The 60,772-nt window shown below is 42.2% G+C and overlaps 2 protein-coding genes and 1 pseudogene across 2 annotated transcripts; 1 reads left to right on the forward strand and 2 right to left on the reverse strand.

The window, feature by feature from the left end:
• Nucleotides 1-6,286: 6,286 nt before the first annotated feature.
• LOC139214913 (U2 spliceosomal RNA) lies at nt 6,287-6,459 on the reverse strand (annotated as a pseudogene).
• A 4,626-nt stretch (nt 6,460-11,085) lies between these two features.
• On the forward strand, nt 11,086-57,009 carry LOC139214508 (SPRY domain-containing SOCS box protein 4-like). Its single transcript, XM_070845379.1, has 3 exons — nt 11,086-11,175; nt 24,381-25,351; nt 55,946-57,009. Exons 2-3 carry the CDS (start codon nt 24,619-24,621, stop codon nt 56,071-56,073), a joined length of 861 nt encoding a protein of 286 aa, XP_070701480.1. The 5' UTR covers nt 11,086-11,175; nt 24,381-24,618; the 3' UTR covers nt 56,074-57,009.
• LOC139214727 (GTPase IMAP family member 7) lies at nt 42,834-44,460 on the reverse strand. Its single transcript, XM_070845643.1, has 2 exons — nt 44,402-44,460; nt 42,834-43,927 (listed from the first exon to the last, which is right to left on the reverse strand). Exons 1-2 carry the CDS (start codon nt 44,430-44,432, stop codon nt 42,861-42,863), a joined length of 1,098 nt encoding a protein of 365 aa, XP_070701744.1. The 5' UTR covers nt 44,433-44,460; the 3' UTR covers nt 42,834-42,860.
• Nucleotides 57,010-60,772: the final 3,763 nt, after the last annotated feature.

Here is a 60,772-nt window from a genome sequence, read left to right on the forward strand (position 1 = left end):
GACATATAAATTCACTAAATTCCCGTTACCATCTTAATATGAGACTGTTTGTTTGGTTTGATTGTAAATATAAAATACATACAAGCAGGACTCTGTGAATGAGTCGTAGAGTGTGGGAGAGTTGGGGACGTCAAGACAGAGCTGGACAGACTGACGGATAGAGAGTGACTCTGAGTGACACCTGCAGAGGGCTGCTAATCCCAAAGTAAAGTAGATTACTGTAGCAGCCTGGTGCTCCCTCCCAGTCTGTCTGGGGGAAATGGAGCTGCCATAAGCTGCTAAGTTGCTGTGGGCTGAGAAACTGCTGGCTGTGTTGCTGTGTTGACCAGAATGCTGCTCGATATCACTCGGCTCCACTCTGAACTCCTCAACTCGTCTTCAACCCATCTGTCATCTCCTACGCGTCTCTTAACCTGCTCTGCTGAGTCCTGCTGTCGCACCAGGTCTGTGTGTGGCGCCTGCCACTCTGATCTGATCTGTGTATACATGCCCTTGAAGTACGACATAGAAACCGATAATGATGGTAATGATAGTATACTAGATCATAATAGTAAATAAATAAAGTTGATAATAGTGAGCACTCTTGTCCTTTTTCAAAAATACATCCAATAAAACTATCAAGTATTCAAAAACTTCCACAAAGGGCAGCTTTTTTTGTCATGCCCACATTGATGAACCTGCTTTAGCATTAATTTTCTTTTTGCTAACATGCTGTGGAATATATAGTATCGTGCTAGCTGATAATCAGCATTTAACATGAAGCGCAACAATACCACTTGTATCTTTTTTGTGTAGTTTCATAACAACAGTACAATGCAACACAATTTTGTTATAAAATGGACAAAATCTGTAAGCTTATATCATTCATATATATATTCATATATATAATTCAGAAAAACTCTTTTTAAGCTGATTTTTCTTGTCTTAAAGGGACATGTTGAGATTTTGACCACAAGTAGCGCTGTGGAGCAGTGTTTTGATGAGTGGGTAGATGTTATGCCTGAGCACATCGACAAACGTGACAGCTTTCAACTTTGCAAATGTTACGCCTACAGGAAACACACAATGCTTTTGTGAGAAACTTTGAAAAAGAAACTCAGCAGGTCATTTTTGAATTTGAAACCTCAGACAGCTTCATTGTCATTTGTTTGGTTTTGATCTTCACTTTGCGACATGTGGCCATATGACCATAAAAGATAGTTGGCCCTGGCAGTCTTCAGCTGTATGAGAGATGCTGCAGGTGTTCCAGCCTTGAATTATGGGTAGAAATCATATTTCATTATGATATGTTTGGCCGAGTAAGACATAATCCCAGAGAAATGTTGACTCTGAGTTAGACAGATGAAAACAACACATACATTGAAAAAATAAGAGCTCTCTGTGGGCGATGGCAGCACTGTCTTGACACAGTATGGCAGAACAACAGAGTGCATGTCATCTCGTGTGACAAGGCTAATGTCACATTTTGTAAATGGGTCTATTTGCACAGCGTGATATACGGTAAATGGAAAATATGGAACCCGGGGTTGATGGGAACTTGAAATGCTGCTTAGCAGACAGATTTTATGATCCACTGTGACACAGCACCGTGAAAAAGATGAAAGGAAAAGCAGTAAGGAAACTAAAAGTGTGTTTTGTAAGAACACATGTGTCTCCATGTGCCTACTTCTATTGTGAATTTGCAGTGCAGTCCTAATGGCTCAGTATCTGTGTATGTCTGTGTGTATCTGGTTTATTGATGACAGACAACCATATAGTCTACGTATCTGACTGACCTTTCACCTTTGGCCCTGGCCTGGACAGACACATCCAGGATGAAGACCTGACCATGTGGAGTGAACTCTGGGTACTTTTCACTGTGAATAGGTCCTAAACATAATTTCCAAAAAGTTCCACGTACAATAGCTGGGCGCTTTTTGAACCCATCAGCAACTGTAACAATAGTACTCAGGTTAGTGGTGATTTACACTCCCATACATTTTGCTGTACAAGAATGATTTTCTATAAGTGTGTGGTCAATTTGTTCATATCTTCTATGACTTTTTATAAACATGTTTCACAGTAGATAAAAGCAAATCTATTTTGCTCCATCAGTGTGATAGTGAACAACATACCCTTAAGCGTGCTTGCTGTTTCCTTTGCTCATATGTTCAGCAGCACGATTCTGTGTGTGTGTGTATGTGTTCATGTGTGCGAGTGTGTGTTTGTGTGGTTAGATATAAGGTATCTGTATCTCCACCGATGCTCTGTCTCCATTTTTCTATCTGATCGTCTGTCTGCCCGACTCTGACCTCATTTCTTGTTTTGAAGTCATGACTCAGATTGCGAAACAGTGGTTTATTCAGTAGAAAAACGTCTATTGCAAATCTTCTGCACAGATTTCATAATAGTAAAATAAAATGTGCTTGCGATGTGGTCTGCTTAAAACACACACCTAATGTATCAGGTGCAGACAAGAAGACTAGCAGATCTGCCTGCACTCCAATGGGATGATTAAGCGATGCTCAACATGTGTCAGTGGTTTGTAAGCTCCCACTTCCTCCTCAGAGTTCTCGGACTTTGATGTGAATGAATTTCACACAGTATGACACATGTATGTCATGTTGACAATAAAAAGTAGTCTAGACTGCGATAGAAAAACAAGTAAAAAATCTGTAAAACAGCATATCAGGGAGAGACTGCACTGTGGTAGAATCAGTTTTATGCTGTGGACACGTTTCTGTCCCTGTAGTAAGCTCAGTGTGTTGTGATATGGCAGGAATTTTATTGTTGCAGCACAAGCTAAATCTACAATGCAGCTTTTAGGTGACACTTCAGCCAGTAAAAGATTTACCAATTCTAGTTTAATACTACTGAGTCCTTAACTTGTCAACTGGTAGTGACTCACAGTATGTTTTGCGACACAGTTTTTCTGAACAGCACAAACTTTCTCATTAGCTTGGTCTCATTGAGCTTTTAAGCTAGTTTGTTTTAACGTTAACCCCAAAACCAAATGCGACTGTCAGAGCTGTTCTGTCTGTAGCTGTAATGAAATCAGCACTTTAAAGTAACAATCTTAAATCTGTTAAGATTCTCTGCACATGTTGTCCAGGTCCCTTTTAATTGAAGTATTTGGCCTTTTAAGACATTTAATTGACAAATGATACCGCAATGTAATAAAGGTCTGCAATCAGAGCTTCAATGTGTGTGCTTTTCTCGCTCTCTATAGGTGGGAGACGGCCATCTATCACACAGCGATCTGTGTGAGTGTGTGTGTTAATGATTTAGGGTCTCTGTGGGACACTGAGAGGAGGACTTGGCACGTGGCAACGAGAGGTCATCAGTGACAGACGCAGACCAGCAGATGTTGGGGAAAAGGGAGGAGGAGGGAAGGAGAAGGGAGGGCACAGAGAGGGGAGACACGAGCAGGAGGATTGGCAGTGGGAAAAATTGTAGGAGGGGAGGGGTGGCGAGGGAGGCGCTGGATTGATGGATGGATGAGCAGAGATAGAGGAGATGTAGAACACATAGAGAGGCAGGAAGAGGGTAGAGATGAAGGGCTGGAGGGAGTGGGAGGCAGAGAAGAGGAAGAGGGGAGGAAGGTGAGAAAGAGGCCATCGGGCAGCTATAAAAGAGCGCAGGAGAGGCATAAATTCAACTGAAATACATTTGAAACATCAGTTTTACACAAACTAAGACAGTGGTGAAAAGAAATATTTTTGAAAAAACAGGAAACAGTGGCCTATGACTGTCATGTGATCTCATGCTTCTTATTGTCATGTGAAGTATTCTTGAGAACTTTGACTTGCTGACACGCTCCATTTGTCAGACTTTGAAATAACAAACAACCCTTGAGAGACCCAACGATTCAGGAATTCAAAATTAAGGATTCAAGAGTCCCCACATGAGCAAGCATCAGATATTGTATTACGCAACAGTGGTAGGAAAAACCCCCCTTTAACGGGAAGAAACCTCGAACAGAACCAGGCTCAGAGGTGGGAGGCTTTCTGTCAGGGTCCGTGTTGGGTGGAGGTTGAACAGAGAGAGAGACAAAACAAACAGCAACCAATATACTAACAGCAATTATAGTACTGACAGTAGGAATATGACTAATAATTAGCAATATGGTAACATTGAAAAACATGACAGTAGTTAATATATGAATAATGATAGCATGACTAATATTGGTAAAAAGTGGCGGTGGCCGACGATCCGCAGCAGTGATACATGAAGCCAGAGAACCACATCAGGAGAACCAGGACCAGGATCCACAGGAACCTGAGAGATGAGAAGAGCACAGAAAGGCTCCAGGGAAGAAATCAAGTTAGTAACAGTCATTAAAGAGACATGAGGCGTAAGGATGGAGAGGAAGAGGAGGAGAGAGGGGCCCAGTGCATCATGGGGAGTCCCCCGGCTGTATCGGCCTGATAGTTGAAAGCTCTGCCTCCTGCACTACTTTTGAGGACTTTGGGAACCACCAGTAGGCCTGTATTCTGGGAGTACAGTGCTCTAGTGGGGTAGTATGGTACTATGAGTTCTTTAAGATATGATGGAGCCTGACCATTAAGAGCCTTGTAGGTAAGGAGAAGAGAAGCCTGTATGGGAGAAATATGATCTCTTCTCTTAGTTCTCCTCAGTACACGAGCAGCAGCGTTCTGGACCAGCCTGATAATAAGGAGCTGTAATAGTCCAACTTAGAAGTGACAAATGCGTGGACTCATTTTTCTGCATCATTCATAGACAAGATGGGCCTGATTTTAGCAATGTTGAGTAGATGGAAAAAGGCAGTCGTGGAAATATGTTTTATGTGGGAGTTAAAGGACAAATCCTGATCAAAGATAACTCCCAGATTCCTCACAGTGGAGCTGGAGGCCAGAGTAATGCCATCCAGAGAAGCTGTATTGTTAGAAAATGTGCCTCTAAGGTGTTTAGGGCCGAGCAGAATAACTTCATTTTTGTCTGAGTTTAACAGCAGAAAATTGCTGGTCATCCAGGACTTTATGTCCTTAAGGCAGATTTGGAGTTTAGTCAACTGATTGGATTCATCTGGCTTTATTGATAAGTATAATTGGGTATCATCTGCATAACATTGGAAATGCATAACAAAAGCTGAATATGAGTGTGAAATGCAATGCCGGCGCAGATGGAAAATGTTGCACATGTAAACATGGTCTGCATTAGTGAAGACATGGCCTTTTTATAATGAGAGAGTTATACGTTGTACAGAGAGTGGACATGATACCCAGTGACTGTGTAATTGAAGAGCCTGAAAGAGAGAGAAAACTGCATGTGTGCTGTACAAAGTGAGACTGTGACTCACTTACAGAGCTTTCCCATAATGAAACAAGACATGGAAAGGTTGTGTTTTAATGGAGAGAGAGGGAGAGAGAGAGAGAGAGAGACGGAAATGAAAGCAGCAGATCGCTGTCTGTCCCTCCTGCTGCCTCCATTTACCGTCATTGATTGTGCAGCAAGGCTGAATTAATGCCTACCTGCTGTACTCAGATGGCCAGCAGCTGTATCGATGTGTGTGTAAGAGGCAAAGGAGTGTAGTGTCTGTGTGTTTCAGTGAGCCTTTCCTTTGTGCTCACACAGTATGGCAGCTGAATGTCCTTACAGGCAGAGAAAAAGAAGGACAACCCTCTGATATGAGGACATTTTTACCAGGCGTTGCTCCTTTATGGGGCTCTTAGAGGGTGAGGACTGGGGTTTATTGTAAGAGGTAGAATTAAGAGTAGGGTTTTGGCTCTGATAGAACTTAAAGTATTAGATATTATTATGCTATCATATATTTTATGAAAATAACAAAATGTCTTCAATGCTACAGAGAGTTGTTTTTTTTAAACACACACATTTGATGAAAGCTCAAAAAATGTCGTAATACATCAACAGCAGATTCCAAAAAGGAGGCACAGGTCAATCATTCAGGAGTGGGAAAGCCATATCTGTATGCTAAATTTGAAGCTACAGCCAGCAGCCTGTTTACTTAGCTTAGCATAAAGACTGAAAACAGGGGGAAACCAGCATGGCCCAGTCCAAAGGTAACAAATCCTGCCTACCAGCACATGTAAAGCTCGCTACTTTTTGGGTGCATTGGCTTCCAGGAGTCTCTGATATGCCTGGAAAGCTCAAAGTAACATTGAGACACTAAGAAGTTACTGTGGCTGCCAAGAAATAGTCCCACAAATACAAATGGCGTCAATCTTCAGAAATTAATTTTTTTTCACTCCATTGTACAGTTTTACACACTAAAATGGGTGAGTGGTGGGATGGGGCTGCCACTTTGGAGCCCTTGGAGCAATTAGAGGTTCAGTGCACCGTTCCTGGAGGTGCTAAAATACTTGGTCGATGATACACACACAGGACACAACAAGATTGATTATCTGACTATTAAATCAATTTTGGGGGCAGGGAGATCAAATATTAAACTGATAAAAACAGATACTTCACTTGATCTTAACCAAACAACAGAGAAGTGATTGAGCAATTGAGCATATTTACCAAAATAATGAAGTCTTCCTTTTAAATTTTAAATGAAAGCTGTTTTAGTTAAGTATAATTGGGGTCCTCACAAGTACTAGAAAATGAATGTTAGAGTGTATTTGGGTCCTCTTATGAAAACAACAGCTGATCATTTGAGCCAATGTGTCCTTCATCAAGCCTCTTTCACTGTTACCTCGTCCAAACGGCCTGCACTCCTGTCGCTCTTTCTCTCAGCCATCTGTACTCAGTAATACACCATCTACTGTTTCTTTTTTTTTTTTTATTCTCCCTCCAACTGTCCTCACCCTTCACCCAGAGGCTGCACGTTTCTGACCCCTGTTCCTCCCACTTCCTTTCTTCTGTGCTCCTGTTATCTCCTTTCATCCATCCATACATCCATCCATCCATCCACTCGTCCGTCTGCCTGTCTAACCCTCCCTCTCTGTCGATCTTTCTCCCCTGGGCCGTGTGGACAGTTGGATGGCTTTGTGTTTGACACGTGTGTTGGCAGGAGGCAGCGCACGCATACACACGCACACATACACACCCTCAAATGCACGTGCACACACACTTCCAGTTTCTATTGTCAGTAAGCTGCTCAGCTGTGAGGCCCCCAGCCCTAATTCTCTGTGTGTGTGGTGAGGACAGGGCCCCCATTGTCCTGCAGATTAACTCTCTCTCTCTCACACACACACACACACACATACAATCTCTCTAGACCCCATGGGGTCCCTTAAGTGTGAATGTGCCTTGAGGCAGAAAATCAGGGGGCAATTTACAGCAGGGTCCATCAGAGAAGATGGGGGATGTACCTTTGGCTCAATCCTCCATTTGAAGCTTTAATGTGAAACTGTATCTTTGGTTTGATGGTGAATCTGAATCTGCTTACAAGTACAATAACTTAAGAATCTATAGAAATGTAGGCAACAATGTGCAGTTCACATATTGATATACATGAACACTGACTCATGGACACGGACTGAAACAGAAAATGGTGCAGAATGCATAAAAACAGTAAAATAGAGAGATTCTCTGCATATGTACTTTAACAGGGAATGTGTGTCCCCAGATGAATTTTAAATACAGTATGTTATTGATGTGATGCTGGACAACACCATCAATTCTGGTGATCACTGGTTTGAAGCAAAGCCTCCCAAATTAAAACCCAGAAAAGCCTCTAATCCAGCAGAACTAGGGGGATGAATTTATGGGTTTGTTTTACATACAAATTAAACTGCAAATTAGCAGCAGTATATGAGCTGAGCCCTCATATACTTAGAAATTCAACCTGTCTACAGCCACACTGTCTTTTAGGCTGATCAGTGCAGCATCGCCAGGTTGTGTCTCTTCACGATCTTACAGATTCAGACTTCCATGTTCCTTTCCTGACACTGGGAAGGAGCAACACTTAATTGGCCATTGTGATGAATTTCTGCAGCAAACAGGGTGACACAATAGAAGTGATAGGATTATAGCAATTAAAAAAGTGTATAAACAGCCAAGAATTGTAACTTATTGCCCATGCATACAACTGACTAAAAATACAAATAAAGCATCACTTTTTAGGTAAATCCTTATTTTACAGCAAATTCCTCAAACCACCGAACCTGGACTTGGCCTCACGGCAGCTTGGCTTTCATGGAAACATGGACGCAGATTCTTTGCCAGATTTCTAACCTCTCTTCAAAGCCCCCTCCACCCTACCTGTGTGTATTATGTTAAGTCTACAGTGACTGCTTACATTCAAAACCATTGACCTACATCGACTGCTGTCTAGAATAACAGCGAGTCAGTTAAGAGGTTGAGGTTAGTGTGTGTGCACATGTACGAGTGTGTGGGGCAAAGGTAACGCGTCTAACCCATAAGTCTGCTTCAGGTGTGTGTTTGTACAGATCTGCACATTTCCTCTTTTCCAACTCTCAGTCTGAATGAGGCCAATTGACTGGCTTTGACGTGTACACTCTGCGTGTGTGTGTTCTTGTGTTGGTGAACATTAGTGTTGAGTAGTTTTCAGCTTTGTAAATCAAAAATATATATTTATGTTTATCAGACGTACATGCCTATTTTACTTTTTCTAATATCTTAAAGAGTTCCTAAGTGTAGGTGAGTCCTACAGATGGTACAAATGAATTTAATTTAAAGCAAAAGTTCAACAGATTGTGAAATATGCTTATTTAACTTCTGGCAGTGAGTTAGACGAGAAGATCTAAAGCACGCATTGTCTGTTAAATATAAGGTCGTGACCGCCTTTTGCCTGGCGAGAAATAACACAGCGCCCTCATTCATTTAAATGAGGCCAGTACGGCGGTGGAGCAGAGGGGTCAGGCAAAACAAGGCAGGGTCGTCCATCCAGGACTTCCTGGATTGTATTTCATGTCTCACCAGTACCTGAAGCTACACACCCCCGCCGACCCCCACTAACCCCCACCAACGCAGCCCCTTCTGTTGTTTTATCTCAGGGCTGATTTTGGTCTGAATGCACGCTAAGGTTATTGCCAGCAGCTGGTTAGCTTTGCTTAGCACAAAGAGCGAAACATCAGAGCCTGACTCAAAATGACAAAATCCACCTCCCAGCTCCTCTAAAGCCCATTAATTAACACAATATGTCTTGTTTCTTTAATCTGTACAAAAACTGAGGTGTAGAAAACGACAACTCGCTGTTTTATTGAGGGTTATGTGCTGCAGTGTGTCTTCGCTCTCCTGGTGAAGAAATAGTTCAGCACATAATGTCTCTGTAAAACGACAAATTGTTGTTTTTCAGCTTGGTTTTGTAAAATTTAATCCAGCAGCTAGTTAGCTAAACAAAGCTCACCTGACTGTAGCTTCACATTTTAAAAACAGATGTGTGGTTTCACATCTTGTGCAACTCTTCACCAGAAAGTGAATAAGCGTATTTCCCATAATGTCAAAATATTCCTCAAAGTTAGAGATGTGCATTTGTGTTTGCGCGTGTGTTTATTGCTGCAGCTCCAAATTAAATGCATCCTCTTTGTTAATTGTAGGATCCTGAGAACAAAAACCAAGACAAAACTGTGATTCACCATCCCACAACTCTTTCTCACTGCATGTTACATTTGAATGCCTCCGCAGACGTGATGTAATGACATGGTAATGATATAGTGGGAACAGTGATGTTGTGGGGAGCTTGGTTCCCCGGTGGTCGCTGCAGCCCTGAGAAAAGGAAGTCCATACAGGAAGTGAGCTGGCTGGGCCTCAGTGCTGCATGACTGCAAACACTAGTCTGCCTCACCACTGCACATGGATGTGTATGTCAAAGTAAATGTGCACATGCTTGTACACACATACAGCTGCATGGGCATGTTGGTATGACTTGTTTTTAAATGCCACATGGAGGTGAAAAGTTCTAGGGGTGAAAAAAGAGAAAAGATGACCACATGTAAGAACAGTGTGTGAGCAGCGTACATGAGTACATTTTTTTTTTTTTTTTTTGAGCGTGCACGTGCTGCTCCGAACTCTTTTTCACCTCCCGGTTCTCTTTGTGAATAACTGATGTAGCTGTGGGAAAAAGGCTTCACAGCTAAAGGCAGATAAATGGACTTTGTCATCACATCACCTCAGAGCCAAGTTATGCAGTAATGTGCAGATGAGGGAAGATATAGAACGTGACGACAGGAAAGGACAGAGAGTAACAGAGCAGAACACTGCAGAATAGGTCATCACACAGACAGCGCTGAATGTAACGTGTCAACTACAGACATGTTAAGTCGGAATACATTGCACATTAATCTAACATTCCTCGTAATGACGACTTAGTTAGTTTCAGGATTTTATTACGAGTTTCATTCTTCTGTGATATTTGTGTTTTTGCTTCTCAGCTTTCCTCTACCTCACATATAGTTGTGGTAAACATGACGTGACATTTTTCACCTTGATGCCTAAAATGTGCACATGTGCCACTCATGGCATGTAGCCTGTGTGGCACGTGTAGGTGTGTGTGTGTGCGTGAGAACGTGTGTTAGTGTGTGCCTCGAACAGAAGGGTAGGCGGGGGTTGGTTTGGTTGGTTGGCTCGCTGTGAGCTCTTTGTAAGAAGGGGAGAGTCAGTCAGGGAGGGGGAGGGAGGGAGGTGAACCGGGTGTTTCTCTCAGCTGCCTGCCGGTCTGGTTGCTGTTGGTAACTTTGCTTGATGAGATCAGAGGGGATCGGCTTTCAGCCCTTCATCTCTCTCTCTCTCTCCATCTCTCCCTCTCTCCCTCTCTTTCTCTCTCTCTCTCTCCCTCCCTCTCCCTTTCGGAAAGACTGAAGTGGAACTGAAACTGGAGTGAGGCTCAAAGTCTGCTCGGAGCTGTAGTTGTCAGCCGAGAACATCGTAACGGGGCTACCGTGTAAACCTTCTTTGGAGTTGGAGCGCAAGTGTGTTGCGGGAAGGTGGGGAGGGGGGTGAGGAAGAAGTGATAGCCTCGGGACACATAAGCTCCAGGGAAGGAAAAGAGGGAGGGAACAAGGGAGGAGGAGGAGGGATAGGTGGGCAGCTCTCTGAGGAAAGAGGGAGTCTCTCTGTTTCTCCCTCAGTCAGACTTGCCGGCTGCTGGTCTCTTCTTCCTCCTGTCTGCTCGGGGTCTCTCTCTCTCTCTCTCTCTCTCTCTGGCTGGAGGAGTTTAGCTGTGTTTTGGCTGCCGTCTGGATCTGAACATGGACTCTGGCTGAACAGCTACACGCAGCGAGACATGACAAGAGCCACTGGAGATTCACTGTAAGCGGCTTGATCTGTTTTGCTGTCTACAAGGTGTAGTGTGGTGTGTCATCGCTGAGATATATGACTGGGATATTGTTGCTATTTCAGGACTGTGTGTGTGTGTTTATGGAAGAAATAGCGTTGCTGGTACGGCTGTATGCGATGTGGTGTGATAGTTTATATAGGGTTAAAAGTAGCTGTAAGTATGATCAGGTTTTTCATTGTGCTTCCATTGAACAAGATGAGCCCACACACTGCTGCTGCTGTTAACCTTCTGATGATATACTCAACATTTTGTTCTCCCGTGGATGCTACCATGCGCTCAGCCTCTCCTCCTCCCTCCCCCTCCTCCCCTTCTTGCTTATCTTCTGTTGCCTTTAATTCTCTTAATGGTCTCGAGGCCCCAGCTGGCTGGCTGGGATACCCCTGTGTGAGTGTGTGAGTGTGTGAGTGTGTGAGTGTGTGAGTGTGTGTGTGTGTGTGTGTGTGTGTGTGTCTGCTTTTGTTTTTTGTTGGGGAGAGATAGAGTTGAGAGTTCTGGGATAAGCTACTCTAGGATTTCCCCCGCTCACATACAATAATAGGATAGATCCTGCTTTCTATTTTTAAACACACTGTTTGTCTATATGTTACAAACACCCCTAATCTGACGCCTTGCTCCACGCTGCCTGCAGTAGCTTTTCTCACAGTATTGTGTTTAGTCTATGGATCAGGGTGGGAGGGTGTATTTGTGTGGTCCATCCTGGGATAGAGAGATAGCAGCTCTCCTTTCTGACTTTATCCCTTTGTTTTGTCAGCTGGTGACCTCTCTCTCTCTCTGTCTTTCTCTCCCTCTCTCTCTCTCCTCCATCTCTTCCATTGTTTGTGTTCTCTTTATTTCTGTAAAATCTATACAAGCCTTCCTCCACTGCAGCCTCTGCCTGCTTTTTATAGTTATTCCTTCGATTTAAATAATTGCTCTTTTTCGGCACTGTTTTTAACGCCCTTCCTTTCTTTCTGTCTTTCTCCTTTCTTTCTCTTCATTTTCTCTCTTTCTCTGGTGGCAATTTGAGAACAGTAGTGAGATGAGGTGTGTGTGTTTTTGTGCGGATGTACTTTTCCCTGTCAAATGTCCTGGCACAGCACCCTGTGTTCCACTTTGCACAAAGCAATTTTGGATAACACTGTGGTGAGGGAGACAAGTGCCCCAATCATTAAAGATGTGCACCTGTGTGTGTGTGTGTGTGTGTGTGTGTGTGTGTGTGTGTGTGTGTGTGTGTGTGTGTGTGTGTGTGTGTGTGTGTGTGTGTGTGTGTGTGTGTGTGTGTGTGTGTGTGTGTGTGTGTGTATGTGTGTGTGTCACAGCTAAGGCTGCAGGACCATTATCTGGTGATTTACCGTTGACTAGATGATTTTTTACTGTTTTCTAACTAAGCTACTCATCGCTTAAAGTAAAGAGCTCAACGTGACATCTTCATATTGCTTATTTTGTTCAAAACTCAAATATGTTTTTTTTTAAAATGATATAAAACAGGGAAAAGCAGCAAATCCTCACATAAGAAAGCTGGAAACAGCAGATATTTTTAGCCATGCACTGTGGCCCTGGAGATGACTGTGTCTGCCGGTCCACCACTTAGGTTCAGACTGAAATATCTCAACAACTGAAAGCTGGAGAGACATTCAGGGTGCTGATCGATCATTAGAATGATTGTTGATGTATTTTTTGCCGACCAATTGATAAACTTGTTAGATTCTCCCGGTTCTTTTATTGACAGTCCGAGGATTTCAGCCCGAGAGTTCTGCAGTTCCCAATAGCAGTTTTATTCCAGTCACAGAAGTCACAGGTAAAGTACATACAGCGCTGGGCTCGGAGTGACAGAGGCCTCATGGACCTCTGGCAGTGAGCCCCGACTCTTTCATGCATATGCTTTTTAAAGGGTTGGCTGGACCTAGTACTATCCGTGACTGTCTCTAACTGGCCATTTCAGTGTGTGCGTCACAGATAGTGCATCCCTGGTGTGGTCATATAATATTCAAACACTTGTGGATGTTGTTTGCGTAGGCGTGTATCTCTAATCATAACTTTAGAATATGATTAGCACAACAAAATTATTACAATCAAGGTCCGTCTGGTACATTCTGTCTATCTTCTTAACAAAACGATACAGGAGAAGCCACGTCTGTGGAGGTCAGATTGACATATTCTGTTCACTCTCATGAGGAGAGAGTAACTTTATTTGAGAAGGCCTGAAACATTCTATGGTCATATTAAATTCTAATTCAACAATTCCCCTTTTGACATGATTTTATCATGTCAATCCAATAAGAAGTAGGAATGTTGTGTGTATTGTACTGTATTCTTCAGCAGCGAGTTGTCTAGCAGGGCCCCAATCTGCAAACAACCAACCACATCAGAAAGCAGCACAATTACATGGGAGACTTGTCGGCGTCCCTTTTTGGTATACCTTTACTACAACAATATACAATATGTAGGAAAGGCAGTGCAGATTAATGTGACCTATATGTGGGCAAATATGTGTAAGCTGGTCTTCAATTGCAGTTAATAGCAGCAAGCAGTCTTCCTTGCACAATGCATGTGGAAATTTCTAAACAAAGTGATTAAACCATATGATTAAAAGCACAATAAGCAACAACATCTATAAGTATCACGCCTCTAAGTGTGTGGATAGCTATATATGGGTATGTATTAAACATTAGAAGTTTATGGTGTGTGCAGCCAAGGGCGGGATCCTCTTCATCCTGAGAGAGAAATCTGTGGAAGAGCTTCATTAGAATAGTGGAGTAATTAATAAAGAGGTGGTGGAAAGCTGTAATACATGTTAGACAGCGGTGCCTGATGCAAGGAGTACAGCAGCAATCACAGAGTTACTGAAAGAGTTACTGCAACCACAGACTAGATAAAGATAGAGCTAATCAGTGTTTTTCATGTGCCAGATGTTTTATCAAAATAAAGTACAAACACCACCTCTTTCTGCTAAAAGAAAATCCAGGGTCATTTTTGTAGTATATCAGAGTGGACTTAGTTAATCATGTCCACATTTTTGTTTATAGTGACCCATCAGTAGAGAAATTATTCAAAACCAGTGGCTAACATGTCGGCTAATTTATATTCATCAGGCACACCTCTGAGAATGTCAATTGCATCTATGTGGGTGTGTGAGTTCTAGTAAAGGTTAAATGTACTTCTCTGGGTGTGATAGTGGTGGTGGGAAGTCGTCCCCAGGATCAGGGTCAGTAGTAGAGTCTTAGGTCAGGTGTAGAGGTTCTTAAGTCAGTCTGAACCTCAGTCAACGTCCTGTCTTTTTAGGCCTTGTGTCAGGGAACAGTGAGTCTCATGGATCCAGTCATTCAGTTTGTCTGTCAGTCCTCTCTTTAGTGTGAGGCAGCCTTTGCTACCATGTGGGGTCCCTCCCAAAGGGGTGGGAACCAATTGAGCTTGTTGACCTCTCTTAAGGTCCAGTCTCCCGTTTCTACAGGAGAGTTGTCGTGGCTTTGTTCCTTTGTGAGTATTTCCGTTACCTGTTGGGAAATACTCATCACAGTGTTTTTCAACTTTGACATATTCATGTGTACTTTCATACTGTAAGAGTAATGGTGGCATATCAGTGGTAAATGGACAGGGCATTTTTCTTCCTGTCAGTATCTCATGTGGACTAACATTCATGGTGGAAGTTTGTGTCTGCACAGACTTTCGCTAGTCCTTTTTGATAGTTCTGTTTGCTCCTTCAACCAGTCCTTGTGAGGCTGGGTGGTATGCTGCCCTTAGATGAGTGCTGTAACCTTAGAGCTAGCACAGTGGCCTCCACTGTGAGCTTCTTGGCACAACATGTTTAGTAGTCCAGTCCTTTATCTCTCCATACTTGTTTTTATCCTTTATTCATTTGTTTTAACATAGTGAAATATTGTATGCGTATCTGTACAGAATCAGTGAATGGCACAGTGCCCCGTGCCCAAGTGTGGACCTAATCAAGAAGCTTCCACACAGACTCTTACCAGTCTTAGTGCTTGATCGGTAGGGTTTCCCCCAGTCTCACCACTCGTTTTAATTCACAGTGATTCTGAAACGCCCAAGCCGAATTGTCCCCTTAGTAATCCATTGCCCCGACAGAGCTGCTTGTTGACCTGGATCAGGTGTTGGGATCCCCAATCAGTAGTGACTGATCAATGCCAAACACCTCATTCAGTTAAAACATCATCCAAGCAGGGAGTACAGCAACAGAGGAGAGAGTTACTCTGTAGTTCTTTAATGTTCTGCACACACAATTCCCTCTGTGGTTTGTCCGCAGGGGTTATGTGGATCATTTTTTTGTAGGGGTTGTACCCTGCTGTTGTCCTTGCTGCCATATCTGACAGCTTTGTGTGACATGGTGAAAAAGTTGTATACGTGCTTTCACAGAGTCTGTGATTGCCCGAGTGAGGACCCAAACAAGAAGCTTCTACACAGATTCTATTAATCTGTGCGCTTGTTTGCTGGGGGTTCTCCCAGTCTTATCACTCGTTTTAATTCACAGTGACTCCAAAACACCTTAGTTTATGTGTCCCATTATTCAGTTGCAATATCATCCAGGCAGGAAACTGCCCACATTGTCATGGAAAATAACAAACTTGTCCCTGTGTCCTTGTTTGTTTATTATTTTCATTTTATTTACTTATTTGTTTATTTTTATTTTTTATTTATTTTTTTTAATTTTATTTTATTTTTTTAAAAAACCATCACTCTCATCAGTGGCATCACTCTCATCAGTGGCATCACTCTCAACAGTGGCATCACTCTCAACAGTGGCATCACTCTCAACAGTGGCATCACTCTCAACAGTGGCATCACTCTCATCAGTGGCATCACTCTCAACAGTGGCATCACTCTCATCAGTGGCATCACTCTCAACAGTGGCATCGCGGCATCACTCTCATCAGTGGCATCGCTCCTTAGCGGCATCGCCCTTGCGGCATCGGTTAGCTACCCGGAAAATATATACAATAGTGTACAGTATGGAGGAAAGCAAAATGTCCTGCCCTAAAATTTGGGAGACAACTCTCAGTGGTTATTTACCCAGTGAGTTCTGTCCCTTATCAGGCCAAATTAGCTGTCCTTGGACACTTATTTTCTTTTCCCTCAACTGTGACTATGTGGTTCTGTACTTTACATGTGACTACAACATTTCAATGTGGTTTAGTTATACTATACTATTTTGGTTTACGTTTTAGCGAATGTAGGAACAACATTATTCAGACAACTTTGATTTGAGTATGGCCAATGTGCAGAAATTCTATCTCAAAAAGGTTTTCTGCTTACCCTTACTCAGGCGCGCCTTGAAGTTGTCTGAAAAAGTTTTCCTCCACTCACTCCGGGGTTCCTCAACGGGACACGTCTCGGAGTTTGCCAATCCGGGTCACGGCACCAATTGTTAGATTCTCCCGGTTCTTTTATTGACAGTCCGAGGATTTCAGCCCGAGAGTTCTGCAGTTCCCAATAGCAGTTTTATTCCAGTCACAGAAGTCACAGGTAAAGTACATACAGCGCTGGGCTCGGAGTGACAGAGGCCTCATGGACCTCTGGCAGTGAGCCCCGACTCTTTCATGCATATGCTTTTTAAAGGGTTGGCTGGACCTAGTACTATCCGTGACTGTCTCTAACTGGCCATTTCAGTGTGTGCGTCACAGATAGTGCATCCCTGGTGTGGTCATATAATATTCAAACACTTGTGGATGTTGTTTGCGTAGGCGTGTATCTCTAATCATAACTTTAGAATATGATTAGCACAACAAAATTATTACAATCAAGGTCCGTCTGGTACATTCTGTCTATCTTCTTAACAAAACGATACAGGAGAAGCCACGTCTGTGGAGGTCAGATTGACATATTCTGTTCACTCTCATGAGGAGAGAGTAACTTTATTTGAGAAGGCCTGAAACATTCTATGGTCATATTAAATTCTAATTCAACAAACTGATGTATTGTTTTAGCTCCACAAAGAACTCTTTGCTCCTCAATCTCCATCTCTTTAAGTGAAGTTAAAACCATCCAGTGAAATCAACAAAAATTAGCTTTTTCAGACTTAATTCCTTCATGACGGCAGCGAGCGAGATTAATGGGTTGTGTTTGACTCGTGTGGGTGGGACACGTTTCATCACGCTTTTGTGCAAGCGGTTTGGACGTTAAATGAGTGAGGCAGCAGCAGTGCGTCATATTCAGGCAGACTTTGATTCAGTTTCATTACTGCTGGGGTTGTGAATCTGTCACCTGAATCTAGTGCGACCCCAGAGAGCCTTATGGATGGCACCGGCAAGGCCTTCTGTGTCTATGTGTGTGTACCCATGTATCCGTGTGAGAGAGAGAGATAAATAGGTTTTGCGTAGGTGTCCGTAAAGGAGTGCTCAATCACTGTAGCACTAATGGTCTTCCCTTAGGGCACCAAGGATTTTAAGGTGTCATAGCAGGAGTGAGGAAATAGAAGAACTTAGCAGCAGACAGACAGGAAATGTTTGTGTATTCCCACATCTTCTGTGTTTTAATCTGCCTGAATACACTGCATCTTATTTTTAGGTAACTACTAGTTTCAATTCCTAGATCACCAGCGATGCAAGTTCAGCACTGAAGGAAAAGAGTTTTTGGGAGGAATTTTTTCAAGAGAAGAGCAGATTAATGTAAGCAGAGGAGGAAGATGTGGGAGAAGGAGTATGATTCATTAGGGAGATGGTGACTGGGGTTTCTACATGAAGAGTTCAGACTAATATGGCAGAAGAAGAGAGAGACTCTGACTGGAGTGAGAATACAAAAAAGTGATGCATCAGGGGAATTTCTCTAAAGGCAACCATCAACTTGTGTGTAAAGGTCATTCCTTCCACAAAACATATGCATACTCAGTTTCATCTTGTCGGTGAGCATGGCGCTAGTGTGCAGCTGGCTGTGAATCTGCTTGTGTTTGGTGTTTTGCTGAACGTACTTTTCCTGCTTGCTGCGCTTCTATTGATTGCCGCATGGCAGGCGCTGGGGCGTTCGGTATCAGGCCTTGGATAATTTGTACCAATTGAGAGGGTGTCAGCTCTGCTGTGGTCCCCATGGATTTACTGGTACAGTAAGACAGAGTAAGACAGACCGAGAGACAGGGACAGAGACAAATGGTTAGGGGAAGAAAGTAGAGGAAAAATGGACTGGAGGTGGAAAAGGAGAGAAAGCTGGTGAAAATAGAGTAGACAAATTTGAGGAAACGGCAACAATAAGAAGTCAAACCTACAAAGAGACTGTGATAAAAGGGGATAGATATTTCTACATATAACTGCCTAATAAGTCTAAAGATGTCTTTATGAGTGCACCACTTCTTTTCATCAACTGCAAGACAGGTTTTAAGTGCCAGCCTGGAGTCTGTACTTTGACGTCCTGTTAGGAGCCAGACGCTACAGTTTATGTCTAGCTCTGGCATCTTCAGCTACCCAGGGATTCCCTCAGTAGGAATGAATGTCAGCAATGTAGAGAGGATGGTAGTTTGTTTAATCTAGGGGTTGCTAAGAAGAGATGTAATATAAATGTGTGTGTCTGTTTTTCTGCGTGTGTTTGTGTGTGAGCTCTGTTTTTATACGCTGCGGTGCCCAAACGTCCCCCCCCAGGAGTGGAAAGTGGAAGAAGTGACCACTTTGTGATTCATTTTTCAGACACAAGAGGAATGACGGTAACTTGGGCTGTAACTTAGCACGACAGTTAAAGTTCAAATAAGGTTGCAGTGGTTTAAAATCAGTTGTGCGATGGTGGTAAAAAGTGATGTGGTCTAAGTTTAGGATAAGAATAAAAGCTTATCAAAAAAACTATAACACATCTGTTACAATAAGACACATGAAAGTAGTTTAGTCTTTGCCTTTTCTCAAACTTCACTTGTTGTAACAGTTCTGCTGCTCTCCATGATGAATTTCAAGCTTGACCAACATATCAGCGCGTGAGCATTCTTTTAAATTAACACACTACCTAATTCTGCTCTTAAATCAGAATTCACTAGGACTATAATCATTTGAGTTCACCGACCCTTGAAAGGTGACTCAGAAAATTTTGCACACTGCCGATATATTTTAATGCAGTCTCATAGCCGTTTCCTCTGAAAAAGACACCTCAATATTTCAGGAGGCGGCTGCTGAATTTCTCATGTGATAAGAGAAACAGACGTGAAATGCTGTAGTTGCAGTTCATTAAATGTTTCATTGCCTGGACTGTCTCTCCAAATAAATGTCCCTGGTGTTTCAGTGGTCTTGAGGGCAAGTCATGTGTACTAACTTTAGTAGAATTCCACTTCAGTAAAGTTGTTTATTCAAGGAGGATAAAAATGTATTAAAGGAATAGTTTGTCATGTTGGGAATTTCGCTTATTCAGAGTTCTTGCCAAGAGTTAGATGAAAAGCTCGATACCATCAGGCTTGCTGTTCCCCCAGTTTCCAGTCTTTATGCTAAGCTAAGCTAACCTGCCGCTGGCTGGAGCCTGATATTGAACAGACAGATATGAGAGTGATATCGATCTTCTCATCTAACACACAGCAAGAATAAGTGTGTTTCCAAAATGTCAAACTGTTCCTTTAAGATATCCCCTGAAAGTTTGTGAACGTCTGACTGCATGTGATTCAGTAGACGAAGCCACCCACAGTCTTAGTGGTGCAAGACAACAGCTGTTTCTGCTGCTGTCACAGTGTCTGCAGGTGGCTAGGATGATAACTTGTGGATAACCTGCTGATCTAGGATCCAGGACACGCGCACTCTCATGCCAGACACTGACGCATTAATACAGGAAAGCTGAATGAGTGTTCAACTTTTAACTCTGATCCTGTGTGGCCTCATGGGTCTCTGGTTGTCCTTGACTAACCCTCTCTGTATGCATGTATAGTAAATTCTACTGTATTCAAGATTACTTGGAAAAGTTTGGAAGACTTTGTTAGTCATAAGTTCATGATTAAACAGAGTGCTTTGGATGGGAATGTGGAAAAGTCCGCAGACATCACTAGTCTGATCTCCAAGGGTGGTGCAGTAATGAGTGAGAGGGGAGAGGCACCTCAGCAGTTTCCTATCCCTGTGTGTGTGTGTGTGTACGCATGTGTGTGACTCAAATACCTGTCTGCCCATTCACAGCAGACAGGCAGACGCACACATTGTTCTCCTCTCGTACAATGTCACACACTTGCAGACACACACACACACACACACACACACACACACACACACACACACACACACCATCCTTTCATGCTTTTTAGTTACTGGAGCTTGTTAGTGGTGCAGCAGGAGAAGCCAGATGAAGATAGCCTACACTTCAGGTGCACACTGCTGTCTGTCCCTCTGCCTGTCTGTCTGTCTGTCTTTCTGTCTGGCTGTGCTCTCCCTTCTTATTTCATCATTTTTTTTGACAAGGCTTTTAAAATACTATTTTAATGTAACTTGTCGGTTCCTTTTTGTCTCAAATTCACTGACCTTTTTGCTGCACTTCTCTCTGTGCCCCCAAATCCATCCCCTGTGGAGCCCATGTGTGTTATTTGATATTTACAAAGCAACAACCAAGATCAAAATCATAGTGGAGCTGGCACAGTTAGTCGGTGAATTGATAAGTTGACTGATAGAACATTAATTTGTGTTGATAATCAAATAATTGCTTAAGTAATTTTTAATGCAAAAATGATTAACATTGTCTAGTTTCAGCTCAATGTCTCTTAATTTAATACTTTTGTCCAAATTATTAGTTAGTTAAGCAGAATATTATTATCAGATTCATAGATAATGAAAATACCTTTTAGTTTCAACCCTAAATTATAGCATCACCTAAATTTTTTTGGTTTTCATGCGAGTGTATCTTTACACACATGTGGCACTATGAAACCCTCTCTCCCCTTCATACCTGTCTAACTCAGCTGAAAGTAGTTGAAGGGACGGGAGAACGAGTGCAGTCCTAAATGAGTTGGCTGCCGAAGAAGAGAGAGATGGAGGGAGATGGAGGAAAAGTAAACAACAGATGGCTAAAGCATGTTGCTGCCATTCGCAGCAGCAGACGCTCCGCTAGCCCACCACCAGCCTCTTGAGAGGTTACTACGCAACGGCGACCGTGACGACACAGGGTCAGAGATCAAGTGCCTCCTTGATGACAGCCCATAATGCCAGATTGTCATCCACATGCTGTGCTAGACTAGGCCAGCTGACGCACACACACACACACACACACACACACACACACACACACACACACACACACACACACACACACACACCACACACACACACACACACACACCACACACAGACACACCACACACAGACACACACACACACACCACACACACACACACACACACACACACACAGTGAGAGTTTGTACAGTGTTAAATAGTGCTGTCTTTGGCTTAAGTTTGGAAGTGATGACTCTGGAATCTTCCATACAGCGTCCACCCTTAACCCACCTGCCAGCCGTGATGACACACAGTGAGGCAGCTGTGTGTGTGTGTGTGTGTGTGTGTGTGTGTGTGTGTGTGTGTGTGTGTGTGTGTGTGTGTGTGTGTGTGTGTGTGTGTGTGTGTGTGTGTGTGTGTGTGTGTGTGTGTGTGTGTGTGTGTGTGTGTGTGTGTGTGTGTGTGTGTGTTTGTGTGTGTGTCCGAGAACTGAACCCTCTCATGTTGAGGAGTGAACTGAGTGGTGGTACACATTGGCTGCCAGCTGCCATGACCTCATTCACATTGAGAGAGACGGAGAGAGAGAGAGAGACAGAGGATGGGAAAATGCAACTGTCCAAAATGAGATGTGTGTGTGTGTGTGTGTGTGTGTGTTGGGAAGGCATTGAAATTTCACACAGAATTACACCATGACCTCACTCTGTGGTGTAGTGGCTGACTGGTCTGGTGGTTGGTTTGCTTGTGTCATCAGTCTTAAGTTAACACAAAATGAAAACACTGCATGTATTTTTGTATTAACTTTACTGCACTTTACATTTAAGAAAAGTACAGACAGTGGCCTTTTTGACATTGTATGTTTTCAAGGGAATTTTCAGCTCAATATTATTGGCTTTTCCAGTCCATACATAGATTAAGACAATAAACTGAGCAGAGATACACTAACAAACATTTCAGCCAGGACTTCAAATAACAACACTGTATTATGAACAGTAGAACAAGGTTTAAAGGATAACTCTGGTATTTTTAAACCTGGTCCCTATTTTTACATATTTTGCCTTCGAACTGAAACAGAAATGAAATGACTGACTGCGCTAGGGGCTGAGAACGGGTGGCAAATGGGCTGTCATGGCTGAAATGTAATCCATCAGGGCAATTGCACTCGATGACAGTACGTCCGCTACAAATTCTTGTTTTTGCCACAGACAGGCTCAGATTGTTATTTGAAGTGTCTGACAACATTATGGAAAGGATCCCTATAGAGGCTGGCCTGTTAGATCCTTTTGTTGTACTGTGTTGTTCAACCTCACCAGATTCCATTGACAAAAACAGTAATTTTACCTCACAAACCACAAGAGTTACTGGTCTACTGCTGCCTCAATTGGTGAGTTTATTTGTGTCATTGTTATTACAATTACTATACAATTTAAAACACCAAAGTCACACATAATAAAACAGACAAACTAATTGTTTGAGATAAGGGTAGACGTAATTTTACTGTTTTTGTCAGGGATCATCTATGTAATGTTATCAGGCACTTCAGATAACAATCTGAGCCTGTCAGTGGCAAAAATAAGCACTTTTAGTGAACACACTTCGATCAGACACAATTGCCCTGAAGGATTGCATTGCAGCAAAAAGTGCCTGTTTGCTGCCTGTTTTTGGCTGCAGGCAGAGGAGGTCTACTGAACCACTTCCAAAAGTTTTTGTACCTACCAGTCACCTCGAACCCAGCACATGTAAAAATAGGACCCAGTTTTAAAAATACTGGATTTATCCTTTAACCTTCTGTATCTATCTTTTATACTTGCAGCTTAAATGGGCTGTGCATCACCCCGCTCGAGCTGTGAGACATTCTTACCAGAAGAAGCATCAGCTCAGGTTTGCTTTGCTGTTTGTGGTGGGTGAGGTAAAAACAAGTAGCAGATAGATGAGACACATACAGAGTTGTGTCATCCACTTCCCTGTCTGCCAGAGGTGTGACTGAGTCTTTTCCGGTGAACAGGAAGCACCAGCTGTTGTTCCTGGAAGAGAACTACGTCAGATTTACCACACAGAACTGTGTGTGTGTGTGTGTGTGTGTGTGTGTGTGTGTGTGTGTGTGTGTGCGTGTGCGTGTGCAGCTTTATATGCTACAATATGGTGTTAAAACTAATGATTGTCAACTAAACTAACAATAAATATTAGACTATTAAATTAATATATATGAACAAATTAAAGTATATATAGATTTTTGCCAAATTAAGTCTATATTTTTTAAATTAATATCAAAAGAAAGAATTGGTGTCACCTCTACCCCAAATAAACCAAACGTCAAAGTGAATTCAACTGAAACTGAATAAGAACAGAACCGAAACATCCCCACCCACACTGGAAACTAATACATTGTACTGAAAATGACATTGGAATGGAAATTAACATTCTAATAAAAATAAAACCACAATATCAACCATGGTTATTGCTCACTAGGAGTTGAGCTGCCTGCTGCTGTTATGGCACTGTGTGTGTCCCATACTATACTATCTTTCTCACTATCTATATACAGTGAATATGTGTGTGAGGGTAAGTGTAAGTCAAGCTGACTTTTTCAACTTTGTTCACTAAGGAATGGTGATAAATAATTACCTGGTGTTGTTGTTTTCCTCCTGTTGTGTTGATATTTTTGCAGACCCAGGCAACTCTCATTAAAATTACATTACCTAAATGAGAGCGCGTCGGCATCAAATCTGGGCAATGCTGCACAACTGGGGAGTGTTTGGAGGGTTGCATGCATGTGTTGGTGTATGACTTTCTTGGGAGGATGCAGGATGAGTCAGAGGAAATGTGAGTGTATTTGTGCCAGTGTGTGTATATGCTTGTTCATCCTGTTCATTGTTTATTCTCATCCAAACAAAGCCACATGACGAAATCTGTGAAACATTAAGTTTTGCCAACACTTACCACCAGTGTCATTCTCTTTCCGTCCTTACCTCTCTGCATCTTTTGTTCTTGGTTCATTTCTGAGACTATAGTTTGCTGAAAACCCGTAGTAACTAATGATTAGAGGGGTAAATACCTATTTTTTTTTACCATTTCTTTCTCTTGTCCTTCTCTCAACAGGAGTAACAGCATCTCTGTCCTTCTGAAGACTTCTGTGGCATGAAACCAAATCGCATACATCTTTCATTCATCACCTCCTCCTTCATCTCCCTCCACGGCTCTCCAGTTAGGAAGTCTCACCTCAGCTCCACCGCATTGATGAGGTAACGTCAAGCTCTACACAGCGCAGCACCCACCTGCACAAACACCACCCTCCCCCTTTATTCCCCCTTCTTCTGTCAACCCCTCCATCGCAGCCATGGGACAGAAGATCTCTGGTGGCATTAAATCGGTAGATGGCCGCGGGGAAAGCGGTGGCTCCCCATCCTATCGGCCTTCGGCTCACCGCCGGCAGCACCCAGAACTGAGAGATCCAGATTTCTCCAAACCCCCCAGGCTCGATCTCCTACTGGACATGCCGTGTGCTGGACTGGACACCCAGCTCCGTCACGCGTGGAACCCTGATGACCGCTCGCTCAACATATTCATCAAAGAGGAAGATAAACTGACATTTCATCGCCACCCGGTCGCTCAGAGTACGGACTGCATCCGAGGACGGGTTGGATACACACGGGGTCTCCACGTGTGGAAGATCCACTGGCCATCCCGGCAGCGTGGCACCCACGCCGTGGTTGGGGTGGCAACCTCGGAGGCTCCTTTACATTCTGTTGGGTACACAGCATTAGTGGGGTCAGACTGTGAGTCCTGGGGCTGGGATCTGGGACGCAATAGGCTCTACTACGACAGTAAGAACAGGGCCCACAGCTCGCTGCCCTCTTACCCTTGTTTCCTGGAGCCGGAGGAGACTTTCACCCTGCCGGACTCTCTGCTAGTGATTCTGGACATGGACGAAGGGACGCTGAGCTTCATGGTGGATGGACAGTATCTAGGAGTCGCATTTAGAGGACTGAAAGGCAAGAAGCTGTATCCCATCGTCAGCGCCGTCTGGGGACATTGTGAGATTTCCATGAAGTACATCAACGGTTTGGATCGTAAGTACCATACATGACACTAACAACACATAATGAGCATGGTTGAGTGCTGATGAAGAGTACTCATGATATGTTGGTATACAAGAGTAAATTCATGGTGAGGAAAAGCCAGGGTTTTTTTTTCGTTTAACCAAAAAATGTATCTGCTCTGCAGAGTTAAGTGAGAGGCGTAGTAACGCAATCAGTTGCATGTCCAAGGCTTTGGTAAGAATTTAAATCTGTTATGCAACTCTGTAAACTCAGAGATTGTACATTTGACACACTTTTGTTCGAAGCTGGGTGAAAGTTAATTTGGCAACAGTGGCAAGACAGAAAATCCACTTGCTCTGCAACATTCAAAGGCAGCACCAGTTTATGCTTATCGGTAAACTGCTCATGGTGTGTCATCATCTTACAGTCTGTGGTCTCTCTTTTATTTATATTTTATAGAAATCTATATTTATAGAAAGCTAATTTTTTCTTCTCCCTATTGGAGCTTCTCTCAGACTCATTTGTCCAGATATCACTGTGTGGTTTCAGGGCTCAGTACCTGAAGAAGAAGCACAAACACATCCTTTTCTCCTATGTACTGGAGTCCTATAAATGGTACCTTAAGGCATCAAGCCATATTATCGTTTTTTTGTTGTTATTTCTTTTGCTTGAGGGGTTTCTTCTGCATTAAGTAGTTCCTGGTTGTAGCAACACCACATCTTGGTGTGGAAATGTTTCAAGAGGGTGTTGTGTCTGTGCGTGAAACAGCTGCACTTTTAAGGGAGATGAGTTCAGAAAGAGCAGTTTGGACGTTACTCTGCCTGCTTTGGGTTTAGGTATTTGGATGTGGTATGTTTTGTTCTCTGGAGATGTTTGACTCCCACTGTCTGTCTACATGTGTGTGTTATGAGAGAAGAGACATGCTTTCCCTCCCATTACAGTCTAAACAGTGGCTCTTTGAAGAGCTCGTTATAGGAGCTTTTAGACACACATCATGGACACCTACACACACGGACACACACCTTCCAGGAAGGGAAAGTGTGTGTTGTGAAAACATGCTTATGATTTGAATCTGGCTGTCTCCCTCCCTCTGTGTTTGCAGAACCCCATGGGTCTTATTTGATATCAAAACAGGGAGTGTTTGTGCCTGTTACACAACAGACAGCTGAAAAGAAACTGTCTGTCTCTGTAGTTTGTTACGTCTGATTTTTTTTTGCCCAATCACCTCAAATACCTCAAATATTTGCTAAAAGTTATCTGCTCTCAAGGGTCACCATGACATCCAGGGCCTGTTTTCTATCCTTAAAAAGAGGTCACAAACCTCATCCTAGCTGTAAACTGGATGTTTTGGTCTTAAAACCGCAACTAGAATATGAATCACAATGAAACACAAAAACTCTTGGCTGAATTTTAAGACTTGAATTTTTTTTAACCGCTGGTTCAAGTCCTGCCCGACGTTTGTGTGATGTATAGTAATCTCCTACACTCAGGCTTAGTTCAAAGTACATACTTTGGCTGTTTAAAGCACCTCACATCAGCCATTTTCCATTTATGGAGCCATCTGCTGGATTTCATGGTGAGTCCGTATGATGGGCCACCAAGGAGAATATGGAGGATATTGAGTCTGCTCAAAGCTCTCACTTCTACAAGCATGTAGACCTCATCCTGTGAAATGAGGTTTGACTGTTTCAAATGTGCACAGTCTAATACAGGGAGGAAAGTGAAGGTTGAAAGACTCGTCCTGATAGGTGTATCATAAGGAATAGAAAGAGATGGAGTAGGTGGAGAGAAGCAGGCAAGCAAAGGTGTGTGTGTGAAAGACGGACACAGAGACAGCAATAAATATAATAAAAACACATTTTTGATCACAGTACAAAGACTGAGAAAGAGTGGGCTGGGCCACAGTGAAATTAATCAGTGCATCAGCTAGCAGGCTGGGAACAGGCTAGTGCTAGACAGTCACCATAGCTCCCAGAGCTTCTTCCTACTTTCTCTATGGTGGGCTGTTAACACTACGCTGGCATTTTGTTCTTGCAAGTGTCGATCATTTAATTCCTGAAAACAACCGTCAGTAGGTTCAGATGTGGACTCCTGTCTCGTAATGCTCAGAAGTTTATATTCAAGATGACGGTCAAGTGAAAGTGGGTGATGAAACACTGCTAATGTGATACAACAGCCTCCTCTGTTGAACCGTCTGCCTCTCTGTTCTTCTAATTGATCGGCACTGTCGAGGTGGTTTGCTGCTGCAGGTCAAAGTTCACCTAACGTGAACATTTTGTGTGAATTTGCTTCGCTTGCATGAAAAAATCCACTGATCGCAGCACACATGTTCTCCATAACGTACTGCCCCTTTAAACACTGGTGTGACCACGCCTTAGAACTGTTGTGTTCTGTTAGCAATCAGACTCTAAAAAGGTACTTTATTATGGAGTTATGCATTCCAAAACTCCAAAACTCCTAAACAAAATAAATGAAATCATGTGTTTGTATGTGTGTGTGTGCAGACAGATGAGACAAAGGCTCACAGTACTTGGGAGTTGGGCCTCAGGTAGGGGAAATCCACTTTGACCACCAAATCTAAAATGATGCTTTTGGTTTCTCATTCTATTCACACATAACCACATTCATAGCAGAGAGTTCTTTTGGGGTTATTAGTGCCCCGCTCGTTGCTCTGAATATGAAATAAAGACTGTGATGAAAGTAATACCCCAAGATTTCATTCAGAGGTGAAGTAAATAGCCTCAGGTTTGTTGCTGAGGAGGCAAACAAGGTATGATTACAGTCTGCGTAGTGGCTTCCTTTAATATCAGTTTTGAAATGAATCGGCTCGTCTGCCCCGCCGATGACTCGAATAGTGAGAATGAAGTCATAATTGCTGCTTGCCTGTGAGTGTAGGAGTGTGTGAATGGGAAAGAGGCAGTATGTGGTCAACCAGACTACAGACATTGTATCAGATTGTCCTTTGCTGCTTCCTGCCTTGGTTTCTTTTTCTCAGCACGACATTTGAGATAAGTGTAACGTGTAAATCTGTTCGGTGTGTTTATGAGCGTGTTTCTTAATGACTTAATCTAACAGGCCATTCCACGAGGAGCGACTATTGGATTGTTTTATGAATTATTGTTGTGAGGGGAAACAACATGAGTGCAGGGTATTAAAAAGAGATTTATAGAAGCAGCGACTCCTCGCCACAAACTGTTTGTTTTTCTCATCACTCCGGCTCAGGCCCCGTCGCACCACGAGCAGTCGATCATCAATTTGCTCCACCTTAGATCACTGCTCTTACTCCTGCAGTAACGCACTACATCTCCGGGGAAACAGATAGCCAACAGCACTCCAGGCTCAATTTAGTTTTGGGAAGATCACACAAAGCAATCAGGGTCAGATAAGTATGTGTTATAAGCACTAATGCAAAGAAATGCTGAGCAAGGTTCAAACTGCATTATCCTGTAAATGTGATGTAAATTATTCATCCTTCCAGCACTCTACCTCTCAATGGAAGAGGAGAAATTCTTTGAAGTCAAACAGATCCCTGTTTGCCAGAAAGAGTATATTTCACTTAATTGTTGCTAAATTACATAAACATGTGTACCTAATTCATTTTGCTACCTCGAAGCACACTCTCATCTGCCTCGGTCTGCATGTGTGTACAGTCTCTCTCTCTCTGTGTCTCACACAGCTCTGTATTCTCACTCGTACTGTCTCTATAATTGTACCAATTAGCCGTGCTTTGATTCACTACAATGGGAGCTGTCTTAGCTTCAGCCCTGATATGTGCCACTTCCCCTCTGTCTCATCTTCTTCCTCTCTTCTCTTTGTACTCAAGCACACATCATACCAAACTCCAATGCAGAATCTGGCATTTTAACGTTGCCTTCTTTATCAGCTAATATACAAACCACCCAGAACATAATTTCAGACCTTTTCTGAACCATTACAGGCTACTGTTTGGCACATGTGACTGTTATCAGGCAAAAACCTTGTAAATCCAATTTGGGAGTTGGTTTTAACTTCAGTTGAAGGGTTATGTAATCTTTTTCTTTCCTGGTAGCGAAGATAATGTTGGTGCATTTCTTTCCAAGTTGCTGAGAAGCTGACATTAAAGGTTCTTTATGCAACAGCTGTGATATGATTCACCAGCGCAGCCGCAGACTGTTAGCTGACCAGATGACAGCACCAATCACTGAAAAGTCTCAGACAGTGAGGAAAGCAAAGAGAGGAGAAAATGGTGCAGAAAAGAGGAAAAAGAAGTTTAAAAAAAGATGATGAAGACAGTGACCGAAGAGAAACTGAGTTACAGGAGTGAGAAGAAAGTCAAACTAGGATAAGATCTGAAAGTAGCCAGGATCATACTGAAGTTTGACGAGGAAAAGGATGGAGCCAGAACACAAAGGCATTGAGAGGGAGGGTGTGAACAATAAGGATGGAAAGTGGAGAGATAGCAGAGACGTGCAGTCATGTGGGATGATGTGAATGAGGCAGCGTGACACCGACACTCAGCTGATCAGCTTCCTGAGCTGACTTAAGATGAAAATTTGTCGTGTTTTCAAAGAAGTTCCAAAACTGCACCGCAGTACACCCACATCGCTGCACCATCACTTTGTTGGTTTTCCCACAGTGCAGTTAAAAGAGACAAACACACATAAAGCTGCTGGACATCGAAAGAAATGTGACATTTACAGCTTGCAGACACAAACACTGGGTGTTGGATGGGAGGGATTAATTCAGATTTCATAGTTAAAATCACAATTGCAGGCTTATTCAGGCATGACATTCCAGCAGTTCTGTCAATGAGAAGTGACCCACATTTTGTTTTTTCCTGGAAGCCGGCGTGACACTCTGACCTCCGTCACTCTTCACTACTATTTAGTCTGCATCACATGAACATACACACTCCAGGTCAGACCTAAACCAGCTACTTCCGCTGCTGCTGCATGCACCAAAGCTTAACACAACACTGAGATCCATTCATGACCAGCTAGTTCATATGAAGGCCATAGCACCCTGCGGTATTAGCTTTGGTTACATTTAGCATGGAGGCTTGGCCTGCACAATAATGGCCATTTTGTCTTTCCCCTGTGGAGCACACACTATACTAGAATAGGTACGTTCTTAAAACATCCAATCCTTAAAAAGTGTATCAGGCTATGCTGTCTAAAGTATCTGACATTTAATAATCAGAAATTTCTGGGTTTGCCACTCTCACTGGCGCAATGTATCAGCTTCCAATTCCAATTTCCAATCATTTTAATCGTAGTTTTCAGATCTAGATAATTTTGCCTCACCCAGTTCACAAGAACATATTTTCTCAGGCGCCCCTTGTGATATTAGGTCATGCAGATAGTTTCGGTTTTATCTGCCGAGGTTTTGAGATATTCATCTCTCAGAAGCCATCACAATACAATGGAGGGGGAAAAGTTTCATTTGTGCTACTCATACCACTGAAGAATTACACCAAGAAGTCGGAGCAACATGTCCTTCCAGAAACAACTCTGCTACTTCTGTCTCCTGAAGGAATAGGCTCGAATGAAACTGTCCACAGGGACGGGGTCAGCACAAACCAACACAATCTATATGTTTGGACACCATTTACATTGACGAAGAAGATGTTTTGATTTGGGTGAACTGATCCTTTAGTACCCGTTTGTTTCCTGAAGGTTAGGTTTACCTCAGCCGCTTGCTTCAGTGCACTTAAGTGTCACTCGGTTCCATTACAGGTGTGTTCATCAGTGTTTAAATTATAAATCTTCCTGCTGGACGCAGTGACTCAGCTTTCTAGTGGCAGCCTCGCTGTGCGCAAACTAGCGGTGAGAGTTTCACACAAACTGCTGGCTGTGTGATATGTGGGTCAGTGGGTTAGTGCTTTAGCTTAACTTAGCTGCTAGCTGCAGGCATAACGGCTTGCACTCTGCTCTATATGCCTCCCTGATTTTTTCCCCCTCTGGTTTTTTACCGTCACGTGTGTGTGCTCGTCTCTCTCTGACTGCTCCTTTTCCTCTTTCTTGTTTGTTTCCCTTGAAGTGTTGGCTTCTCCACATTTAGACAAGCCTTCAGCAGCCTCTCGCAAGAGCCCACGCATTGTACCAGCACAAAGAATAGCATATGTTGCGTGCTTCTCTTATACCACCCAACCCTGATTTTTGAGGGATGTTAACACATCTGCTTGGATTGATTAGTTAAGATTCAGACTATTTTTTTTTTAATAATCCGAGAACACCTACTAGATGCTAATTGTGCTCATTTCATAGTGGCTAGTTTACAGTGCCTACATAGTTACTTAATAGCTTCTGTAAAACGTCTGAGTCAAAGCTTTATCAACCAATATTCTCTTCAAATTTAATGTCCTTGTTGGATACATGCCTCTGTCTTTACGACTGTCTCCTGTGACCATGCTGTTCTTGACATAATCTAACAAATTGTCTCAAATTGGCTGTTATGAGACCACACTACAAGGTTATGTGACACAGAGAAGGCTCAGATGTATGTTTGAAAGTTCCCTGTGTTTCCGTCCTCCTCCTCTGCTTTGAGATCTAGACACCCTCAGCTCTAGCAGGGAACAGCAGTGTAATGTCAGTGCACTCAGAATCAAATATTTAACAGCAGAGATGAATAGAGGAGAGGGCAATAGGAGGCAAAGAAAAAAAAATACAACAATACAAAGAAAGAAAAGAATAGGAGTGGGGAAACTGGTGACATGTGAGAGAAGAAAGACAAACAGAGCCACACATATAAAACAGAAAACTTAAAGAGAGAAGAAAGCAATTTTTTTGCATGCTGTCTTTGAGTAAAGACGCCTTCTTATGAAAAGAGTGTATGAGTGAAAGAGCAACGAGTGAGTGAAGAGCAGACGAAATGGAGAGAATGTGAGAAGATATATATAATATATGGACACTGAGGCAGTGGCAGCAGTGAGATGACGAATGATTACAAATCAAAGCATAGCAGCTAGAATGAGGAGTGAGAGAGACGGGATGATACAAGACAGAATGGAGACACGTTAGAGGTGAAGAAGACGAGCTGTGTAAAGAGTGAGCGAGGGCCAAATTGAAAGTCACATCAATTGGCTGGTGTGGATCACATGACGTAATAAGTGATGAAGGTATGAAGGCCTGCTCAAAGAGGGAAGTTATTGAAGGACTATGGTGAAGGCATGAGGGCTAGAATATGAATTAATGTTTTAGTCACTTATTCACAAACCCACATAGTGGAATGGCTACAACCATGTGTGCTACTGTAGAACTCATGCTAAATGTTTAATTCAAGGAAAAAAGCCATTTAATTTTATTGCGCTATCATCGAAATCATCAGGCAGATATGAAAATAGTTAATAGTTCATTTTAATAAAGATCAACAATAGATGAAAGGACAAGGGGACCACCTTAGTTATTAGGACTCCACCTCTTTGGACTGTAAATGTAGTCATTGAGACATTTCAGACTGGACCAAGACAGCGATTTCCAGACTGCGAGTAAATCCAAGTTCTAGACTTAATGGGCCTTTGAAACCAGCTGCTGCAGAGAACATTGGTATACTTGTAAAACCAGATTAACCTAAGTTAGTTTCTCAGATGGTTTCTTATAATCCTTGATTCAGCCCAGTGTTGGATTAATTAAACCAATTTCCTAAAGGAAGATTAGAGTCACCCCGGGGCTCCAGAAAGCTGCTGTTTATCCTCAGTTATTTGATGGCTAGACACTACCGTTCTTCTGTTTTCACTCTCCGTTTCTGCTTCTATTGTTTTATCTGTTTCTACTCATTGATTCCACCTCATTAATGAGCTTTCATTGATCCATCCCTGCTTTTATGAGCGTCTTGAGGCCAGAGCCCCGTGCACCTGCTCTCACTAATGAGCACTAAAGCAGGTGCTTGACATTAATCTTGTAAACATAAGTAATGAATAACAATTTGAGAACTGTTTCAAAAAGCTGTTTTTTAAACCAGGATAAATGATTACAGATTAAGTCCTGCTCTTATTTGCACCCCGTGCAGGAACCCAGCAGCATAGTTATGATGGTGATACAGGTGTCTCTATAGTAACCTGACTGTAAATACTTTCACCTGATCGCTTCGTAGACAATAAAAACTGGAATCTTTTATAAAACACAAAGACAAAAAAATTTAAAATTAATTTTTTGGTTCCCATGCTTCATGAATGAACAAGGCAGTCTCTCTCAAACAATGTGAGATACAGTGTGTTAAACATTTTTAATTCATACAACGTTAATATATTCCTTTGCAATAGAACAGCTTGTTAGATGGACTTTTGTGTCGCATGTGCGTAAGCAAACCTGCTGTAACTCTCCAAGGAGTCCATGTGCAACACCAAATCTACTGTTTGCTTTCTGCCAGTCTGCTGCCTGCTAACAACCACATAGTTGCAGGCATGGTCAGCTTAGTTACCAACTGTCAAGTGAATATTTTTACCCCAAATTTTGGATTGTTGAATAAAAAATGGAAACTTCAGAAACACACCCACGGGGGAAAAATGTTTTTCTACATTGCATCATTTTTAGTTGACATTACCATATATTGCATAATTTCCGTTTCGCCTCTGTATCTTAAAGCACAGTAAAACAAGCTCTAAAACCCGAGCTATAGAGAGGCAGAAAAGGAGGGCTGCAGATGGGGGGTAGAGAGGGGTAAACGGGCAGAAGGACAGATAAGCAATGAGTGATCAACAAAAGAAGGGAATAATACGAAGCTCAAGGGGAAAGGATGAAAGAGTAAAAATGGACTAAAATGCCACGGTAGGAGAAAAAGGCTGAGAGAAAGCATGAAATCCTGAATGCTGGTCCCTCCCTGAGACCAGTCACATACCTGTGGGAGCTCACTGCTGAATATTTCCTTACTGTACCATCAGTATGTGTGTTAAAAGCCCTGCGATTAGCACTATTAGTTTTGTGTAGAACAGACATGTCTGTGCACTGAGGAGATGAGAGAAGATGAGGAACCGACTGAATTACTGCAGAAAGAAAACCAGAGTGATTTCACACCTGATTATCCCCCCATTTATCCTCGTTCTCTGTCAGGACTGATCCATTTCCTCTCATCTGTTCCACCCTGTGTGTGCGTGCATGTTTGTGTGTGTCATAGAGACACAGTATTGGTAAAAAGATATTGAATTCACTGCATTTGGCTTTTACCCTTGTCATTCATTTTTAGGAGGAGGTCAGTCTGTGAGAGACTCATTTGAATGCTATTAATTTCCAAAAGCACTCTAAACAGCAATAAAACCATTTGATGGATCAGTTTTGCTGTGCAGTCAGTTATGTACCACAACACCAGCCACCAGAGACTCAAAGGAAATTTATGCGAGCAAGCAAAGCCGAAGAGCTGAAATCAGTTTTGAAAGCTCAGCAGACGCTTTTTACAAACCCATAAATCCCACGTTTAGTCTTGCCACAGACTAGACTATGACTGTGAGCCACGCTGTTCCCATACACAAGCGCCCTTTTACCTGTTTGCCATGCACTGAAGAAAGCGTGGTGACATGATGGTTTTTCATTGCGAAATTCATTTAAATTCAACTAAAAAACAAAGTGAAAATTATTATATATATACTACTAAGTGTTTGGTGACTACAGATGTAGAAGGTCTCTGTTGTCATTTATTAAATATGCCTCACACACACACACACACACACACGCATACATCCAGTATTATTAATGGGACGATCTAATCATTCTCTGTCTCAGTAATGAATACGAACTAGATAATCCTCCCCAATCTTCATCTTCTTCTTTGTTCAGGAAGCTGTAGGATCGGCCTCTAATCAACACTTCAATTTGGCCCGTTGACATTACCAATTTACTGACAGGCTGGACTCCTTTGTGTGCTCTCATGGATTCAGTTCTATTTAAAGGTCTCTCCCTCTCTCTCTTTGACATTCTTTTGTGCAACAAATGATCTGTTACTTCATTCACTTCACTTCTTCCTCTCTCTTTCTTTTTTAGATGTGTGTGTTTTCTTCTACTTTCTGTGCCTCTGCTGTCTTCGACGTGTGTTTTCAGTTATGCCAGTCAACACTGTGTGTTACAGTCAGTTTACAACACTTTCTCTCCATTTGAGTCAACCGTTTTTCAACTGTTGTTTCTCATGCGACACATAAAGGGGAACCAAAGTCGGTCTGTGAACTCGCTCTGAATTCCATCCGTCTGTTGCCGTTTAAGACAAGTTGGCCGTTTCCATGACGACGCTTCTCTAACATTTCCTGTTTGCACATCTCATGAGGATGATGTCATGACTTTGGTCAGGTGAAGCGGTTTGTCTTCGTGCTCAGGAGTCCTGTCCTTTGCAACAGAGAGCAGAGACGTGACGCAATGGATTTTGTTTGTGTCCATGAAAAACCTTTTAACCTTTTTATAATCATGGAGAGTTGACAGAGGACATTTGCTCTTTTCCAGCCATTTACTAATTCACACTTAGCTTCCCACCTTCACACATGGTTAGTCCTCTGAGCAGTTCTCTTCTTATTCTCCTAAGTGCCATTACTTGTTTCATTTTTCAGTTTTTTTTTACCCATCAGTCATTATGTGCGTTTACGTGCACACAAGGATCCAGGTCATTCAGAGAAATGAGGTTTGCAGGTTAATGGAAAACGTGAATATGTGACTTCCACGTATGAATGCAGCAGGTCAGATCAGGTTTTTCTTCTACCTACTACTTATTCTAACATACAGTGATGTAAGACACACCTTTCATTCATCAAACTTTTTGTCATGCACATTCACTTGTAGAAGTAAATGTAAAAATCCGTGTACACATGGCCAGTTCTTCAGACTGTAAGCCACTGGCTGCAGTACGGCACATTAATGATTCTCAGGCTGATGTTTTTTTTTTTAATCTCATAAAGTCAGATATCAATGCACGTCAGGTTTTCATTTCTGCCCACATTATATTTATTTGACCCGTGATGAATCACACCAGCTGTTGTAGCCATGTTGACATTGTAAATCTAATGAAGCCAGGATGATACGTGCACTGTTCACCTCAATATTTTGCTTGTAACATTTAAGTAAATCAAGAAAGGTAAATAAAAGCAAATCATCTGTGCCTCAGTGTGCAGCTGGCCGACAGTTTCCACTGACATTGTTTCTGTTTTCAGTTCAGTGAATATGCATTGTGCACGCAGGATTACTCTTTACTTATGTCTACAATTAGTGTCTGTGTTGCTATGAATATTCTAACAACTATTTTGAACTTCGTAACCTTGGAGACCAGCAAATCAAAGTGTCTGCGCACGGCCTAATCTGGCCTCTGTCGCCGTTCTCTGTAGGAGCATGCGCTGCCTGCTTTGGCCTTTCGCTCTCCTTCATAACAAATGAGACAAAAAAGCAAATTAGGACATTCTTTACAGTTTCTTTGTTGTTTGTGTTTCAGTTCAATTGTTTTTCTTAGGTCAAAACTTTCCAACATTTTGACATTTTCTTAACCCACATGTGCTGGGAAGTCAGACATAGCCTGAAGTTCATGTTTCAGTGACAATAAAAAAATCCAAAGGTCACAGCATGGTGGATCCAACACACTGATTTGTGCCCACCAGTGGTTGAGATTCATTCAAGCTGCTGTCATAGTGGGCCCAACTTACTTATCAAGCATGTAGCGACTTGTGGTTGTAAATTAAATCTGTGACATGAATTTCAAAAAATGTTAAAGTGAGTGTTGAACAGCAGAGGGCATATTTTCACTCCTTGACTGACATTGGTCATCTCTTGACCCTCTCACAGTTTGAGGTTTTTAAGCTGAAAATGACATGATGCCATGTTCCTCTGTGACAGTTCTGGATAGAATTGGTCTTGTTTGTCACTGTGAATGTTGGGACTATCGGATCATTCCGGGACTGCTGCTTAAATAATGGATTTTAACACTTATTTGGAAGTGGAATCTCACAGTATCTCACAGATATCAAAGTGGTTGAACCTGCACACTGTTAAATCTGCTTCCACATGCTGCTCAGAGATAGAGATAATCATTGTTTGGAGGTAGATGACCTGTCTGCATGCCTGCAACTGAGCATCACAGTGGATATGTTTTCTCTACATTTGGAGGCATAACAGATCTCAAAGATAAGCTTTTTATTTGATTCTGCTCCCTTAGTGAAACACCATAAAGAATGCTTTCTAATGCCTGTCACACCTACAGCGATAACGTCATACTGTGTGCTTTTCCTGGGAATGCTGTGGAAACCCTACTGGGTCCTGAGCGGGCAAACTGATGGAGCATCTGCCTCAGAAGAGTGACTCTGGTTTCTCTTCCCACATGATGCCGACACAGAAAATTGCCATTTCAAGGTTGAGGGTGCATTTAGGAAAGAGTTTTTTTTTTTTTTTTTTTTTACAAATGTTAATCTAACTCACGTAAATCTCTTCTCTCATCTTCGACAGCTGCACACCTTTGTAAGCAAGAACTGCATGCTTTATTCCTGAATATAGTCAGGATCAAGTATGATTAGAGCCTTATACCAGAAATAAATAAGAGCAAATGCAATACAGATGCTTACTTAACCCAGAAAATGCTTTCATCCCACATGTCCTTTTATTGTACTATGAAAGTCAATTAATTCAATCTCAATTTCTGCTGTTTGTGTGTTGTGAGTATTTTTATTAGCACAAATATAAAAAGATATTCAGTGCAGGAGGGTGTCAGCCCCCACACAGTAAAGTAAGCAGAGCTGAAGGTAATATAAGTATTGTGAATCATTTCTTTGAAGATATTGTTTTCACTGTCTGGCACCAATCCCTTTAGTGGTCCCCTCAGTGTTTTTGTTGTTGTTATGATCTCCTGTAGAATCCATCTTTGTCTGCGTTTCCAATGCTGTTTTCCTCTCAAAACATGTCCTCCTTTTTTCCAGTACTTATCTCTGAACTTGATCATGGACCTGCACAGTGTGTCCCTCCTTGCTACTGTATGTCCTCTCGTTACTTTGTCATCCTGCCTCTAGTTATCCATCACTTAATCTCCATCTCTCTCTCTCTCTCTAATTCACATTGCCCCTTTGTCCCCTCACCCTCGACTGGGCTCTGTGCCCAGGCAGCTACTGTAGCTCGCTCTGCTGGCTGCTGTACTGCATCAGTCCAGTCCAAGCTCACACTGCCGCCCTGTCCTCGGTCATGCACTGACTGCTGACTTTACTGAGAGCAAAAGAAATGTTGAGACTGCTGTCATAGATTTGTAGTCCTGGTTTAAACTTCATTACAGTGTTGTTCAGACATCCTTATTGGGTTTTCTGCAACGTGGTTGTTTTAAAAACTCAATCTCATTCTCTACCCTGTTTGCTTGAGAACTTGATTGTGACAAAGTGTGTGTGTGTGTGTGTCTGATGGATGACTGTTACGTAGTAAGGATATCCATTGAGGAATGTGCCAGAATAAAAAGAGTAGAGGAAGTCACCTTGCACTTAATCATCATAGACTGAAAGTGTAGCAGCTCGTTTCACCTCAGCGGCCTTAAGTTGAATAGTGTGTGAGTTGTTTATGAGCCTACATGTAAACAAGGTGAGTGAGTAAATGGAGGAATGTCACAGAATTTTTTTTGAACAATGTGTTGTATGTTTTTCTAGCCTCAGTTAAAGGAAACACATCTGCACTGAAATTTAATACACACAAAAACTATAGGCAGTAGTATCTCTCCTGTTATTAGCTCACCTCCTCTGTAGGCTCCTACAACAGCTCATACAATTGATTCAGTCAGATGGTAGGAGAGAGAGATTCCTGTTTACTTTACACTTGCAAGTGTTACCATATGTAGGGCAGTGACAGTGAAGGTGGTTTAGGGTGGCTTAATAGCATAGGTGTTGCTAAGGGTTATGACTTGCAGCTATGATCACGGCAATAACATAGAGGCTCCTGAGCAGATGATCACAGCTGTAGAGAAACACCTGAGCAGCAAGCAGGCTGCTGACACCATTACAATAAACAATAAAACTCAGTAAAATAGCTTACATATTGTTGCTTTTTAAATGCACACATGCACACTGAAGGAATTGAAATCGATGTCATCGTCCAGTACAAACAAATTTCTTCCTTTCCCCTGTTGATGCTGCATGACCACAGACTTATTTCTCTGAAGCTGTTTCATGTAAACTAGAGAGAACGGTGTAGACTTTGTATCTAGTTGTATCTAGTTCAAGTTTATGGTTTTGGGTCACTGGGTCATGCTGCCATGACCGTAATTATGCCGCATGCTTGGAAACAGGCCTATCACGAGCTGTAAGTTAGAATGACATTTTATCATATCAGTACTTTCATGTATATTTTTTTGGTTGTTTGTCAGATTTAGTGTTTGATGAAACAAAAACACTGAGAAACACTGCGCTGGGAAAGGAGTGTTAATTAGAATTCATTGTCATTCTGCATGCTTTATATTTCATTTTTAGTTTACTTTGTCAGTGGCTTTAAAAGCTTTATAGGTGACATTAGTTTGAGAAGTTGCTTCCTGAAACCTCTGGCCTGCTGGCAACAACTACAAGAACTGATTGTATGCAGTATAGGACTAAAGAAGAGTAGCCACTAAACTCACCTTGAGCTGCTCTTTTACTGCGTACACTGAGTGTTGATGTTGTACAGATATGCAGAAACTGGCAGATGAACACGTTGCTAGGTTACCTAAAGTGAGAAGTGCCACGCAGAATGGGTAAAGCTTTATTGGATTGTGTTCAGACCACTGGCTCCGTCATCTTGTGCTTTCTAAGGGAAGAACATGCTGATGTGCACCCTGTTGCTGCTCTGAGCAAAGAGCATTTCTTGCACTCAGGAAACGCCCGGCGCTCAAAGTTAAAATCTCTCAGCTTTTAGCTGAAGAATGCTGCACATCAGATGTCAGTTGTCTCATAGCAACAGCAGCAGCCATGACAGGCATGTCGCCCCAACAGTTGTTGCATTGCCAGATAGATAAAAAGGAGCCTCTGCATCCAAGAGCCAAAGTTGTTTTAAGCTCCATGTCATTATTTTCTGAGAGAGCATTGTGTCACTATTAGCTCATTGTTTGAAGGGGAAAGCCATTACAATGTAAGATGGGTAATCCCTCTATTTAATGAATTTACTTTTACTCTGTCACAACATAGTAAAATATTACATTAGACAGATTGCTGATTAATTCAATTGGCCCTGACATAAGCTGAGATGAGTGCTATAAATATTGTGTAATACATAAAACAGTTTGTGTCCAGTGTGTCATAAACTTGCACACGTATTTCATGGCAGATATAACATAGATAGTGCGAAGCTAAAGCATCACCTGACCTTGTTGTGAGATTGCATCTTGTGCAATAAAGCCCAATAAAAATTATAATATGATATCAAATTCCAATTGATTCAAGACCTTGAGGGAGTTTTTACTGGGAGAATTTACTGTTGTGATGGGCTGGATGGAAACACATTTGGTGAAGGCAACAGTTAGATATTAGGAAATGTTTGTTCGTTTCAAGTCAAATCAAGTCACACTAAGATTAACTCCTAGAAATCTCAGAAATGTTTAAGAATTTTCTATATAACTAATAATTATTCATGGTTCAACCAGCTGAGTCTGAGATTCAGGTGTGTCACACTAGGAGCTGCTAATGTCGCCTTGAGCCACTCACGTCAAGCCGAGATGAGGAGCAGGCTGCAGCGGTCTGGTATCACCTTCACTCCTTCTTAACTCCACACCCTCAGATGTCTTTCTGTTTTCAGACCCGTAGTCTGCAGCCCTAACGGACCACTTTATCAGATTTCATGCTGCTCCCTCTGGAGCCACAAAAGGCTTTATTCAACTTTTTTTTCACATCATACGGATGTGGTCCCCAAGACCTGTAAATAGACTTTGATGTGTAATATCAGTCGTTCCCCTTTAATGCTCAAAAACTGAGCTAATCTGCTGCATCACTTCAAACGGATGAGAAATGAACACAAAGCACTATTACAGAAATCTTTCATGTAGAATAACTAAAACTGTTCTGATTTTGGCAGATAAGCATGTGTTCATGAAGAGCCTATTGTCCTTAGACAGAAAGTGACTGAGAAAATTAGTTTTTAGCACTTTTGATATGAATATTTAAAGGGGTAGCAGGGTCCAGCTACATGATCTAAAGTATGTGTGTTTTAATTACATTTTGGCACCAAACTCAGACGTGCTGTCCAGAGACATGCATGTAGGCTTTGATCCCAACCAAACACACTCGCAAATAAATCCACTGATAGTTTACACAGCCTAACCAGAAGGAACTGACTGCTGAAAGCATCTGGTGTCGTGTTAGGTTGCAATGAAACCCTGTAAACATACTGCTTCTCTCAGTGGCTCATGTGTGGAGACACACAGAAGATTTCTCCAACCAAATTAGTGTCACCGCGGCTTTCCATGTCTAATTAAAGGAAGCAGCTTAAGGAAAAATGTATTGTCTGCACGCTCTCTTCACTCTGATGCTCCTCACAAATTAATACGGTGTTGAAAATCTTTTTATTGCTCCAAAAAATGAGAAAGCACTGACTCCGAGGCTTAGGGCGTTTGGGCATTTTGGTAGCGTTTCATAATTACTGTACAGTTTGGACCAACTGAACCAATTCCAGTGTGAGGGATAGAGATATTTTTTAATCTGATTTTGTGGATTTGAAATGGGCTTTTCGGGCCCTGCCTGATGTCCTGGGCTGAGACTGACCTCGTTGGTTACAACGCAACTGCCCTTGCATGGCATCATGACTGTGAGCCAGAGATGAGGATTAACTGTCTGTGTCAGCCGAGGAGAGACAGCAATTCCCTGAAGCCAATTGACAATTTGTTCAGATGTAATGAAATGGGTGATAGACCACACGTTCCTCAGTTCTGCCAAAAAAAAAACATGTATGCAGTGCAGTGACAGTGATTACCTCAGTTTTGCAAATTGAAAATGCAAAAATTCTAAACGAGTAATGATTACAACCTCAATATTCAGCAACCCTTCTCCTGTTTAAGTTTATTCTCTAGTTTTTGTATGATAACAGCTTCTTTTTTGTGTTTCTCTCACAAGAAAATTAGGTTTTAATTACTGTAGTACGACATAATGTTGCATATTCTCACCTTTCATAAGTCTTCCCAGTGTCTGGGAATGAGCTGTACATAGTTCAGGAGAGAGATGAAGTCTGACATCACACACTGATGATTTTAGAAGCAAAACCAATAACATTTAAGCAGTCCTACTATGAAAGCCTGCCAACAAGAGTCACCACAGAGCAGAGAGTCCAAACACAGGGCATTGAGCAGAAAGGGATCTTTATTTATTATGCAGGGCAGATGTTTAATTTATGATTAGCTGACTGGCTGCTAGCTGTAGTTTCACAGACAGTACAGACACGATGTCACAAAATGTCAAACTACTCCTGTAACATTCCACATTTTCATACAGGAAACGGCTCTTATATGATATTTTAAGTCCTGCCTCTGAAGCAGTGTGGGGATCCACAGTTGTTGTGAGGTTTTAACGCTGGTTTCAGTGTCACAGCATGAAATAAGTGTTTCACTTGTGACTGCAGGTGTTACAGACCCTGCAGCAGTTCAGCTGGACAAAAAATCAGTGATTTTGATCATAGTTACTTTAGGCAAGCCTCCTGATTGTACTAAAGGGTAACCTTTGACCCCCATTAGGCCGACATGGAGCCATCATCCCAGTTTTCGCCTCCTTCTCTCTCTCCTCTCTATCTTCTCCTCTATTCATCTTCCTTTCCACACATTGGTCCTTGTTCCTTTGTTTGGTCCTTAAGCTATCTTCCTCCTCTTCCTCTTTTGTTTCTAAACTCTGCTTCTGCTCTGGCTCCATGTTTGTCTTCATCTCTGCTGTCTGTTGTTTTCTCCTCACACTTCCCCCATCTGTCTCTGTCTCCAGTCGAGCCCTCACTTTCTGCTCTCTGCGGCTCCATTGCTCCTCCAGCTCTCGGTACATGTGCAGGGAGAAGTGCCATCCTCCGTTCTGCTGCAACATGTTCTCCACTTTCCTCAGCAGCTCTCTCACCTGCTCCTGCTCTCCTTCCCTTTTCCCATCTGTCTCACCTCCTGCGCTCTTCCTTCCTGCCCCCTTGTCATTTTTCTTCCACCAAGTCGCCTGCTGTTTCTTCGCACCTCCATTCACCTCCTGTTTTCTTCCCTCTTGCTTGCGAATGGCAGCTGTCTTGTTATCGAACACATGGTATCGATAGCAGCACTTCTCCATCAATGAATGCAGCGCGGGGCCTCCCGATTCGATGTACTCCTCCACGCTGCGCCCCCTCCCCCTCAGCCAGTCTCCACCTGTGAACAGCACCATCGTGTGTCTCCAGACTGCAGGGGTCAAGATCTCCATCCTCCTCTCCACCGCTCTCCTCTCAGGCTCAGTGAAGTCCAGCAGAGGGATCACTAACAGAACAACATGAGGCCCTCCAGGTCCACAGAGAGACAATGCTCTCACCAGTTCAGCTTTCTCCTCTTGGGGCACAAAGTCCTCAGATAAAGCCCAACCTTGTGCGTCCACAGCAGTCACGTGACATCCAGCGGTGATGGCACTGGCAGCTGCACTGGCTGCGCCTCCTCTGGTTTCAAAAACCTGCCCCCGGCCGAGCAGGGTGTTACCCGAAGAGCTCTTGCCGGTCCGTCTCGGGCCAAACAGCAAGATTTTAAGTTCACGTGAGGCTGAAAGAGATGGACAAGAGAGGAGAAGCTTTTAATCTGCAGCAGACCGCTCAAACCGTCTTTGATTCCAAAGATTTGTGAGCGTGGCATTTAGCCTTGTCTTGTGTGCTCATTATAGACTGATCAATTACTGAAGTTATGAAAGGTTGAGAAAAAACGCTCTGACTGGAAAGAGTAAATCTATCCATCTTTATCTTGTACAGATTTATTGTGATTTTTAGGCTTATTTTTTTATTCCTCCTCCTTCCAGTGTCTTTGCAGAGGACGTGGAAGGTTTAGTAAAGATCACTTTAGTGAGAAAACATTTGTTCCTAACATATTCCTGCTGTTGCATTTGACTGCAGATTTGATGGGCCTGCAACTGCTTATCCTTAAGGGTTGCGGGGGGGCTGGAGCCAATCCCAGCTGAAATTTGTTGCATATGGTGCCAGCATTTGAGAAAACTTTGTATCTCAGGTTTAGAAATCAACATACCTACATTTCCTGGTGGGTTCCGGCTTCCCATCGTGATTTTCTTTCTTCTGGATGATTCCTTGAGGAATCCTCCACAGTAAGGGTGGCACTACCTCAGAGATGGATAAAACTGGTCTCACAGGATGTGAACGTGAAGTCTTGTTTGAGTATTCTCTCTCTGACTGCACTTTCTTCCTCACTTACTTTACTATCTGATGGCCTAGCTGATACACTTTCCTTTTATCAACACGTTGACTGAAGCACCTCCCAGTTTTTATGGCCGACTCTGCATTCTTGAGGAAAATAAAACAATCAAAACTTTTATGATTCTAATAAATGATGATTGATGCTCAGACTTTCAGGAAGCCCAAGGTCTGTCATTGTTAAACTCGTGTTGCGTGCTGAGTTGCTTTTGATGAGCAGCATGGACTAAAGTTTGTTGCATTACAGCAGAAGATCTTCTATCTAGAGTTGCGTCAAAGGTTTTGTCTACATCCTGACAGTAGACATGATCTTATTCAGTGCTCAGTAACCAAGCACAGCGTCTTAATTCAGAGCTTAAATAGACGGTAAATTCAAGGGCAATAAGTTAATTGCTCGATGTAATACTCCTGTGAAGACAGTGATCAGCAATAATGGAATAATTAATGCGTTGATTACTTAAACATGTTGTTATTTTAGATGAACACCTAACCCAGTGCTCACAGTTTGTATGTGAGTCTCCGTGCGTGTAGAGAAAGAGTGTCACATGTAAAAACTTGTTGCTGCTTTGTCTTTTACTACTGAATGAATTCAAAGCCCCACCCTGGATGGCAGGCCGAGCAACAGTATAACAGTGTAGAGCATAATTTAAATGCTCTGACACACGCATGCACATATTTAGCAACTATGACATATAAGATGCCATTAACTGTAACCTTTGACCTGAATTTTGACAAATGATGCATCAAAATATAGTCATTGTAACAAAAGGAAGTGTAATTTTCTGTTTTATAATAACCAAACGAAGTGATGTGAATCTTCATTTCCTCAACATGTTGATTTCTCAGCTGTCTACAGTAGCCTCGTGCTACTTATCTCCTCCCACCATCATGGCCATAACATCGTAAAACAGTTCAGTGTTTTAAAGCAGCGCGGCTCATTTATCTCAAGGCTCGTCCACATGATCTGTTTATGTGAATTTGCTCTTGTTCCCGTCTCTCTCTCATTCTCATTCTTATGTTTGGTCTGTCTGCAGCTGTAATCCGAGCCAGAACGCGTCACAGATTATAGTTTACTCTGAACATGTGTGTTTGTGCATGTGTCATCTTTTGTTTTTGTGCAGTAGTCATCCTTAAGTGTAGGAACTTTATCGAAGTGCAATAATAAATTGCTGCAATTGCAGTTTAAAGAAAGGTCCTCACTCATATTTAAAAGTCAAGTACATTCATTTATGATGAGATGCTGTAATTTACCTCTTTGTATCCACCTGCATCATCAGGTTGCTTCAGTTAGTGATTTCCGACATTACTCAGAATGACTTTGGGCAACTTCCAGACAGCATGTGTGAACATGTTGTGTTCAGCTGTCGGTTGTACTTTAGGTGGAAGTGGAGGTGAGCATTAGTGGTAATGACACATAATGCACAGTTGTGTTCTACTCTGAAGTGAAGGTATTTCACCTCCTCCTGTAAATCAACTGATTTCTACCCTCTCCACCGCTTCAAGCCTCACTCTGATCTCCCTGTGCTGCTTCAGTGTGTGTGTGTGTGTGTGTGTGTGTCTGTGTGTGACAAACACACACTGTTGACCTGACAAGTAAAGCCAGCGAAGGATCAGCCAGGTTTTTATCTGTCAGGTTGGTGGTGTGAGCCCGCGTGTGCACATGTGAGCATGCGTGTGCACACGTGTGAGAGCTCATGCCTGTGTACGTGTTAATGCACACGTGTGTGTGTGTGGATTGTTTTCCCACCTTCATTTGAGCATAATCCACTGAAGCAAAGGCAGCAGGAGCAAAGTTTCCCCCGTGTCTCTCCTCTTTTTCACCTCTGACTTTTCTCTCCTCCCTCTGTGTGTTCTTCTCTGTTCTGTCTGGATCTTTACTCTCTGATCTTTTCTGCCTCGTCTGTGTCTCAGCTTCATCTGCTTTGTCTTTGTTCTTGCATCACACACACACACACACACACACACACACACACAATTTTCTAATCGTTCATATCATCAGGTGACCTTGTCTAATGAGACTGCCCATCACACCTCAACACTGGTCTAATCCACAGAATGTATGTAGATTTAATGATTTATTTATTCCCACATTCTTGAACAGTTTTGTTGTCCCTGAATCATTTTACCTGCTATAAATTATTGATGTTTCTGCTTTTTAAAAGGTTATTTTTCTACCCTCTGCACTACCAAAGACATAGGAGGAGAACTTCAGCTTTTTGCAGCAATTTCTAATATAAAAAGAAGGCTTTCATGTGCAGAATACACATTTTCGTTCAGCTCTTGAATGAATTAAACGGAAAGTTATTGCAGTTTATTCCCCTCTATCTTACCGACTCTTAACTCTAACCACATTTTTATTCCAATTATTTACGGTACACTATCATTTAAACACATAGCATGCATATGTAACTGATACAATGCTGCCCTTTATTCTCCAGCTAGCTGTTGAAAATGAGGCTGATGAGGGCTGCAATGGGAAAGTTGTGGGCAGTAAATCCAAAACAACAAGCTTCAAGATGCTAAAGTGCTATGTAGAGCTGAGGCGCCTGGTGATGATCCTGTGTTGTCCTACAAGTAACATACTTCAGATTTCAGACGCTTCACATCGTCACCTTTATTTTTCATATACAAACATTAAGGAGTGCAGCTTTAATTACACTAGCTTGCCCTTTTCTTCTCATCTTAAAAAGGTTTGCACTCATTCACTGTCAGATTGTGTTATCTTAACTCATTTTGGCATTTTTGAATCATGCACACTAATAAAATGTCACAGTGGATCAGCAGCAGCAGTTTCTCTGCAGATTGTTCAGGGATGAAGGATGGTTCATCATGTTTGATCAAGTGGAATATTAATTGTGTGCTTAGTAAATCATACCAACAGATTTCTTCTGATATTGACATTTTTGTGATTAAGGTGCACCTCCCTGTAACGAGTGACTGTCAAGGATATCTGACCCTCTCTCCTCTTTGTGTCCGTCCTCCTCTGTCATATCATCAAAGAGTTGCTTCATCTCCTTTGCTTTTTTTCTCTTTTCTCTTCCTCACCCCAGTCGTCGTCCTCCTCATCCTCCACTGCTCCCGTTAGTTTCCTGCCCTCTCCTTCACATCTTTCCTCCTCCTGTTTCTCTTATCACTTTGCCTCTCATCCCAGAGGAGACGGTGAGCCGTGGATTTACAGTAATGCAGGACGGTAAAGAGAGAACAGGGCTTAAAAAAGAAACACTGGCATGGCTTATATTACCACCAACTCCTCTCTACTGGCCAGCTCTGCCCACAGTGCCCATCTTTTTGTGTGACACTAATGTGGCTGGTAAGATATGACTCATACCACAAGATCTGCACAAATAATTCAGGCACCAAAGTTAGCTTTAGCCAAATATCTCAAGATGGAGTTTTCTCAGGGAGGACTTCAGAAAAAAAGGATTATCACACCCTCCTCTCCTAAATCTGTGTGGGACGAACTTAGTACAACTAGGTTTTTTTGTAGCCATTAGTCCTCCCACCCTGTGGCTGCATCCTTTTTAGTACAAAAGGGTTTTCTAACAAATGCTCAGTGGATTGTAGCAACATAATTGCATTAGAACTGCACAACATGCTGCCCCAGTGTGTCTTTAAGTGTGATTGTCCTGAAAACTGTTGATGTTACACGGTGTGCTGGAGAAGAGGATACAGGACACCACCGGAGGTACAGTAGTTACAGATAACACCAACTTCCCTCAGTGGCTTTGAAGGACGTTGGCGTTTGTCAGAGTTCAGCGTCTTGTGTGTTGTGAAAAGGAGGGCACTGCACTCAAAGAGTAAAGCTACACCTCCTCCTGCTAATCCTTTCCTTTACTGTGCTGTTTTTGTTTTAAGTGAAGTTTGAATAAGGTTATAGGAGGAACAACTCACTTTCTCAATACAACTGTATATACTCAGAATTTACTTTCCTGTCATTTACAACTTTATGAAGCTCTTTTTCCAGCACGGCTGCCATTCATTGGTAGATCTTTGGCCCAGGCTGCATAGTTATCACACTGCATTATGTTGCTCTACATTCAGTATTAGAGTCATGGTCTCAGGTGTGCATTCAGTAAGGGCTGTTGACTGAAAGTGAGATCAGTCACTGGTCAGCATGCAGTGCTGTAAAGTAGAGTAGATAAGGTTTAACTGGTCCCAAAGTGCATTTGATAATATTTCTGGTCTACCTTTTACTTAAATTTTAATTTGTGTAAAGATTTGAGGCTTTTAGAACTAATTTTTTTGTCTTGGTGCAATGAAATTCCTCCCCTGAGCTCCTCACTTCTCCAGTTCCTGCAGAGGATTAAATGAAAAGTCAATATGACAATTTAAGATGGATTCTTATCAGAGAATTGTTGAAGTAGCTACCCAATTAGCTAACTTATCCGTCTTTCTTGTGAAAAGGTTTTTATTTGGGTCAAGCACAGGCCACCATAAAGTGACAGACATATGCCACATCTGTAGAACTGTCTTTTATGGAAACAGTTAGCTGGAGAATATCCTCTTATATTTGTTTCTTCTCTTGTTTTATTGTTCTTGTAAGCTAGCGGACAAATACTAATGGTATCACGTGCTATAGTAGCTGAAACAGTGGTACCCTGGAGTGTCTGCACAGCTCCGAGCTGCTCTGATGGGTACACACAGGTAAAACATGATGATCCTGAAATTCTCCTCTAAATCTCTTATTTCAACATCTGCCATGCAGCTGTGCCTGCTATGATTTGAGTAGTCTTACCAGATAGATCATGCCAAGTCCAGCTGGGTATCATCTCACTTTTTTGATATGTTTTTTGGTACTTAAGAGTTTTGTTGCTGAGACCAAACCTTTGAAGAATATAAATGTAAACCTTTCTTTTATGAAACCAGGGAGCCTTTCGGTATTTCTAGTGGTACCAATAATTAGTGAAATTCAGCACCCAGCCCTGAATGCGACTCTATCAGGCTCATTTGCCCTTGACCCAGCTCGCGGCATCTGCATATGTTATTTACTTCACACTATTTGAGTTTCTCCAAATCCGCTGTGATTTGGGGATGTGGGAGTTGGTCACTTTGATTTCCTGTATTCATGACCTTGCATGTATATGTGCCCTTTACGTCTGTTTTTCTACCTGTCAACAGTTTTGCGAGACAGCTTGTGGATTTTCTTTGTGTAAATGTTTGTCCTTTTTATGTGCTAAAAAAACATTGCAGTGGATCGATAGTTTGGCATGAGATCAGGAGAGAAACAGCTCAGCTTTGCTGTGAAATACACCAGAGGTCACATTATTGAGCTGTTGGTAATTTTAACCTTTAACTGATTACTCTGTGTTTATGTACACATGCCTACGAGCAAGCACTGGGGTCGTACATAAGTCCAACTTTTACCACTGTTGTCGTGTGAAAGCCTCGTAATTACAGTTTTGTTCATTTCATATTATATTGACTTTAATTAAAGGATTAAAGGATTACATGCTCCTCTAAATTCTTCAACCTCTTGGGCTCAGAAGCACTTCCAAACCCAACCAGATAATGATAAAAACTGCATTGTCATCTAGCTAAACACACCTGTTTTCTGTCTCTTGTTGACATTTCGGAGATAATACTTTCCCCCAACATCGATGATTTGTAATGTGCCAGAGAGGATTGGACACTCTGACCTTGCAGAGTACAGAGATGGAAGAAGAAGAGTATCAAACAGGTTCAGAGAAGAAAAGCAACAAATACTAGAGAAGAAAGCAGACAGAGGTTTCTTCCTTGCTGGTGAAGCAGCATTGCGGGAGGGAAGAGGAGAGAAGTGTATTGTTACAGATGAGATGGAGCCGTGGCACCAGGAGGAAGACTTCAAAGAGAAAGAGGAGAGGATCATGTTTTCCTTTTTTTCGGGGGTTTTGCTTTATGCGCAGAGGCGCATTTCCTGTTTTCATGTTACCTCTCGCAATTCCAATTTTATTGCTTGTTTCCTGTTTTTGTCCTCTTTTTCTTTTCTTTTGAAATGTTATATTTGTATGGCTGGCATAAAATACAGCTAAGAGCTCTCTAAGCAGCTTTAATGATCCACCAGAGAGTTTTAAACAGAATTTTAAACGTGTTACCTTTCATTATCATAGAGGGTTTTATTGACACTAGTGTGCTGAGGAATTTTTCCCAATTGGAAGAATTACAATATTTATGGCCAAGCACAGGGAGACCAATTTGATTTGGTGAACTATTTTTACTTTGCTCCAGACCATAAAGGTTAGTCTCCACTTTGGGCTGGTAGGGCTTAACTTTGACCCCTACCAGCACCCTGGCCCCAGAGTATCTGGTTCATGTCCTGGTTTCCAGGTATGTGTAGGGGTGTGGTGTTAAGGGATCTTGCATCAGGAGCCCTCCTTGGTTGGTATTTTGCTGATCCCAGCGGATTATGGCTGTCGCCTGGTCGCAACACATACACTCTCCTGGAGTTTATGGTCTAACAAGGCTTTGCTGGAAGCTAGTTAGCCTAGCTTACTGATTTTCACTTTCTGAAATACAAACTTAACAGCAGTGTCCTCACAAATGTTGAACATTTTAAAGCAATGGATGTCTTAGCAGTACAAAGCCGACACTATGTGGCCGTGTTGGAGGAAGGGGGAAAATGTTTTGTATCAACATTCCCAGGCTTTACCCTGCTATGACATCCTCCAGCCAGTAGCTGCATGTCTCACTCTTAAATGTCAGACACCTGAAGCATTGATGTACTAATATGTCAAACCACTTGAGCTTCTTCTCTAAAATGGATAGTAGCTGCAGTGTATTTCCTGCAGTTTGATTTGAAGGTTTTCCTCTCTTCTCCTGACTCTCTCTCTACTTTTTCCTTTAAACTCACTGTTCATCTGTCAGGCTTTATTTAGCTCCCAGCCCTCCCCTCAGGTCAGTTTTTACATCCATCATAAAAGTGATGCTGTCGTTGCCATTTTCACCCTCTCTCCCATTATCATTGTCTACAGACAGTAAATCCTGCTCTGTACTGCTGTGCACTGCATCTCATTACAGGCATCACGTCGCTTCGTGTGCCCCTATTACTTCTTGTTCCCGTCGCAGCAGACCCGGGGTCACAATTCATATCCATATAAAATGTCTCATCAGAGAAGAGGTTCTTCACTCGCTGGGATCACTTCACACATTGTACCAATCTGATGTTGTCCAGTAGTGCTCATCAGTAACACCCTCCCTGCCTCCGTCCTATAAATGAATCAACTGCAGCACTTTGTGGAGAAAACAAATAGTTGCTGAAAGGTTGCCTGTCTGATTCCCAGTGCCGTCAACAAGGGCTCAGACGCAAAGAAGCGAAGCACTACTGTGATTCGTGTTCATCTTCTCCTTTTTAATGCTTTTTCTTTTAATTAAGTCTGTAGAGATCAATGACACTCTAAAACATATTATCTGGCCTAAGAAACACTAACAAAGTAATCACCGTCAGATCTTCTTTATCTCACCGGTGAACTATAGGTAAAGAAATGCACCCACAGTGATGATATTCAGTTCTGCAGCATTTTGAAGTGTAATTCTTCTTAATGCACTGAATGTGTAATGATCCAGGGATAAATGACCTGCTACTGATCATCCTCAGTTTTGCTCTTCATTAGCTTCTCTCACCACTTGCGGAGATGCTGGCAGGATGAAACATGATAGAAAATGTGTCGTTAAGAATAAATCTTATCGTTAATGCACTGAGTATTGCTATCGGAGTTATTAAGTCCAGCTAATTACTCATATAATGCTATACAAGGCCATTATACACATCTGGAGGGCAGCAGATGATTGATGTAGATTATCAACGATGGCAACTTAGCTAGTAGCAGCTACTGTATCACCCAGAGCTTGTTGGAGCTAACAATGTTATGAACACGCCCTCTGGAGCCCACTCTTTCATGCATTTATAATGGAGGTAGTTACATATCACACTGTAACATGTGTAATACATATATAAGATCATATAAGCTTTTCTAATGGAATATGATGCCTTATAGCTGCACCAGTATGGTCACTGTAATTCACAAGGTTAAAACATTTATGCTGTTATAATCATTATGTTCACAGTGACAGTGGATCAAACTACTTACATATGAAAGGGCTCAAAATGACAAATAATTTTCACTTGACTCAACCTTTCCCCTTTAGTTCAACCAAGAGTTTCAGGGTTTTGCAGCTCATTGTTCTATTGCTCAGTCTTGCTACTCTCATCGCCATTGTTTAAACCCACAGCACAGGCAGCTGTTTTTGGCGAAGACAAAGCTCCAAAAACCTTCCGCACACAACCTGCCCAGCAACCAACAGCACACAGACACAGTAAATATTTATATTAAAAGGTTGGTGGAGACTGGAGCTAAAAGTCTAAGAGTGAATATTGGACCTGCAGTCATCAGGTGGCCACAAACACGATGTCATATGAATGCTCATGAGGCTGCTGTTTGCCATTAACTTTGCAACGTAACATGTGATAAGTCGATCTGTGACACTTGTTTCCAAAAATCTGATTCCAAAAATCAGTAAATGCAGTATTACAAAAACATCTGATGGCCGTCATGCTTACACCTTAATGCATTATGATTAAGCCTTATAGAAGCTATTATAATACATTATATAATCATTAGGAGTCACTGGATTAATGGAGGTATTAATAATACATAGATATAGGCTCCATAGAAAGTAGTCCTGACATTATCTGGTAGATAGAAATGTCTCCTCCTGGAGATTTGGGTGTGCTTAGATTTCTTCCTGTCCTCTCACTAACGAAAGCTCCAGAATTAAATCTCTATTTTAAATCTCTGCTTTGGTCGCAGAGACCAAAATTACTGAATTTGTACTTTTCACGTTTGTTATTTTTTAAGTTCTCCAAGAGTTTTGTCCAGATGAGACGACATTATCGTCTGCTGAAATTTTCTCTTTGTAACGGAGCTCTTAAGCCAAAATGAATTTGATTTGGTAAAAAATTGCTCCCCCTGATAGAGCTCTCACCAACACTCAAAACTGTTTTAGCTGCAATAACCTCAAGCAGACTTTTTCAGAGCCTTCACAGTCTTCTGTGGTTTCATTGGACTCTTCCACTTAATTAGCTGCTAATAATAATCTGGGGTTTCCCTGTGTTTCACTTCTACTTTACTTAAAAACATCAAGCGAATGCCAGACACTCAGTTTAATGTAGCTATAAACTGAATATCTTGACAAAACAAGCAGTCTGAAGGCAGCACCTTGGCAGCACTATTTTCTGAGACTGAATACCCGAAATGAATAATGAATTTGTCAAAAGATAATCAACAGGTTGATTCATAATGAAAACAATCATTAGTTGCACCCCAGATGTGTGCATTGTACTTCGAGTACCCACAATCACTTGTCGGCAGCTCGCTGTCTCTGATGCCGCCACACAAACGCGCTGGTCTACTGTACATCCTGTTAATGTGATGAGAGCAGCTCTCATAATGGCAGCGTAATTGACAGTCAAACGGAGGTCGAACTAAAATCCAACACTGGCGACGGGTCATTGTGAGTGAAGAGCGGTGGTTTCTCTGAGTGTGGACGAGCATTAATGTGACAGTCACACTGCAAGGACACACATGTAGAGATGGAGTGGATGTCTGGGTTACCCTGTTGGTTTAACCTTGAATACACACGCAGACACGCACACACACACACACACACACAGTGAGGTGCAGGTGGTAAAGGACGTCCCGACGTACGTCAGGTGATGGCAGTGTGTGTTTTTTCCTAAACAAGAACAGCAGGGAGACACTGACTAGCTGTGCTCTCATGTTGCTCACGATCCTCCCAAAGCACTTCACACGTCCAAAATAAGATACGCACCACTAATTACAGCCTGCTACATGATGAAGATAATATGTTGGAGGGTATCTCCTCTTCCAGGAGTCCTTTTTCTGCTCCTCAAGTGATTGTAGGCTTTCCTCTGTTCTTTTGCCCATTATAACCTGGAACCTGGCCTTGAAGCTGTCTTTTTTCGTCCCTCCTCTTTACTTCTTACTGCTTCTCTCCCCCCTCTTCCATCTGAAGGACGTCCATTGTTGTTCTGGTGATTGGGTGCCGCTGTGTTGGTGGGGGTCACGGTGCTCGGGGACGTTTGAATGTACAGTTCAGCTCAGAGTGTGACTAAGTGTTTCCTCAGGTGGCAGGGTTTGAGGTGGTGTGGGATCATGGAGTTCATTTTGTAACGTGTCCCTCTCCTCCCTCCCACTCTGCTGTGTAATTAGGCCAATCAGACACGGCCATTACTATTAATGGAAACTGATGACACTATAAAATCCATGTGGAAGAAGCTACAGTACGAGGCCAAGTTGTTAGCACTCAATGAAGGGAGAAGGACAAAGAGACGTCAACTGGTGTTAAAGGAGCAGGTTCATGTTTGCAGTGTGTGTTTTGTTGATTGATTGATTGTTTGAATGTAGAAAACGGGATACAGGAACATGATTATAATAAATCCACTTTTTCACTAGATTTCAGACAAATCATCCTCTTTGATTCTGTACTTCTCATTATCTAACTTAATTAAAACCTGATCATCTGTGTAGAGGTGCACATGGACTAAACCACTGATATGAGTAACGATCAGTCATGTTTAACAGTGAAATAGTTTTTAGTACATGGGCAATGGACAGATATGGAGATTTCAGAATTTAAAAAAATCTGATAATTAATTGATCTCTTGCATTTTCTTAGTAAAGAATTGTGACTTGGATATCTATTATGTGGGACATTTAAGAGATGAAAAATGATCTTATCAGTGCTGGGTTTGAAAGTTTGGATTTAATCCAAATTCAAAATCTGATGATATGATGAGCTTAAAAGATTTGGGGAAATTGTGAGTCTTGTAGGTAACATTGTACAAGAGGAGATGCTCATTAATGCCACATAACGTTCAGACCGAATGACTGTGGACTATTAAACAACTACACGACTCAGGTACCATCTTTCCGCCTCCTCCCCTCTGCGGTCTGTGAGTCCTGCAGCCTCAGAGCACAGCCTCCCGTATCTGTTACCTCCTTAACCCTGGTGGGAAAATGAAGGTCAAAAAAAGGCTGACAGGAAGCTCACAGTATCGAGGGGAAAGTGAACATGTAACACAAATATTTATACTAGTTTTCTAAATCCCAAATATTCCCTAGAAAGTAGATAAGACTGTCAGGGTGACATTAAAAGTAGGTGTCACTGGTAGCGAGTGTGTGTGTGTGTGTGTGTGTGTGTGTTGGGAGGACATTGAAATATTTAAAGGTGTGCATCATCACTCTCTCTTCTCCTCTCGCAAGTATCAACAAACCCAGACATGACGTACTGCTCCCCAAAAACACATTCTAACAATGCACCACATCCGTCCTGTCCTAACTTCATCTCTCTCTGTCCGTCTCCTCAGCCGAGCCCCTCCCCCTGATGGACCTGTGTCGCCGTGCGGCCCGCCTGGCGTTGGGTCGGGAGCGGCTTCAGGAGATCGAGAGCCTCCCTCTGCCCCAGTCCCTCAAAAATTACCTCCAATACCAGTGACTGCCACCAGCAGAGCCAACTGGGAGTACAAGGACACACACCAGACCACCAGAACGTCTAACGATGGAGGGATGAAAGAAGTTAATTAAGGGGAAGCAAAGAGGGGCTGCCTGGTGGGAGAGTGTCCACAGTGGGAGCGTCACAGCTCTGAAGATGGATGGAGAGGAAGGTGGTGGACAAATTGATGGAGGAGGTCCAGGCTTTCCAACAGAGAACAGGACAGCACCAGCTTTCTTTGGATTTCCAGCTGCTTTTTCATTTGTTTTTGACTTGAAATAAATTATTGATGATGGTGTCCCATCAGTGTCTCACACACCCAGAAAGAAAACCCATCCTCCGATGGCACGGTGTGGTTAAGAGGTGACCGTGTTAAGACTACCACCGCCACCTAGTGATGAGAATAAAAACTGCGCTGAGGAAGCACATTAATCCTATCCCTGGAGGCCTTTCTGACACACAGTCAGTGACCATATCGTTGTCGTTGGACGCCGTAGTGTGCATTCATAGTCTCCACTAGCACAGGTGACAGGCTACAGAGCTCAGAAGTCCAAAAGTATTTTAGCACTAATTGTGTTTTTATCTGATCGACTCGGGGCCCCGACCAAAAGCTCACACGGCACACAGAGCAGATCAAGGTTTAGTAGCAGAAATTAGCACGTCGAACTTATCTCTTGGCTTTATGCAGACATTTAATGAGAGTTAAGCCCCTTTCAGACTTAGAATAAGTGTCACCTATCAGCGACAGTGATAGCTTTTTGTCATTCACAGTTGGTTACGTAAGAGTTGGTTACGGCCACGTTCACAATGCTCGTACAGTGTTTAGCAGCTGGTGCGTGAGAGGGAGCAGTGGAGCTGAAAATTAATGATATGAAGGATGAAAAGTGTATCACTGATGGATATTAACATTTATTTGGTCATTTAAGTCCTAATTAATGACCACTGTCAGCATGAGAGAAGTTCACCACCAGTTCCCACCTATGAGTTTTATCATTTATTACTTCATTTTAGAACTATTCTTTTAGTCTTCTGCGTATTTTATACTGAAATGTCCAACAATGCACAAGCACAGAATAACAAGACGTCACATTGGGATTTATGTAAAGCATTTCTGTTTACAGAATAGAATACATTTATTCATCGTGTCCTTCATGCAGTTAAGCCTGAACGAAACTTGAAAACATGAGGAGGGTCTCATGATCACTGTTAATGTAGAAGAGATTTCTTGTTTTTTTACTTCTTTTGCTCCACGCTGAAAGGTGAAATAATCCTTTTTATAGTCTGATCTGACACAACAATCTGCTAAACAACTTAAAGTTCACTCAGTTAAAGTGTTTCAATATCTTTTAAACAGATTTCTTTTTTCATTGTGCATGTGAAGTGATAAGTGGTAAATTTGTTACAGTGCTCTTAAAGCTCCTGGAAACTTGAAAAATTCTCTGTAACATTAAATATTCAGAACCGAATTAGCACTAATTAAAGTTAAAAAAACATTTAAAAACTCAGTTAATCTGCTTCATCGGGACGTGACGACGTCGTTTGATCAGATTTACCCAAACAACCCACCAGTTTCAATCCAATTTGACCTTAAATGTTGCATAATCTTGATTGGTGGATTGAAATCAACTTGTCTAAATAAGCACAACCCTCTTTGGAGCGGACAGAAGAAGAAACACACACATCTGTAATGTGAAATAACAAAAATAACTCCAATTTAGGCAGGAAGTTGACTTCTTCCCAGTTATGAGAAGCTCAATGTGAAAATCATTTTAGGACCTTCTAATAAGGGAATAAGACTTGAGTTTAATCCTTTAATGTGCATACTTTGTGCTGCTGCGGCCTTTATGTTAATAGGATGATATTCAATTAAAAGTCGCGCTGTGTGGGGAGAGTTATGAAAACATTTCCAGGTCCGACTTATTAGGACCACAGTCAGGACTTTTACGTAACGAGCTGCATGTCTGAAAGGGGCTTTAACACAGACAGACCAGAAAGACCCTCTTCCTGTTTAAGGTAGCGTAGAGTTGCACTGAGAACGGCTCCTCACAGGACACCAAACCAGGCGTCATCATGTCGGTGACCAAAGTACTTGGTCAAAGTCAAAGTCGCGGCCCGTCGCAGTTGAACTCGTGCTACCATGCTGTTGGCAGTAAGAAAGGTCTCACCTGCTGTCGTAGCACCCTGCTGTAGCTCACTGGTACCAGACAGTATCTGTCTGCTCTCCGCACAACTGTCTTAATGACCACAAACAGACAAACAGGACGACAGCAGATCTAGTCTCACTGGATCTTTGATTAAGACTGGAGCGTTACTGCTGCTGCTGCAGCGGCAGAGCAGATGTGTTTGGCCCAGAATAGGATGCAGATGACGAATACACACACACACACACACACACACACACACACACACACACACACACACACTGTAGACCAATCATCTTTTCTTTCCTAAAAAAGGCTTGAGTCACTTTTTTACTTCTGAGTTTGTATCCTACGTTATTATTAATGTTATTGTGAGTGTGGAGTCTGATTCTGATGATGGCAGGATGAGGATGATGATGATGATGAATATTTATCACAAGCTAGCTCTATGTTTGTTTTTTTTTAACTGATCATTGATGGTTACATTCAGGTAAATTTAATACAAAGATGCTGACGATGAAGGGAGAGAGAAATCAAAAGATGTGTCTTCAATGCTGCTTTTATTATTATTATCATTATTATTATTATTATTATCATTATTTGTGATGGTGGTGTTCTTTCCTCCTTCTTTCATCAGTTAGGATGGGGAGAAAAGGAGCATTTGGAAAAGTAGTGGAATGTACAGACAGACGGTCGAGATGTCAACAGATATGAAATGTGAATAAAAGCCAAGTGAATTTGAAAAATGTCGGTAAAATATTCTTTGTGCTTGTTTTCCTTCATCCTCTCTTGCTGGGGAAACTAGTCCCAAGACTCATTTTGGGTCCAAAAACAACACGCCTGATGATGTTGAGGAACACTCATTAAAATATCCATGTTAAAGTCATCCAAAATGCATGTGACACTTTAACCAGAGCTGCAGCGAGACGCGAAACATCCTGATGGCTGAACTGACACATTTTCAGGCTCTTTAATTGTGTCTGAGGGAGCGTTTAATCTGTTGAGGGATCTGGCGAGGAAAACTGGGCCATAAAGTATTTGGCTGTAAGTTCTTCCCAATTGTCAAGTGTGCGCTTTCCACTTCAGAAAGTAAACAGCTCATCAGCTGTAAATACAGCTCACGCTCTGCCAGCGAGACATCGATGCACTCAGAGTCTAAAAGTGAAGACTGCAGGGCACCGCAGAGTGAACGAGCAGACGTTAGTGCGGCTTGATGCGGTTACAGGCTTCATATTTCCTCTGCACACTGTGGGGTCACGCTCATCAGGTCCAGGTCACCAGATCCGAACACACGGGCGACCGATGCTTGAGAAATCAATAGCAGGCAGACGGTGTAATGATGCCACTCACAATCCTGCCTGGGACGGATCCAGCACTCAGTATTTACCACCTCCTTACCACACACACACACACACACACACTTCATGTCTAAAAGCAGTCATCAACAGTTTCTCCGTCACATGCTGACAGAGAGGTGACGGCCTCAGGAGATAACCTTTGACAAGACTACCAGATTTACAACAAAGTTTTAGGCCTGACGACAGATGGCAATAAACCAAGACAGGCTCATCAACACCTCCAACAACAGCAGTCGACATGTTGTAAATATTATAGCGCAGTGGTGGGCAAACAGCGGCCCATGGGCCAAATCTGGTCCTCCAACGACAATATTTGGCCTCAAAACAAAGTTTTTCCTTTTATAATCTGAGTGAAAACTTTTTCACAAATCTATTGTAGGTGATGGTGTAAAGACAACACGTGTAAATCCTTAAAAACATGAGCTAATAGCAGTAACCAATGATTTATGTCTCAAAAGGAAATCAGCAGCAGACTGACAGGCTTATGAGTAGAACACATTTAAAGGCAACAGCAGTGCTTTATTCATCCAGCCATGAATAAAGGAGCTTTATTGAGTGTCGATAACTGATTAATCAAAACAAGCTGCTCTCAGATCCTAAAACAACCAGTGTCATGTTTGTTTTATTCTTAAAAGTGTTCTTAAAATACTCCTGACACAGTAGAGCAGTGTCTCCACTGTGCTTCTTATCATTTTCTGAGAGACATATCATGTGTTTGTAAAATGTAAAATAAAGTATAGCTGTTATCAGAGTAATACAGTATAGTATTTTCAGGTGTAAAGATAAGTTGTTCCACTGAAGAATAGCTGAATAAATGTCCCTGCGTCAACAGAACAAAATCTATAAAACTCTTTGAAAAAGAATAAAACATCTGAAGAAAGCCTTGGAGGAAAACACCATCTACTGTAGCTCTGCCTGCTCACACAGCTGCTGCTGCTGTGCTCATTTCAAACACCAACGCCAGAGAAGACAAAGCTGCACTTAGACCTTGAAAAACAAAGACATTTTAGTATTTCTGATTAACAGAAGATTAAGAGAAAGAATCAACAGCAGTGAACTTCTTCAATATTTTGCCTTTCTGTCAGTTTTGACATGAAAAAGTGACTCACTGGAGTCAGTGTGTGCCGACAGAAACGAATACTGTGAGTTGGGAAGGTGGCTCAGTGAGCCGGTGCACTCGTCAGATTAAACCGTAATGACTGA

The sequence above is a fragment of the Pempheris klunzingeri genome, chromosome 15 (assembly GCF_042242105.1).
Source record: "Pempheris klunzingeri isolate RE-2024b chromosome 15, fPemKlu1.hap1, whole genome shotgun sequence".
Lineage (NCBI taxonomy): Eukaryota > Metazoa > Chordata > Actinopteri > Acropomatiformes > Pempheridae > Pempheris > Pempheris klunzingeri.

Excerpts from the sequence above, each read along its gene's own strand:
- LOC139214508 (XM_070845379.1), top strand. The coding sequence starts at position 24,619 with ATGGGACAGAAGATCTCTGGTGGCATTAAATCGGTAGATGGCCGCGGG. Across the intron at positions 25,352-55,945 it reads GTACATCAACGGTTTGGATC|CCGAGCCCCTCCCCCTGATG; the intron begins GTAAGTACCATA and ends CCGTCTCCTCAG.
- LOC139214727 (XM_070845643.1), bottom strand. The coding sequence starts at position 44,432 with ATGGGAAGCCGGAACCCACCAGGAAATGTAG. Across the intron at positions 43,928-44,401 it reads GAACCCACCAGGAAATGTAG|CCTCACGTGAACTTAAAATC; the intron begins GTATGTTGATTT and ends CATCTCTTTCAG.